The sequence below is a fragment of the Humulus lupulus genome, chromosome 1 (genome assembly GCF_963169125.1).
Source record: "Humulus lupulus chromosome 1, drHumLupu1.1, whole genome shotgun sequence".
Classification (NCBI taxonomy): domain Eukaryota; kingdom Viridiplantae; phylum Streptophyta; class Magnoliopsida; order Rosales; family Cannabaceae; genus Humulus; species Humulus lupulus.
Window position 1 is genome coordinate 7561467 of NC_084793.1, and position 72089 is coordinate 7633555.

The following is a 72089-nucleotide window of genomic DNA, read 5'->3' on the forward strand; positions in this document are numbered from 1 at the left end:
TCTGATGGACCCGGATCGGATCCGGTCCAGACCCGATATTCCCCTCAGCCTATAAATATAAGCTACAGAGCACTGTAAAGGGGGTCTCCTTTCAGAAAAAAGGGAGGAACTCTGTCAAAATATAAAGAAAAAACTTCATTGTAAAAGCTTCTTCAAACTCTAATAACATAGACTCGTGGACTAAGGCTAGTTAACGCCCCAACCACGTAAAAATCCGGTGTTGATTTTCTGCTTTCATTATTATTATCAGTAAATATCACTTATTAATAGAGTTGCCGAAAATCTCGGTTAACAAGTAATATAATAAAAAAATATTTATTTATTATTTTCATTAAATAAAATTATTCTTTAATTTTAGAATTAATTTAGACTATTTTTTTATAATTTTATTGATTTTATACAACTTTAAATACATTTTTATAATTTATTTTTTAACTATTTGGGTAGTAAATGTGCAATGATTTAAGCAACTTTAAGTATTTTTGCCGCAAAAAAAAATTGGGTATTTAAATACTACATTTTAGTAACTTTGTGTACTTTTCCCATAAAAAAAAGTTTATATAAATGTTACATTCAATAAATAATTGGTATTTTTGCCGCAAATATCTATAAGAAAATTTTGTTGTAGTAACAAACGATCACAAGTTCAAAGGTGCATCTATTAAAAATAGGGTAGGTAACTATTTCATATCCTGAGTTTTTGTAACATATCATTTTGGTATCATGTGTTCACAATAATACTCATTTGATATCTTGTATTTTAAAATAATGCATATTTAGTATCTCGTATTTTAAAATCGTACATATTTGATACTCAAAATCTAAATTTAATTGATAAAAAATTTTCAATTTAATCAAATTATATGAGGTGCAGATTCAAATGTAATTATTTAATTACATATAACTAATGACAATTTAATCATATTAATAAAATTTATTTATCAAATTTGAGTCTAGAATACTAAAATATGATTTTAAAATATAAAGTTGGATTAAAAAAAAAATACATATTTATAAAAACTCAGTCTCAAATGAGTAAATTCCGGTCCAAAAAAAATATCATAATTGGTCAAAGTAGCTAGTACTCTCATAAAGCATATATGACAAACCGAAAATGCTTAATATATATTAGTAGTTCAAACATACACGTCTTCGTCATTTTATATAAATATAATTAGCTTCACTTTTAACGTGTTTTGACTTTAGAAAAAAAAAATTAATAAGCTTCTCATTGCCATTATTGCCACGTCTGGCGGGATTCCTACAAATAATGACAACTAATAAACAATAGAGACATATCAATAGAAGGGGTTGATCCAATCCAATGAAAACGATATTCAAAATATAACTTTTAAAAAAAAAAATTGTCATCTATTTTGTATCATTTTGGCGAGAATTTTTAAAAAATATGACTTTTGTTCAAATGCAAAAATATGGGAATTATATATTTTTTTTAATTTATATAAAAAAATTTATTAAAGAAAAAATTAAAATATTAGAAATATAATTAGTAGCTAATTAAAATATAGAAATGCCACATTTTTTATCATAGTTATGTTTTCTTTGATTTTGAAAGTAATTTTATTTTATTTTTTTCTTCATTTTTTAATTATTTTTTCAGTTGTTTTTTCTTTCTTTTTTCCTTACTTATTTTTTCATTTTTTTCCTTATTCATTTTTTCTTTTTTTTCCTTCATCTATTTTTTTTCTTTCTATTTTTCCATTCTCTTATTCTTCTCATTTTTATTCATTTATCTATCTTTTTCTTTCATTTGTATTTGTTATACCCAGATTTCGAACCATGTTAAATGTGACCTCAAAAGCTGGATTCGCAACGAATGAACCCGTAAAGTTCGAAGTATGCTCCAGGATTAAATATCGAGTCTGCAAGACTCGAGACGACCTCGAATGTGGTGGCCTCGAAACGTTCACGATCTCGAAAGGTAGTTCCCGAGGCGCATCTATCCTCAAGAATGACCTCGGATCAGGGGGTCCGAGCCTGACGTACGTACGATCTCGAAGCCATGTGACCTCGGGAGATGTCATTAGCTCGAAAGCTGATAAGAAACCTGGGAGACTAAGGCCTTAGAGATATATGATAATGACTTTGAATATCTATAAGTGTTGTTTATAAGGGGCGTGTTCTGCATTTATTATTGTAAATCCCATAAAATCATGGGATATTATTCGATTAGTTATACGCCCCCTGGTCTTCAGGGGATGTTTCCATTTATATCGGATTGCAGGCATTTAAGGCCATTTATTTTATTTATACAAAAAGAGTAACTAGCCAAAATGTGTGGGATAGTATTCTGCAACCTTCTCTATAAATAGAGAGGTCATGCACCATTGTAATGGACCGAAATTCTGAGTCTTGAGAGAAAACTCTGAAGAATTCATGCTTAAGAATTTTCAGAGATAATCTTGAGTTTAATAACAGAGACTCGTGGACTAGGCAGATTTAACTGCTGAACCACGTAAAAATCGTGTTTTGTGTTGTTATATTTTAATTGGTCATTACTGTTTGTTGTTTACGTGCTCTTCTTTCACTGTTGACGAAAAACAGCGTCAACAGTTTGGTGCTTTCATTGAGAGCCTTAAGCATTCATCCCTGAAAAAGTCATGGCCACTAACAATCAGAACACACCTGAAGGAAATTACCCAAGATGTCGTGGAAAACAGCCAATGGAGAACCCGAATGTTGAAGAGAGAAGTGGGTCTTCTGATTCCCGGGGACCACCTCCTCCACCAAGAGATGAGGATATGTACTACAATCCTGAGTGGTATGTTCCTATTGTGGAACTTGAAAACCGGCAATTGAAGCAGCAGTTGGCAGAGGCCAACAGACGGAATGAGGAGTTGACAAGGATAGCCGCAGAGGCGCAGGCAGCTCAGCCCCCGCCTCCACGCGAAAACCAAGTCCATCCTCCAAGGGACGGGCATGTTCCTCCATGTAGACCCCGTGGGCATCCACGAAAAGATGCTGCCACAAGGAGGCCGACTCAACCTCCGGCACCAGCAGAGCCATCCGCTCCACCTAAGCCCCAGAGGAGTACTCGGGCTCGGGCCCCGGCTAACCCGCCTGTGGAAGTGCCTGCAGGAACTGAGAATAATCGAACCCCTACAGAGGCTCCGACTCAGGTACCTGGGAGCGCACCAAATGCGACCGACCCATCTCGGGCAAATTCTGGACCCTCTAGGCCGCGACAAGGGTGGCAGCCACCGTCGCCTATACGGTTCCCTCCATCACCCATAAGATATCCTTCGCCCCCCCGCAGGAACGCTCAACCCGTTCGAGATCAGGATGAAGGGCGTGCCGGGGGAAGACAAGGAAACGGGGAGGCTTTCCAGGAGCGGAGAGGCGCCCCATCTGAGAAAACTCAAACGTCTCAGTCTCGCACGGCAGAGACGAGGCGACATGGGAAGAATCCATCACGAAATAACCAAGCAATGAGTTTTACCAGTGATGAGTCCGGAGATACCAGGTCGGTCAGTAAGCATGACCGAGGTCGTAAGAACACCGGAAGCCGTAAAAATGGTCACGACCTGCGAGATCACCTGAATCAAAGTCGGGGTAATGGTGACCAAACGAATCCGGACTTGAGGAATCGCTTGAATAGGTGTAGAGATCCCTTGCGGAGACGCGAGCCTGGGATTGTGATCGATGACAGCCGATTCTAGACAGTGCCTCTTACGGACCCAGTCCAAGAAAGAATTGACCAGCTTGAAAAGGCTTTTAAGCTTTTGAAAAATGAGCAAAGGAATGATTGGTATGAAGACTTTGACGAGGAGCTCGAACCATTTGCTCCTCATATTTCCAATACTCCGTTTCCTCAAGGGTTCCGGATCCCTCACGTCCCAACGTTTGAAGGAAAGACCGACCCGTGTAGTCACCTGAGCACGTTCAACACTATCATGAGAGCCAGTAACGTGGGTTACGAGCTCAGGTGCATGTTGTTTCCAGCATCATTGACAGGACCTGCCAAAAGTTGGTTCGAAAAATATAAGAGACACTCAATAACTTCTTGGGAGCAGTTGTCTAAAGACTTTAAGAAGCAGTTCAGAGCAATGATGGGGGTCAGACCAGAGGCATCCACCTTAACTAACGTCCAACAACAGCCGAGCGAAACACTAAAAAGTTACTTAACAAGATTTAACCTGGAAGACGCTCGAGCTCGGGACGTGGATGACAGTGGGCACCTAATGGCTGTCCGAGCTGGCGTAATGCCGGGAAATGCCCTTTGGGATGACATGCAAAGGAAACCGGTAAGGTCCATAACCGAGTTTAACAGACGAGCGCAGAGGTTTGTCAATGTAGAGGGAGCGAGGTCGACGCTCAATGCGACTTCCCAGCCCGAAACTACAACGATAAACATCAACTCTGCCTCAACCTCGGCGAACCCAGCAGTGCCAAAGCCTGCCACGGAGAACCCCTCCAAGAGGAAAAAGAACGAAGGAAGTAACCCCTAAGCCGAGGGAGCAAAGAAAAAGAAAGGGGAGAGATATTTCTCCGTGTATAGAGTATACACCGAGCTCAATGAGTCTCGGGAGAACATATACCTGGCTAATGAAAACCAGGTCCCCTTTAGGCGTCCGAACCCTATGAGAAATCAAAAGTCCAAGAGGGACTCCAGTAAGTATTGCCGATTTCACAGAGACACCGGCCACACAACCAATGAATGTCGACAACTGAAGGACGAGATCGAAGGATTGATCTCGAGAGGATACTTCCGGCAATATGTCAAAAACCATAATACTAGTCAGGCGGCCGCGAGCCAGAGAGTAACCGCGCCTTCGACGACACAAAACAATAGTTCCCGAGCTCGGGAAGAAGACAGGCCCCCGCCGATAGATGGAGAGGATGTAATAACTATCTCGGGAGGGCCTCATCTCGCAGGAGTGGGCAGGAATGCCCAAAAGAGATATGTTAACAAGCTGAAGACTGGGGACGGGTCTCCTTATGAACCCGAACCTAGGGCTCCAAAAAGCCAGAGGATTGAGACAGAACCAATAACCTACACCGAGGAAGACGCCTCCCATGTCCAGTTTCCTCACCATGATCCGCTGGTCATTACTCTTCAGCTGGCCAACAAGAGGGTCCACCGAGTTATCATAGATAATGGGAGCTCAATCAACATACTTTACAAAGCAACCCTCGAGAATATGGGACTCTCCCTTCGCGACCTGAAAGCGTGTGCAACTACGTTGTACGGCTTTTTAGGAGAAGGAACCGCCTGCATGGGATCCATCGAGCTCCCCGTGACCTTGGGAGACTACCCAGTCTCGGCAACCAAGATGATGGAGTTCGTGGTAGTAGACATACCATCAGCCTACAATGTGTTGCTCGGGAGACCAGCCTACAAGGCATCTGGCCCTTAAGTTCCCAACCCCTAGCGGAGTCGGGACATTGAAAGGAGACCAATTAGCAGGGAGGGAATGCTACAGCATCTCCTTGAGAGGAAAGAAACAGACGAGCGCACAAGCACTCGTCATCGTACAAAACAAAGACGGAACGGTCTTAGAGATTGACGAAGAGATTGATCCAAGGATTGAGGAGAAATTTTACCTTGAACCTTTAGAAGAGCTCGAAGAAATTCAGCTCGAGGAAGCTGATCCCTCGAAGAAGGTGAAGGTCGGAAAATACCTCCAAGATGAGGTAAAATAGCAATTAATTTGCTTTTTGAAGAAAAACCAGGATGTCTTCGCGTGGTCACACTCAGACATGGTGGGGATAAGCCCGAATGTAGCAAGCCACGCACTGAAGATAGACAAAAGCTTTCCCCCGAAGCAACAAAAGCGAAGACAGCTGGACGAAGACAGAAAGAAAGCACTGAAGGAGGAGGTTGACAGGTTAAAGGCAAACTGATTCATTAGGGATGCCTTTTACCCTGACTGGGTAGCCAATCCGGTGTTGGTCCCAAAGCCCAATGGGACGTGGCGAACCTGTATTGACTACTCAGATCTCAACAAAGCCTGCCCAAAAGATTGTTTTCCGTTACCAAGGATTGATCAGCTTGTGGATGCCACGGCAGGGCACGGCCTGATGTCGTTCATGGATGCCTATTCTGGATATAACCAGATTTCCATGCATGCTCCCGACCAAGAACATACGAGCTTCATCACGAATAAAGGGCTATACTGCTATAATGTCATGCCATTCGAGCTCAAGAATGTTGGGGCCACATACCAGCGGCTCGTAAACATGATGTTTTCGGAGCAAATAGGGAACAACATGGAGGTTTATGTTGATGACATGCTTGTTAAGTCTCAACTCAACAAGAACCATGTTGATGACCTCGAAGAGTGCTTCGGCGTGCTTCGAAAGTATAACATGAAGCTAAATCCTCATAAGTGCACTTTTGGGTTATCTTCAGGAAAATTTCTGGGCTTTATTGTAAACTCTCGTGGAATCAAGGCTAACCCCAACAAGATCAAGGCCCTGATTGACATGCCCTCACCTCGGAGGCACAAATATGTCCAAACTTTGACTGGCAGGATGGCAGCCCTAAGCAGATTCATCTCGAAATCTACGGACCGTGGTCTTCGATTTTTAACTTATTAAGGGGAGGTAAGAAATTTGAATGGACGGAGGAATGCGAGATGGCTTTTCAGGAGCTCAAAAAGCACCTTGCAGAACCACCCATTCTGTCGAAACCTGAAATGGGAGAAATACTATACCTATACCTTTCAACCACCGAACACGCGATAAGCGCGGTGCTCGTTCGAGAAGAAGAGAAGGTGCAAAGGCCCGTTTACTACATCAGTAAAAGATTACTGGGGGCAGAATCAAGATACCCATTGATGGAGAAACTCGCACTCAGTTTAATTCATTCATCTCGTAAACTCCGCCCCTACTTTCAGGCGCATCCCATCCATGTGTTGACTGATCAACCGCTTAGGCAAGTCTTGTCTAAACCAGAAGCTTCAGGTCAACTCCTTAAATGGGCTGTTGAGCTCGGACAGTTCGAGATCACCTACCACCCAAGAACAACCATTAAGGCACAGGCATTGGCGGACTTTATAGTGGAATGTACTGGAATAGCCGACGACGAGGTAATAACCACAGCCCACGAGCTGTGGAAACTTTACGTCGACGGCTCATCAAATGAAAATGGAGCGGGGGCAGGGGTCATTCTGGTTACCCCCGCAGGGAGTAGATTTCATTCTTCCTTAAGATTTGGCTTTAAAGCGTCGAATAATGAGGCCGAACACGAGGCTTTACTCGCGGGACTTCGTATAGCAAAGGAGCTCAAAGCTAAAGCTATACATTGCTACAGTGACTCCCAGCTCGTGGTTAATCAAATCCTAGGAGATTACCAGGCTCGTGGCACAAGAATGGCAGCTTATCTGGAGAAGGCAAAATCCGCATTGGAGTATTTTGAGTTTTACGCAATCGAACAGGTTCCCCGAGAACGGAACTCAAATGCAGATGCCTTAGCTCGACTCGCCACATCCACTGAAAATGAAGAGCTGAATGTTGTACCCATAGAACACCTATCAGCACCTAGCATTAACGAGCCAGAAGAGGAGGATGTGTGTATGATCGAAACAGAGCCGACCTGGATGACCCCAATAGTTGATTATCTCGAAAATGAAGTCCTTCCAAAAGATCGGAACCAGGCTCGAAAGTTGATGTATCAACTTCCCCGTTACACCATTTTGGACGGAAAGTTATACAGAAGGGGATATTCCATGCCGTTACTTAGGTGCGTAACCCCTCCCGAAGCTAAGAAAATCATTGAAGAAATTCATGAAGGGTTCTGCGGAGATCACACCGGGGGGCATAGCCTGTCCAAGAAGATCATACGCCAAGGATATTTCTGGCCAACCATTAAAACGGATTCTTTCGAGTACGTGAAAAAATGCGACAAATGCCAGAGATTCGCCACGATACCCCGAGCTCCACCATCCGAGCTGACCATGTTGACTTCCCCATGGCCTTTCGCGGTATGGGGCATCGACCTCATAGGCTCTCTCCCGACTGGTAAGGGCAGAGTAAAATATGTTGTGGTCGCCGTGGATTACTTCACAAAGTGGACAGAGGCTGAACCACTGGCAACCATAACTTCGAAAAAGATCCTTGATTTCATAGTAAAAAGCATCGTGTGCCGGTATGGGGTGCCGAGGAAGATCGTATCCGACAACGGAACCCAGTTCGATTGCGACTTGTTCACCAACTTTTGTGAAAAGAACGGCATAATAAAGAGTTTTTCATCAGTAGCTCACCCTCAAGCGAATGGCCAGGTCGAAGCTGTGAACAAAACTCTCAAAAGTTCTTTAAAGAAAAAGTTGGAGGAAGCAAAGGGACAGTGGCCCGAAGAATTGCCCCAAGTCCTTTGGGGATACAGGACCACAGCTCGAACATCAACAGGGCATACCCCGTTCTCTCTAGCATACGGCTACGAGGCAATGTTGCCCATCGAGGTGGAAATCCCAACGATCCGAACTCAGATTTACGATCAAAGTTCAAACCACACTTAGCTTGAGGAAACCTTAGACTTGATTGAAGAAAAGAGAGAAGAGGCTCAGCTGAGAAACGCTGCTTACCAGTAACGAACTACCAGGTATTTCAACAAAAGGGTTCGAGATCGAAAGTTCGGAATGGGAGATCTGGTGTTGAGACGCGTATTCTTGGCAACGCGAGATCCAGCAGCTGGGGTGCTCGGGCCGAATTGGGAAGGACCATACTAGATAGAGTCAATCATCCGTCCCGGTGTGTACAAACTTGCGAGATTGGACGGGAGCCTGGTACCACGAGCATGGAATGGCGAACACCTTAGACCTTACTATCAGTAGTGTAGGAAAAGTGTTGCCTATAACCATGAGTTTCTATTTGTATTAGTTTGTTTTCTTTTTGATTTCCATCAAATAAAGATTTATTTCATTCAGTATATTATCTCTTTTTATTTTTTATTTTTGCAATCTCTCTTAATTTACTAACCTATGGTCACACTCATAGGATATTAAGGGGGCATCATTGGTATATATACCATCAGCTTAAAAAATAAAAAATATATAAAGTATTTGGATATAACCAGATACGCGAGCTTAGATAGTTCGGACGTAACCGAATTATCAAAAACAAAGTATTTGGATATAACCAGATGCGCGAGCTTAGATAGTTCGGACATAACCGAGTTATCAAAAACATGAAGTATTTGGATATAACCAAATATGCGAGCTTGGATAGTTCGGACATAACTGAATTATCAAAAACAGAAAACGTTTAGAGTTAACCTGATGTGCAAACTTAACAGGTTTGGAACAAACCAGCCAAAAAACTAATCGACGATAAGTAGGAACCTAAACCTACTTCGGGATAAGTCGAGATCGAGGCTGGAATATCTTAAAGAAAAATAGTTTCAAACTCTTAACCTTGGAATAAAAACCGAGGACGAGGAAAAGTAACTAAGCAAAAAAAAGATATAACCAAACCATTCACGTTACATACCATATAAGTACTTTCGAGTTCATGGTTAAAGTAACATCCGACTTTGATGAATAACGAGGTCGGGAGCGGATAATTTGAACAAACTATGCATGAATGCATCGAGTTTCGAGCCTAAATCCACAATATGTTTGTATGAATAAATAAACATAAATGATTCATCCATATAAAATGTGCAAAATATTTCGAGCCAAGAAATGTAAAGCATATAAAAGTCAATGTTAAAAGAAATTGTATCAGCCCCATGGGCATAAATTAAAATAGTTACAAAAATAAGGGGACGCAGCCCCAATAAGTGATTTCCCCGAGATCAGATTTAAGAAGGAGGAGTCTCCTTGGCCTTCTCAGCATCAGTAGCACCGGACCCCCCAGGACGAATAGCATGACTATCCTTCTGAGCAACCTCTCGAGCAGCTACACTTGCCTCAAGACGGGCATTCCACCGCTCAACATACTTGGCCTCGAGAGGACCCAGGAAGCTGGTATCGAGGTCGGCATTATCAGCCCAAATTTTGTACATGGCTTGGTCGACCGCTTTCTCCTTCTGCTCCTTAAACTCGTCCAGGAGGCAGGCCTTCTTGCTCTCCATGATGTCGAAGGTAGCAGATTTCTCCTCTTCGAGCTTAGCATTAGCCTTCTCAAGACGAGTCTTCGCCTGTTCAAGCTCGGCATTCGTCTTCTCCAGCTCCTCGAGACGGGTCTTCATTTTTTCAAGTTCAGATTTTGAGTCCTTGAGTTCGTCAGCCATCTTAAGCTGGAGATCCTTCGAATTTTGGGCCAGAGACATGCTCGTGTGCACCTCGTTGGTCAACTTATAGTTAAGCTGTGCTGAAACGACAAGGGCCTGAAATACAAAGAACGAATTAGATCGCGAGCTGAGACACAAACATTTAAAGGAGAGTTGCGAAGGCTACCACGGCAGTGAGTTCGATACTCTTATCATAAAGAGTATTGCAGTCCGAGGCCTTGTGCACAAGGTCCCAATGGTCGGCGTCGAAGCCTGAAAAGCTCTGACCCACTCGAGAGAGGACATCCGAGCTGAGCACAGCCCCTTGGGTCCCAGCGGCGCCATCAAGCACGAACTCCTCAATATGAGGTTGGGCCGTCGGCAGCTGAACCTTGGAGACAGAAGGTTTCTTCGAGGGCCGACCGACTGTTATTTGAGTATCGGTCGGAGGAAGCGAGATGGGCGCGATTGAGCCAGACGCATCAACCTGGACAATCGGTTCCTCGGTTGTGCTCGCAATAGTCTGGGCCGTCGGGGTCTTCTCGTGACGTCTGGGGATCTTGGATGGTCGGTCGGACCTCCGCGAGATTCTCAGACGTTTACTCTTCTGAGCTCCGGCTCCCTCATCGCTAAAAAGCACAGCGTCGAGATCGGGATCCATGGCACCTGCGTAGTTCCAATCTAAATTAGACATAATGATAATAAGCTTGGAATAAAAAAAAAAACCAAGTGAAGAAAAGACCTAACTGGAACTCTTCCCCGAACTAGAGCTCGGGGACCATGAAATTCTCCCATCTTCAGAAGAAGCAGGGGGAGTACCTTCCCTATAGGTGGGTGATAACCTCGAAAGGTCCCTATAATCGTTGGTCCCGTATTGGACAGCTATCCCGTTCCACACCTCGTCCGAAGTATACATGGTGTCATAATTCCCGAGCCCACTATCAAACCTATGAACACAGTCGTCTACCCAACTCCATATGTAGAAGTGGTATCTATCATGTGGGCATGAGACTAACCTATTGGGCTTATGCTTTAGTAAAGTGGGGGACCACATTCTCGAGGTATGGAGGGCTTTACCTTCATCCGAATCTGGGCTCGAGGCTTCGTCATTGGCCTCGTTCCTCGATGGCGGACTCCTCCTACGGACTAGAAGTAGGGGCCTTGCCTCTCTCCTCGGAGGGAGGACGCCTGTGGGCAGAGGCACCTGCTCCCAAAGTTCATACTTTTTATTGGACAAGTCAGAGGTGATCTGGCCCTCCCCCAAAAGTCCGCATTTTCAGAGCCTATCCTCGTGTAAAAGGTATAAGAGAGACCTCCTGCCATGGGGGAGTTGGAGCAGGGTCTCTCTATGCTCCTTCATTGTCTCGTCAGGAATGGGACGTGTTGATCCCAAAAGAGGGCGTTTTAATAATTAAACTCGCAAGTGCACAAATCGTTTCAGAATATAATGTTCATGTAAGTACGAGGTCGAACCCATGGGAGTTGACTAACATCAAAAGAAACTATTTCAAACAAAGTAAGAATATTCTAACCTAGTTCCAAATATTTGATGAGATTTTGTTTTAGAAAAATAAAAGACAAGTAATAAAAAGATTTAAGATTAAATAGAAAAATAGTTTTCAAATGATATATGTAAAATAAGATTATTAAGATATTAGAATCCACAAAATGCAAGTTCAATAGTATTTATAAGTATATTGATTCCCAAGTTTTGATATAGTTGAAATAAATCACACTATATATTTTTTCAAAATATATTTTCTATTCAAGCACAAGTTACTCTTTCAAAAATGTAGGATTTTTCTTCACTTATATAAGATAAAATTTCTAAGAATTAGTTGTGTTACAACCTAATGAAACTACAAAAAATCAAAGAAATTATGTTTAGGCAAAATATGATACTTATGCTCTAAGAATTAGATGTGAACAATTTAATGAAAAACATTTAATCAAAGAATATCATATTTTTGCATAATGAAGAACTAAGTGTAATATGCTTTAACAATCAACACTGGATGAAAAATGCATATCTTTGATAGAAAAATCCATAAACAATGTTGTACAAATGGGAAATCAACATACAACAAAAAATACTATCTAGTTACATTTTGCTTCATCATCATCTTAATAACCTTTGAAAAAGATTAGAAGCTCATAACTAGATTGAAATAAAAATTACAAAATAACATACTTGACATGCTCTTCAAAAGATGAAAATGGTAGAGAAAAGAGAGAAAAATATGTGTAGAAGATGTTGAAAAAAGATGAAGAAGAAGAGCCCCCCAAATGGTCTTACAAGACTCTATTTATAGGAAAAATATGGATATTAAATTAATCAAATTAAAATAAATAAATTGATTAATTTAATTGTGTTGGGAAGTGGTAGGATAAATAGAGTAAGTGTAAGAGTTTTGAAAATATGAAATGTTTGGTTGGGTAAAAGATTAGTGAAAAGCTAGGGTAAAAAATAAATTATGAATGTTTATTTAGGTAAGAAAAATAGGGAAAAGTGAATTGATATTTGAGTGAAAAATATTGGGAATGAAAATGTGATTTTTGGGTCTTTTTGGTGGTTATTTGGTGCTTGGTCTAGGCTGGGCCGAAATGGGTGAGTTGGTGGAATTGGGCCAGCAACTTGGGCCTTGGATGTGTTGAATTGGAGCTGGGCCGAATGGCTGCTGAAGGGTGGCAGGGAGGTGATGTTGGCGGGCTGGGCTTGGGCTTCGGTGGAGGTGTTATGTGCTGGCAAGTTGGAGAAATCAAGCTGAAATGGATGGTTGCTGGTGGAGTTTGGCTCTCAGCTAGACCGAAGGGAGAAGTGGCATGCGTGAAGGAGTTGAACGCTGGAATTGATGCATGGTTGGGTCTGGCGGAAGTAGCTTGGACGGCAGCTGGCGAGGCAAGGAGTAGCTGATGGCTGGGCCTGGGCAGGTGGCGTGGGCCTGGGGTGAGATTGGGCCATTGAGTGTTGCTGAAATGAGATAACTTTGTGCCAAAATTTGTTATTTCTTCTTCACAAATGCCACTTTTTCATCATTTTTCTTGCATTTCAAGCACCTAAAAATAACATTATTTCCTACAAAATAATTCTAAACTAAATTAGAATTAAATATTTTCACTAATACAATATACAATATAGCTTCCATGAAAATATTAATTAAAATTTAATTTACAAAACATTTAAGCTCAAAATTACACATTTTTACTCCTAACTTAACAATATTAATTTTAACTAATTAAGCCATAACATTTTACAATAATATAACAATAAAAATACACAAAAATCTATAAAATTAAAATAAACCTAATAAATTCAAAATTACTTAAAAACTTAATAAATCAATTAAAAACTCAAGAACTAAGCAACAATTAGCATATAAAAAGTGGTAAAATAACTCTATTTTGTAGAGTTATCAGGACGCTGAAAATTGGTTGAAAGACAAGACATATTTCAACTAAGTACGGATCTAAGAGCTAAAATCTCGAGCACAGAAATAAAGATAACGGGAATACTTACGAATCCGCCTGAACGAGTAGTGTCGAGACGGGGACAGATCGTCTGTCCAGAAGAAGGCCTTTTTGAAATCAGGCGGATGATTGGGAAGATCTTCAAAGACCTTCTTCTCTTTGGGATAGCTCGAAAGATAATAAAATCCATCTCCTCCCCGAGCTCGGGAGGGGTTGCTTTTCAGACAAAAGAGATATAAAATCTCTTGAGGCGAAGGCCCTTCCCACGTCAGCTCGTGGTATAGCGACCTCAGGGCAGACAGCACCCTGTAAGAATTGGTGTTGAGTTGGAACGGAGCCAACCCAACGAAATCCGTGAAGTCCTTGAAAAAAGACTTCAAAGGCAACAGTGCCCCCGCCCTCATGTGTTCCTGGCTCCATGCCGCGTATTTCAGCTTGGCGTCGCGGCCCCCAGGGGCGAAACAGCTTCGTTCGTGGTCGGCCGGAGCTCGACACTTCAAAGAACCTGACAAGCTGAGGCCATGGTGGGCCAAGATGTCAGTTATCTGACTAGTCGAGGTAACCGAGCTCCAATAGTGCTCGGCCTCGAACATTTCTTTCCTCGACTGTGAGGAAGAAGGTTCCCCCATTAGTGAAAATTGAAGTACTCCTGGATTATATGCGACAGTGACCTTTAGTGCAGGGTCGAGGGGAATCGGCCTAGGCCCTGAATTGGATTCTGGATAAAGGGCCTCCCGAAGAATTCTCCTCTTCTTCTCTATAACCTCGTCTATCTGACGGCGATAATGAGCTCGAATATCCTCCTGCTCGCGCCCAAGCTCGTACTCCCGAATCCGGCGTTGATTCCGAGCGAACAGCGATTCTGGGCTCGGGGTTCTTGGCTCGTAAGGGATTGCCAGCAACGACCCCCACCGTCTTTCCAGATTCTGTGACATCTAGCAAGAAAGAAAAAATGGTGAGGGCCATGCATGCAAGAATTACGAGCTCGATAGGACGAGCTCGGAGTTTGGGAACAAAGCAAGCTATATATTAAGACCCTTATTAAAGAGTCAGGACGTGCGTTCCACGAGGAAGGAAGGAGAGTGGATAATTTTTTGAAAATCCCGAAAATCAGGGGAAAAAGAGTGGCGAATAACCAGAAAAGGCAGCCTTGGGTTTCGTGCATTTGTCAAAGCCAAGGTTTTTTACCCGAAATCTTGGTGTACAAGAAACGTCTCTTAAAATTTTAAAACCCAGAAAACAGGAATCTTGCTCAAACATCAAAACTGGGTATGAACCAGTGATGTAAATTCAGTATGGAAATCTAAAAAAACATAAGATCCTATAGGATAAAAATTCCCTAACGTATTATGCTAAGAAAATAAACTAGTACATTCAAAGACACAGCAAGAACAGTACGAACAAAAACTGGCAAAAGGGAAAACAAAGATTGCACACTTACACAATAATGGCGATTGCAGAGAAATTGCTGACTGAAGGAGTGGCTGCAAATATGAACTCACGGACTCAAGCAAACCGGAGGTTCTTTGCTTTTTTGGCTGAGAGAACATGCACGAGATAGAAGTTTTCTAGGATGGCCTTTGGTTTCGTCCTTTTCTTTTCTTGCTCCTGATGAACAAAAATAAAAAAGAAGATGATGAATGGGGTCTCATATATATAGATGGAAAAAGGGGATTAATCCGGGGCGTTGAATGAAATCCTTGCAAGATCCAACGGATAAGGATTACTGATAAGATGGTACCGAAAAGGTGGCAGACGAATGATCATGGGCATGTTTCCAAGGTACTCAAGTATCATAAGTGAGCAATACCCAACTGACGCATGTCCATTTTCAGGAGTATGACGGTACGGTTCCCGAAGAAAGTAGTTCAAAAGTTTCTTTCTCTTAGGATTCGAACAAATACTTTTGAGGGGGCAAGATGTTATACCCAGATTTCGAGCCATGTTAAATGTGACGTCGAAAGCTGGATTCGCAGCGAATGAACCCGTAAAGTTCGAAGTATGCTCCAGGATTAAATATCGAGCCTGCAAGACTCGAGACGACCTCGAATGTGGTGGCCTCGAAACGTTCACGATCTCGAAAGGTAGTTCCCGAGACGCATCTATCCTCAGGAATGACCTCGGATCAGGGGGTCCGAGCCTGACGTACATACGATCTCGAAGCCATGTGACCCCGGGAGATGTCATTAGCTCGAAAGCTGATAAGAAACCTGGGAGACTAAGGCCTTAGAGATATATGATAATGACTTTGAATATCTATAAGTGTTGTTTATAAGGGGCATGTTCTGCATTTATTATTGTAAATCCCATAAAATCATGGGATATTATTCGATTAGTTATACGCCCCCTGGTCTTCAGGGGACGTTTCCTTTTATATCGGATTGCAGGCATTTAAAGCCATTTATTTTATTTATACAAAAAGAGTAACTACCCAAAATGTGTGGGATAGTATTCTGCAACTACCATTGTAATGGACCGAAATTCTGAGTCTTGAGAGAAAACTCTAAAGAATTCATGCTTAAGAATTTTCAGAGATAATCTTGAGTTTAATAACAGAGACTCGTGGACTAGGCAGATTTAACTGCTGAACCACGTAAAAATCGTGTTTTGTGTTGTTATATTTTAATTGGTCATCACTGTTTGTTGTTTACGTGCTCTTCTTTCACTGTTCACGAAAAACGGCGTCAACAGTATTGTTTTATTTTTTTTCATATTTTTTCAGTTCTCTTTCTATTTTTTTCCTTTTTGTATTTATTATTTTCTCCTTCCATTTTTTTTTCTTTTTTCACAAATATGAGATTTTTTTCTTCTTCCATTTTTTCTTTTTTTTTTTCTACCAATTTTTTCTTTCCATTTTTCCATTATTTTTTTTCTTCTCCTTTTCATTTTTATTCATTCATCTATTTTTTTTCCTCATCATTTCTTTTATTTTGTTTTTATTTTCATATTTTTTCAGTTTTCTTTCCTAAGTTTTTTTCCTTTTTTTTTCTTTATTTTGTGTACTTATTCTTTTCTCATTCCATTTTCTTTTTTTCCCTTTTTTACACATATTTTAACATTACATAATTATTTTACTATTTTTTTATTTTTTATTATTGTAATTTTTTTATAGTTTTTTCCACTATATGTAAAAAAATTCAAATCAATTTTTTCAACATTTTCTTTTTACTATAACCCTTATAGGAACACCAAAATTTGGAAAGAAAACTAATAAAAATATGAAAACGTGAATGGGTATATGTTACACCCAGATTTCGAGCTATGCAAAATATGACCTCGAAAGTTGGAATTCACAAGTAAGTAGACTCATAAGATTGGAAACATGCTCCAGGATTGCATGTCGAGCCTGCAGGACATAGACAACCTCGAGTATGGTGACCTCGAAGTATTCATGATCTCAAAAGATAGCTCCGGGGAAGCATTCATCTCCAGGGATGACCTCGGGTCAGGGGTCATACGATCTCGAAAGCCATGTGACCTCGGAAGATGTCTCCAGCTCGAAAGGTGACGAGAAACCTGGGAGGCTAAAGCCTCAGAGATACGTAATAACCACCTTGAATATCTACAAGTGTTATAAATACGAGATGTAATCCTCATTTATTATTGTAAATCCCCTAGAATCATGGGATATTATTTGGTCAGTTATACGTCCCCTGGTCTTCAGGGGACGTTTCCTTTTAAATCTGATTATAGGCATTTAAAGCCATTAATTTTATTTATACAAAAAGAGTAACTACCCAAAATATGTGGGATAGTGTTCTTTAGCCTTCTCTATAAATAGAGAGGCCATGCATCATTGTAAAGGACCGAAATTCTGATCCTTGAGAGAAAAATCTGGAGAATTCATTCTTGAAGAATTCCTAGAGATAATCTTGAGTTTAATAACAAAGACTCGTGGACTAGGCAGATTTAACTGCTGAACCACGTAAAAATCGTGTGTTTACATTGTCTCATTTCAATTGGCCATTTTCAGTTATTGTTTACGTGCTCTTCTTTCACTGTTTGACGAAAAACGGCGTCAACAGTATAAAAATATGAAAATATGAAAACCAGTTACCCTAACATTCAAATCTAGAAAAAAAAAAATTCTATGAAGAAGATGGGAGAAGAGAAAGGGGGTGGATCTGATTTTTTTTTTTTTATCTTCAGATCTATGGTAACTAGTTACCTTCCTGTTCTTTGTGTGTATATTTCTGGGGGTAACTGGTTACCTTCACGTTCTTTGTGTGTATATTTCTGGAGGTAACTAGTTACCTTCACGTTTTGATATGTGTGTATATTTCTGGGTTCTTTATGGTAACTAGTTACCTATGTTATTAAAATCATAATTACTTCTTCTTACTTTTTTGATGAAGTGTTATTCCTCTTTTTCCTACAAATTTGATGTTTATTTTCATATTTAATATAAGTAACCTGTCACCCCTCTTATGGTAACTGGTTACCCCTCTTATGGCAGAAAGTTACTCTTATCAGGATAATTGGTTATCCCTCCTGGTACATGTTATTTAACCTAGATCTAGGATTTTATATATATATATATATATAATTGTCAAATATCAATCAAATAACTGGTTACCTTACCCAGTATTTGAAAAAAATATACGTAAAATCTAAAAAAATAGAAAAAAAATGTTTATAATAAATAAAAAATAATTTTAATCACAATTCATATTACAAACAAAATTGCAAACAACCAAAGAAAAATTTAATATAAAAAAACAAATGAATTATACCATTTTCTTCACAAAATATATTGAATTCATTAGAGAAGTACTCTCCTCCTCTATCACTTCTTAGCACCTTAATCTTTTTATTTAGTTGATTTTCAACTTCTAATTTATACAATTTAAAAGCATCAAAAGTTTCATATTTATGCTTTAAAAGAAATACATAGGTATATCTGCTAAAATGATCTATAAAAGTAAGACAATACATTTTACCACCTCTAGTTAAAACACCATTTAATTCACAAAGATCACTATAGATTAAATCTAGTAAATTAGATGATCTTTCTACACTAGGAAATGGTTTCTTAATCATTTTTTCCTTAACACATGTTTCACATTTACCATAGTTTTTAATATTGCATGCAATCATACCGCATTTAACTACTCCTTTCATGGTTGAAAAACTTATATGCAATAGTCTAAGATGCCACAAAAATAAAGAATCATATTCAACAATATAGGCGGAATTAGCATTTGTATTGATAACATTGAAAGGTACATCATTGGTGCACAATTTAACCATACCCTCACAAGAGTGCCATTTTCCCAAAAATACATTTGATTTGGTAAGTATAAGTTTACTGGACTCAAAAACGGCTTTAATGTCGGGCTTGCTAAGAAAATCACCACTTACCAAGTTTCTACTCATTTTGGGAATATAAAGTACATTCACTAATGTAACTTTCTTGCCGGAGGTGAAAAAGACTTCAATGGTACTTTGCCAAGCACCTTAGATTTGCCCTCATTGCCCATTTGAATCTCATGGTTGCCCTTTGACTCTTCAAAGGTCTTGAACAAGGATTTGTCATAGGTGACATGGACGATGGCACATGTATCATACCACCACCATTTCACCTTGCCTTGGACCGCATTCACCTCACTAAGGGTAGCAACTATGTTTTCCTCTTGAGTTGCGTTCACCTTAGGTCCTTGTTGGTCTTTTCTATGCCTACACTCTCTAGCATGGTGACCATTTTTCCCACACACAAAGCAAGGACCTTTCTCTCTCGTAAACTTGTTTGGGTTGGTTTTTGGACCCAAAGGTTTCTCGTTACCCTTTTTCCCTTTGTTTTTGGGATGTTTTGGTTGTGACACTGCATTTGCTTTGGAAGTCTCTTCATTAGACCCCTCCACAAGTTTATCTCTACATATCGATTCTTCTTTGATTCGAATATGTTTTGGATTTCCTCCAAAGAATAATCCTCATTTTTATGAAGGATTCTTTTCCTATAGCTCTTCCAAGTTGGTGGTAATTTAGCCACTATAGCACCAACTTGAAAGGCCTCGGGAAGCTCAATCTTTAAAACTTTCAGTTTGTTAACAATTATTTTCTATTCATGAATTTGGGGAAGAATAGGTTTATCACCAAAAAATTTGAAATCAAAGTATTGAGATATCAAAAAAATTTTGGTACCTTCCTCTTCCGCCTTGAACTTTTTCTCAAGTGCATCCCATATCTCCTTGGCCGATTTGGTCTCGGTGTAGAGGTCATAGAGCCTATCGGAAAGGGCATTGAGGATATGACCCCTACAAAGGAGATTTTCCTCCTCCCTCTTCCTTCTTTTCTCCACCTCATCGGGGGTGTCATTGTCAGATGGCGTTGGGAGAGGTTCTAGAGTGGATTCTAGAATGTAGGCGATTTTGAGAGTGGTCAAAAGGAATCTCACCTTGTCTTGCCACCTAGTGAAATTGGACCCATCAAACCTATCCAACCTCACTAGGTCTTGATTCATGATTTGATGGTCTCACCTTCCATTGAAACAAACAAGGGTAAGCTTTTGAATGTTAGAGAATATATTTTATTGCCTCAGTGGAAATAGGTAAGAATATTACAACACTATGCAATAATATTACAAATAAATAATAATTGATTAAAAAGAGTGTTACAACTCTATAACTGAAAATACAAATAAATATAGAGAAAGAAGAAGAAAAGGATTGAAATAGAAAATACAACTTTTGACAAAAAGATACAAATAAACTTGAGGTGGTAAAAAGAAAGATGTAGATGAGATTACAACTCTTAAGCAAGAATACAAGTAAATATAACAAGAATGATAAGAACAAAAACAGTAGAACAAAATAATAAGATACTCACTCACACAACCAAAGTGAAGAGTGTTGGGGATCACCAACTTGAACAAAGTTTGAAACCTTTCTCCAAAAGCTTATTTCCCCCTAACCCAAGCACTAAGGGATCTCTCTCAGATTTTGGAAATACTTTTTGGAATTATCAAGCCTCAAGGTGTTTGTAGCCAAGTGCTCTAATGGATAGAAATGTTGTGTCTTTCAAGTGAGCTATAGGCTCCTATTTATAGAGTTTAGAGACACCCTTTGAATTTCAAATTCCACCAACCTCCATGGCTGTTACCAATGTTTAATTAGATAAATATGGAATTAAAAATGAGATTTGGGAGTTATTTGGGTTTTTTGAGCCGTTCAACAAAGATTGAAAAAACTGAAGAAGAAAAAATGGTCAGTTTTGACCTGTGGTCGCGGCCACTACTCTCTGTCCCACTGGCCGCGGCCACCAACATTCAGTGGCCGCGACCACTGACCATTTTCAGCACTTAAAAATGTGTTGTTTTTCCAAACGGTTCCAAACCCTCCCAAATGATTTTGTAACTCCCAAAACACATTATTGGGATTAAAATCATATCTCTAACAGCTATTTCACATATGGCTTTATGAAATTCATCTCAATATTGTGTAACACCAAATTTACACAATAAAGGGTAATATTTGAAAGTTACAAATTTGTAACACCAAATATGTTACATTATTTGGATATATCTCATATATCAAAATATTGTAACTCTCTATTATATGTTACAATATGTGACACTCTTTGTCAAACTTATTTAATCTAAAACATTATATTATAATATAATATAATATAATATTACATTATATTATAAAATAATATAACAGATATTGCATCAGCTCGCGTGTTAGGACCCCTGGCTTTTGCTATTTCTCTTGTTCAAAAAATTATATGTCGCCCACTAAAAACTTCGTCGTTCTTATAGGACAGGCGAGCTGATGGCACCCAAGAAAGGCGCATCCAAGAAAAACGTAGCTGGCTCGTTGTCCCAGCAATCTCGCAAGGGAAAAGAGGTCGTCCCTGATTCCCCCTACCTGAGTTCAGCCCTGTGGTGGAGAAAGAGGTTGCGGTCGCTCCTGACGCCTTTTTCGAGGCCGAAAGGATTGTCTCCAAGATAACGACCAAAGGAAGGGTCAACAAGATCCTGTTGTCCCATAACATCGAGGCTGGGACAGGGGCTCTCATCGCTCGACCTCCCTACGAGGGGAAGCGGAGCTGTGCACCACTCCAGAATGATTTCATGGCCTGGAGTGATGAACACTTAAAGGCCGGGGCCTTTCTCCCCCTCGACCAGTACTTCGCGGACTTCCTCAATTATGTGAGGTTGGCGCCATTTCAACTTCCCCTGAAATCCTATCGTCTACTGGTCAGGCTGAGGTATCTCTTCCTGAAGCAGATGTGGGAGGTCCCCACCCCTGTGGATATCCTTTATTTCTTCAGCCTCAAGGCCAGCCCGAATTAACGGGGATGAGGCGACGGGTTCTACTATCTGACCCGTTTCCCGAATTCACCCGCAGTCATCGAACTGCCCAACCATCCCAACGACTTCAAAGATCAGTTCTTTATGTCGAATGGGTTTCGCAATTGCGAATACCATTACTTCAACCATCCTCGTAAGTTTCCTTTCTATTCTCAACTCGCGAAATTATTATTATTTTTTATTCTTAGATTTTTTGCGTGTACGCATCCATGAAGGACATAAGCTTGTGCCCTGCAGTGGCATCCACCAACTGTTCAATCCTTGGCAAAGGGAAGCAATCCTATGGACAGGCTTTATTTAGATCGGAGAAATCGATGCAGGTCCGCCATTTTCCATTTGGCTTTGGGACCAGGACAGGATTGGCGACCCAGATCGGATACTTAGCCTTGCGGATAAAGCCGCACTTCAAAAGCCTAGCTACTTCTTCCTCCAGTGCCTCAGCTCGAGTCGTACCCAGACGCCTCTGTTTCTGGGATTTCACAGGCACGCTTTTGTCCAAATTTTAGCGTATGCATGATGACACTCGGGCTTATTCCTATCATGTCTTCATGGGACCAAGCAAAAATGTCTAGATTTTCTTGTAAAAAAGTTACCAGCTCCGCCTTTCTTTCAGTGTCAAGATTTTTCCCGAGCTCAACGACCCTCGAAGCATCTTTGGGATCAATGTTTACTTCTTCGAGGTCTTCAATAGCCTGGAGCTCGGATCTGTCTTCACCCATTCGGGGATCAATATCCTCACTCAAGGTGGCTCCCCTGCAACTGACTGGCTAGGGTTCTTCCATCCCAGGATTATCTTTGACTTCCTGGGATTCCTCTCCTCGATCCTGCACAGCCATTGTCTGCTGCCCGGGTTGCGATTTTCCCTTCATGGAAATGCTAAAGCATTCCCTAGCAGCGAGTTGATCGCCTCGGGCAGTACATATTCCCGTGGACGAAGGGAATTTTATCGCGAGGTGGCGGACGAAAGTTATAGCTTCGAATGCCATCAGCGTGGGCCTACCCAAAATTGTGTTGTATGCGGTCGGACAATCCACGACCACAAATTCAAGCAACTTAGAAATAGTACGTGGTCCTTCACCTAGGGTTATCACCAACTCGATCGTTCCGATAGCTGTCGCACCTTCTCTAGAAAACTCGTACAACATCATGGAGGTTGCCTTTAGTTCGGCCATAAACAATCCCATTTTCTCCAATGTGGACCTAAATAGTAGGTTCACAGAGATCCCGTTGTCGACCAAGGTCCGCCTAACTCTTCGATTGGCGAGCTGGACGGTTATGACTAGAGGTTCGTTATGCGGGAGCTGGACATGACTAGCGTCTTCTTCAGTAAAACTGATTGGTTGTTTCTCCAATCGTTATTGTTTAGACAAACGCTGCTCCTGGACGAACTCAACTCCATTGTGAGACCTCAGCTCATTGACATACCTCTTCTGGGCATTTCTTTTCGTGCCTGGCAGATAAGGGCCTCTAGAGATGGTGGTTATTTCTCCCCCTATTATTGGAGGAGGGGTGTCCTGACTCACCTGGGCTTCGGTCTGATTTACGGGGGGCTTCCGGAGCTGATTGAATGTTTTGCCCAGCGGGCTGATTAGGAGTGACTCAATTCTGGGCATATTGAGCCAAGGGCCTGGCCCTGATGAGCATCTCGATCTCATCTTTCAAATGCCTGCAGTCATCAGTGTTGTGACCGATGTCATTGTGGAATCGACAAAATTTTGAAGGGTCTATCTTCGCCCTTTGATTTTTTAGAGGCTCAGGCTTCTTCCACGGAAGGCGAGCAGAGTTCGCCAAGAAGATGCGCTCCCTGGTATCCGTGAGGTCAGCGTAAGTCGCGTAGATTGGTTTGAATTTATCCACGGGCTTATTTTTCTTTGAACCATTCTGGCCGCTTTCGCCATTTCCCTTCCTCTTGCTTCCTCCCCCGTGATTATTCGGGGTAACGGTTTGAGTCGTAGCTGCCACGTCCATTACCTCTCCAACGAGCTGGGCAGGGGACTTGGCTGGTTCCTGCGACCGAAGCCCGCGCCTCTTCCAATTTGATCCATCTCTGAGCCTTGTTTAGGAACTCGTCCACTGTGTTGACGCCTTTTCTCTAGATCTCTTTCCACAGGTCGCCTTCGACAAGGATTCCTGCTCTCATCGCCATAAGCCTAGAGCTTTCATCCGCGTCTCTAGCTCGCGCAGCGATGTTGGCAAACCTACTCAAGTAAGCTTTCAGAGGCTCTCTGGGCTGCTGCTTTACGTTTTCCAGGGAGTCTGCCTTTATCCGAGCTGCTTGAGAAGGCTGAAATGCCCTTTTGAAGTCAACGGAGAAGCTCTTCCACGAGCTGATAGAATGCTTCTTGTATTGCTTGAACCATTGCCTGGCCGGTCCGACCAGAGTCGAAGGGAATACTAAGCATCTTAATCCGGGTCCGATGTTATGGGCCATCATTAGGGTATTGAACACCCCCAAGTGGTCGGATGAATCTCTATCTCCGTTGAACTTTGACAAATGGGGCATCCTGAAACCTAGTGGGAATGGTGTTCTACGATGTTGGGGGCGAAAAGCTCGAGCTCGTCCCCTGAGTCGTACTCATCTTTTTCCTTTTCTGATAGGAATCTTTTCATCAGTTCCTCCATCTGGGCCAGCCTCTCGAGGGTTGGGTCCTTGGTTCCCTGTGGCTGTTCAACAACTCCCATTCGACCGTACGCATTTGACGAGTTATTATCCCTCCTAGTTCGAGCTTGGTTTGGTGGGGCATTCCCGTTGTCGCGTACTTCAGAAGGACTTCCCTCGTGGTGAGTGTCGCTGAATCCATCGCGAGCCGGATTGGTCCTTTGTGAATTTAGGCGATCTCGCAGATCGATATGTGGATCAACCTAAGGGTTTTGAGCTGAGCTCAGCTGATTCCTGAAATCTGTGTTGGTCTTACCACTTCGACAATCCTCCATCCAATAACTTCCATTATAGAAGCTCAGAGCTTGCGGCCGAGGATGAGGATCTGAAGCGTTCCCGCGTGCTCGTGGGACATGAGCAGGGGCAGCGGGAGGAGGATTCCTCCTGCTGTTTCTGTAGGCAGGGATGTCCAGAGCAGAAAGAGGTGGGGACGGATGCCTGATCGGTGACAGAGGGTGTCTGACTGGTGAAGCAATTCTCGTTCCATCAGATCGGATCAAACTAGCCCGCGGTTGCTCTGCTCCACTATTTTTGGTTCCCTGTGCATGGCGATCTAATCACGGTATAGGGAAGTCGATCGGGACTGCCGTCTTTACGAGTTCGTCCTTGACCGTCTGCGTGGGTTTCCATGGGCATTCGACGGTGACGTTGAACTCGGAGTCGAGATTCTGACCGACCGGCTGACTCGTTGGTGATCCCTAGGAAAGCCACCAAACGGGGTTTCTTGGTGATTGGGCGACACAGGAGTAGAACTTGGAGTTGAGGTTCTAACCGATCGACTTGGCCTGGGTCGACTATTCCGGCAAGACTTACGAGTCCCGCCTTGCCTTTCCGACGTTAACGTCAGTTGTAAAAGGGGGCAGTCGAGCCAAGACTTCATCGATTTGCTTATTTTCCTTGGCTAGATGGCTCATCAACTGCATGTTCTCCATCTCTAGCGCTGTCAAGTAATCTGGGTTCAGATTCGTCGGTAGAGGTGCTGAACTTTCAGTGTCTTCGTGGCCCATCGGTTGTTTTCCCAATCGCTGCTGGATCTCCGGGCCTTGTTCGTCAGAAACAGTGGTATGGTGAGCCTCCTTCCCACCATGCTGATCTATTTTGTTACCGTGCCTTGAACGAGTGACCACCATGATGAACTTTTTCCTGAATCTTTTTCAATGGCACTAATTCACAGCTCTCAATGAAAGCACCAAACTGTTGACGCGGTTTTTCTCCAACAGTGTATTACGAAAATTAGCTAGAATAAACTAGTGTTTAAGGGTAAACCATAAGGAGAATAATCATTCTTCAAGCTACTTAGAATGATATAGTAAGAACACTCGTTCCTTTTTACGTGGTTCGGAGGTTAAAATCCCCCTAGTCCACGAGTCAATATTATTACTGTATGTCTCTATTTATTATGACAGAATATTTGCATTACACAGAGAAAACCCAACCCTTTTTCTATCCAAGGTCTTGGTATTTGTAGGAGAATGATCCCTGGGTAGGTGTTGGGGTCATCCCGTGATCACTCGATCCCTCACATCATTTCTATGACACTGATGATTAACATTTACATTTTATATTGAAGTGTGGTCTAATCATTAGGTAAAATGGATCATGGATCACATGGTCTAAATCAGGCGTGTGATTTCTAATCATGCACATTTATATTGTGTATCCAGTAATTCAAGAATAAACAGGCATGTGATGTCTGTTTATGCATGTTTATATTGTGTGGTCAACTTTATAAAGATCTTGGGGTACATCAGACCCCTGGCGTACCACGAGCTAGCGCAACGCCAGCTCGTGCATTTTGATGCTATACTCCATAAATGGTTTCAGGCAGTATGTTGCTTTGAACTCATCAGCTCGAGCTATTTGTCTAGGGAATCGTGCTAAATTCTCCCGGATGAAAAGTGAACACGTGGAACATCATTTATGGCCTTTTGCTAGCCAGCTGTACCCGAGCTGCCTAAAAAGATACGTTCTGATTTTCAGGGCGTACAATATTAATATAATTATTACATATGTAGTCTTATATTAAATATTATTATAATAATGATATTTTATAATATTTGAATTTATATTAATATAATTGATACATATTTATTTTTAAGTTAGTTTTAAAGGTATATTCAGTTAAATATTTATAATATTCCGTTAAAGTTAACAAAACAAATCGTTAAAACCAAAAAATTTGTAATCCGCATATTTTTTATATAAAAGAGATATAAAAAAAAATATATCAAAAATATATACAGTATATATTAAATACTGTAAAAAAAATCATAACAAAGAAAAAAAAATTTAAATAAAATTAATTATATTTTAGTCTGCATCGTCAAGTAACTTTAATATAAATAAAAAAATAAAATACTAAATTCAAGATATAATATGACTTAAGTATAGTTTAAGTATGTAATAATATCATCACATAATGGGTTGATCTTTTCTACTAAAAAAAAGATATATTTAAAAAAAAAAATAGAAATCGTACAATATATAAATTTTTCAAAAAAAATATTCTAACCCCATATTAAACTACACAAAATTTTGCTTATATCACATTAGATATCCGACAAATACTTTAATTTATATTAGGGTTGTGCAGAAATTTTTACAACCCACCCAACCTAATCCGCCCAAACCAACCCGAAAAAGCCGCAAAAAAACGCAACCCGAATAAACCGACAAAAATTTAACCCGCCCAATATAACTCGACTCGTCCAATTAAGAGCTTACTATTTTTTAATACATTTAAATATATTAATATATTATCTACATAATTAAATTTATATTTTTTTAATTGTATTTAGACTTTGGTTTATAATTGGACTTTAAACTATATTAATTTTCTTTTTCATTTTAAGGATATATGTTTGTTACTTTGTTTAATACTTTTAATATTGATGCAATTATTAATATATAAAAAATTCAAATAAATATATAAATTAATTAAGTTTTGTTTTATTTTTTTTACTATAAATTTAAAATATTGTTTTAAACTTAAAAAGATAAATTTCACACTATTGGTACTAGTATTTAAAGGAAAAAAACTACAAAAATGTAATCTAAAAAAAAAAAAATTCCTTCTCACTTCGGTTTGGGCAGGTTGACCCGACCAACCCGCCCAAACTATTGGACGAGTTAAAATTATTTTTTTCTTATCTGGGGAAGTTACGGGTTCATTTTTCCTAACCCAATTATGATATTGAGCGGGTAAAAATCCAATATAACTCAACCAACCCGTCCACAAGTGTTGGGCTCAAAGAAGCCACTCACTATCCCTCTCTTTACGTGCTTATCCACTAAGCCACTATACTAGCAGCTATATAGCTAGATAGATAGTGCAGAGAATAAAATTCCATATGTGTCAGAAAATTAAAGTAAATAAATATGCAATATCAATAGTGACAACCATTATTATACCAATCCAAACCTGATTACGTCCCTACCGACCTCTTCTAGTTCTATGCTTTTCTATACTTACATCCCAAAGTCACACACATGTTATTGCTAGCTACCATTAATAAATGTCCTCTCCAAAGGGGCATACAATTATAGAAACTAGAATATAAGCTTTATTAAAATCATTAATTACCACTATTTTCTAACACACTATTTCATTTTCAAACACATAACAGAGCAAATAAGAAAAAAACTATAGACCATATTACCATATATGTACATATATATATATATCTATGCTATGAAACTTTATAAGAATTAAAGCTTATTAATATAGATATAAAAGATCTAGACTTATCATATATTATGGGGCAGGTAGTTGAAGAGAAAGTTGGTCATCATTCATATGGAGAAGATCATCATGATCATCAAGCCGATTATACACAAGATGGATCTGTTGATATCAAAGGAAGACCTGTTTTAAGATCAAAAACTGGAAGATGGAGAGCTTGTTTCTTCATTCTAGGTATGTTACATTAACAATTTGTAGTATTTATAGCCTTGTTCTTATGCAAATTTTCTTTCTTTTTTTTAATGTGAATTTGGTGGTACGTTTAGGATATGAGATGTTTGAGAGATTTGCAATTGTGGGGGTTCAAGCTAATCTAGTGTTGTACTTAACAAGAGAGCTTCATCAAGGCACTGTAACAGCTTCAAACAGTGTGACGAACTGGATTGGTACCATGTGGCTCACACCCTTATTAGGAGCTTACATTGCTGATTCATATCTAGGCCGATATTGGACAAGTGTCATAGCTTCATCAATTTATCTCTTGGTATATTTTTCTTTTCTTTTTTTAATAATATTCTTGTGTAGTTTCAAAATACAAGATAATTATTGATTTTTTTACTTGGTTAAACAGGGAATGATACTCTTAACTCTGGCAGTATCAGTACCAGCTCTAAGGCCACCATCATGTAGTAGCCAAAGACTCAAAGAAGAAAATTGCCCAAAAGCCTCATTCTTCCAAGTGGGTGTGTTCTATTTGGCACTATACATAATAGCAGTGGGAAATGGAGGTACCAGATCGAACATGTCCACCATGGGAGCCGATCAATTCGATGTTTTTGAGCCAAAGGAGAAGACCCAAAAGCTCTCATTCTTCAACTGGTGGATGTCTAGTATCTTAGTAGGTGTCTTATTCTCGAGCACTTTCTTGGTTTACATACAAGACAATGTGGGGTGGTCCCTTGGCTATGGCATTCCAACCGTAGGACTTGGAATCTCAGTCCTTGTGTTGCTGTTGGGTACCCCATTTTATAGGCTTAAGTTGCCTGTTGGGAGTCCTTTAACCAAGATGGCTATGGTACTTGTGGCAACTTTTAGGAAGTGGAGAGTGGCTTTACCTGTTGACCCAAAGGACCTTTATGAGTTGAGCTTGGAAGAGTATGCAAACAGTGATGTGAAAATGATTAGACTTGATCATACTTCTTCGTTAAGGTATGTATAATTACACTTCTTCTTCTGACCATGCATTTATATATGTGTGTTTTTCATAATAAATTCAATTCTGTTCTAAGAATATTCTCTAATTAAAGATTTAACCATTTTAAAAAAGTACAATTGTCAATATATTTGTAATCAATCATATAATTTTATATGCGATTCTTTTTAATAAAAGGGACTAATTCCCTTCATTAATTAGTTTATTCCTTGATACCTCCAAATCGCATTGAAGAAATCATGCTCGTGTGATACGATCTTAAGTTGGCAATATTGTATATAAATAATTGCAACAAGAATAGGAATAATAAAATGCCAAAGAGACTCTTAGAATATAGGAATATATATATATAGAATATATCATGAATTAATAGGATCAGAACAATAATGGAACTATATACACTTTAAATATTATTTCAGCAAAAGTAGGCTTCATTATTTTCTTTTTGTTTTTATTGATTTTACAAATCCCATCTATAATGATCAATATATATGTTTTCTGTCGCTTAGTGATGCCATCACACAACACAACACATGATACACATTAATTATTACAATTATAATTATAAAGTGTGACTGTGAGCTCAGTGGATGATAACATATACATAATAAGAATATATTAGATATTGCAACTCACTTCAAGAAAAATATTTTTTTTAGTGGCAACAATATTAGTGACAAAGTATGTTCGCCACGTAATTTTTTTTAATTAAAATTATTAGTAGTAGTGATATTTCTAATATTAGGTGCGACATCTATTGCTCCTAAAAATTCTTTTTGTTATAGTGACTTGATCACTACGTACTCTTTATGACAACATTTCACACTACAGATTCCTTGACAAAGCAGCAGTGAAGACTGGACCAACCTCACCATGGATGCTAACTCCAGTGACCCAAGTCGAAGAAACCAAACAAATGATCAAAATGATCCCAATTTTGGTTGTCTCATTCATACCAAACACAATACTAGCTCAACTCGTAACCCTATTCATCAAACAAGGCACCACCCTAGACAGAAGGCTAGGCTCTCACTTCCAAATCCCACCAGCCTGCCTCATAGTATTCGTGACCATCTCCTTCCTCCTAAGCCTCGTGGCCTACGACCGTCTCTTCGTCCCAACCGTTCGACGATACACCAAAAACCCTAGAGGCATCACCATGCTTCAAAGAATGGGCATCGGCCTAGTCATCCATGTCATAGTCATGATCACAGCTAGCCTGGCCGAGAGAAAGAGACTCAACGCGGCAATGTCAAACGGCACCTTAGGCAAAAACGACACCGTTCCTCTGTCGATACTCATACTGCTACCTCAGTTCGCTTTCATGGGCGTTGGTGACACGTTTATGGAACCTTCACAGATGGAGTTTTACTACGACCAAGCACCAGAGAGCATGAAAAGCCTGGGGTCTTCGTTGTTTTGTTTGAGCAAAGGGGTTGGGTTTTTTCTGAGTAGTTTTTTGTTGTCGACGGTGGCTGAGATAACGAAGAAGAAGAATAATGGGCATGGTGGGTGGGTTTTGGATAACCTTAATGTGTCTCGAATGGACTATTACTATGCGTTTTTGGCAGTGTTGGCTTTCCTCAACTTGATTTTGTTTGTGGTCTTTGCTAAGTTGTTTGTTTACAACGCTGATCGATCATCAAGTCAAAAAATAAGCCGATGAGTCATCACTTAATTTTAATTAAAGCTTGTTATTATTAGTTCAATTCAATGTGTCTTGTTGGTTAATAACCTAGTCTTGTAATAAGTGTTTGTTGTCTTAAGAAATCATGTAATCTAATGTAATGCAATTCCAATAAAAATGTTGAAAATAATAAAGAGATAGAGATTTAATTTTGCCGGTAACCTAGCTACAAATATTGACCTAACAAATATAATGAAATTATATATATATAATACCTAGTTAATTTTAGAATATATAAGAGCATTGTCTCCAAAATTGCCAAAAACATTATAATATTAATATTTTTATATTTTCTTACATCCATCTAAACAAAAATAAATTTATAAAAATATCAAATAAGAAGCAACGTTGTCAAAATTTGGCAATCTCTTTTGACCACATTCTAATTTGGGGACCACATATTCTGACATGGAGACCCACATTTGGCTATAGCAACACATCTAGCATCATTGGAGGTGCTCTAATAGGTAAATAAGAGCGACCATTAGTTTTATAATATCACTCACTACAGAAAAAAGGTTCTATACCGAGAACATGTTCTCGGTATAGACATTTCAGATACGCGGGACATTTGTTCTCGGAATAGGCCTTGTTTTTTGTAGTGACTTTGCAAAATAGTTTTTTTTAACATTTTTTTGTAAAATAGTCCTCAAGACAAAATATTAAAAAAACATTAATGTCAAAAATTGTTACACCCAGATTTCAAGACTTGAGGTTGTAACCTCGAAAGTTGGATCCGTCAGGAGTGAGTTCGCGAACTGATACATGCTCGTAACCTAGATACCGAACCTTCAAAGCAGATGGCAACCTCGAAGATGGGTAGCCTCGAAGTTCTTACAAGCTCGAAAGACAGAACATCGGAGTACGTCCATTGTCAGATGACCTCGGACCAAGTGGCCCGAGCTTGGCATAAGTGAGAGCTCGGGGTAAGGCGGCCTCGGTGATACTTACCCTTTCCAAACTGATTTCAGGAAAACAAGACAATTTGTACTTCACTCAGAGACTTAGACGGGCATGATGTTGATTGCTGATCTCGAACGGCTCAATAGGTAGCTTGAAGAGACACAGTCCATGCATTCAAGAGATATTATTGTTGTAACTTCCCTACAATAAAAGGATATTTATTAGTCGGTTACACGTCCCCTAGTCTTCAGGGGACGTTTCCTTGTATATAGAAGTTACAGGCTTTAAAGCCATTAAATTCATTAATATACAGGAGAACTTCCCAAAACGCGTGGGATAGTATTCTGAGACTTCCTCTATAAATAGAGAAGTCATGTACCTTTGTAAATGACCGAAATTTTGTGATCTTGAGATAAACTCTGGAGAATTCATCCCTGAAAGATTTCCATAAATTTCCTAAGTTCTAATAACAAAGACTCGTGGACTAGGCAGAGTTAACTGCTGAACCACGTAAAAAACTCTCCTTGTTTTATTGTGTTATTCTGGCCATAATTCTTTACTGTTTATGTGCTCTACATTTTAAGTTGACGAAAAACGGCGTCAACAAAAATATATTCAGAAAATCATTTTACAAAAAATTATTAAAACAAAATTGTATTGTGCAAAATAAATATAAAAATATATAGTAGTTATTTTGCCAAAAAATAAATAAAGAAACCCCTCATTTTAAGTACTCATTTTTTATTTATGCTATATTCATTACTATACAACTAATTAAATATTTTTGCTACACCCTTTTACAAGATATAATTATGGAACGAAAAATGTTATGATTTTTATTACATTGAATTGTCTTAACTACTAGATTAAGAATTGAAAAGGTATATATATTTAATATTAATTAGAATTTTGTTATAAAGTTTCTACGTCCAATAGTGCCCTTTAATTATTTTAGTGAGAAATTCAAATTATACTAAAGGCTATATGTTATATATATATATATATAGTCTCACCAAAAAAGCAGCATTTGTCACACACATAATTAGCACCCACACTAAAATATACATATATATAATTAGTCACATATCTATATATATATATATATATATATATTTGTCACACTTAGCTTGCTTGTACTAGTTTGGATGATATGCTCAACACGTTCTGATCATATCAATACACTTTTATAATAACTAAGTTAAGATTTGTTTCTTATTATATATTGACCATCAAAGTGAGATAATATATAATTTATTAGGTTATAGACTTCATAATTTTGTTTACCTTATTAGGGAATATTATATATGTATATATATGGTTCATATTGTAGCCTACTACTCCTCATGTCTTTATTCTGATGAGCATCTTTGAAGAACAGTTCTTGTGGGAAGCCACAATTATTGCTATGAAATCTCTTTTATATAATAAGTGTGTAGATAACAAAAATTATTTGTTTTAACAGTTTTTTTATTTTTTTAATATTAACTTTAATAGAATATTTTTATATTTAACAGAATATTTTTATATTTAATGGTAGTTTGTTTTTAAACTTAAATAAAATAAAATAAATAATTAAAAAATTAAAATATAATATTTTTTAGATATTTTACAATAATAATTATTTAAAAATAATTAAAATATAATATTTTTGAGATAATTTACAATAATAATTATATAAAAATAATAAATAATTAAACAAATTAAAATATGATATTTTTTTAGATATTTTATAATAATTAAAATAATAAAATCATACATTTTATAACTTAAATAAAATTTAAACTTAAACTTACTTATTAGAATAATATCATATTTATAAATGTATAATATAATCTACTGTGAATTAGCAACAAATTATTTATTTTTTTTAAAACTAGCAAGAAACTTAAATTTAAAATTCACGTATAATATTTAATATTACATTAAACATATAATAAGATAATTATTTAATTAAAATAAAATATTTATTTAAAATCTATATGATATTAATAAAAATAATTAATAAATTCCATAAATAAAACTCACAACAATATTACTTGTATCTAGTATATATATATATATATATATAAATATATATATATATATACTTGTATCACAATACTCCAAAAAAAAAAAAGGAATCTAACTCTATATAAAATGAGCAATGTATACCGTTAACTTAGACTTAACCAATTAGGATATTATTAAAATCGGAATATAACATTTTGTCTCTTGTATAAATTAATTAAAGAGCTACATATGATGTTTTTGTCTCTCGTTAATTTGTTTTAATTTTTTTATTTAATTTATTTTAAATATGATTTTGATCAATTTAATAAATTATTTTTAAAAATTAAATATACTAATCCTTTTTTTTCGGGAAATATATTAATTATTTTAAGTAAGGATATCTTTGTCTTTTAAAAATCTGTTTGGACTAAAAAGGGAATTGGGGACATTTTTAAAATAATAGATGATTATTGTTGTTGTATTTTTTTTAATTTAAAATTAAACTAGTTTATAATAGCTAGACTATGGTACTTTTCATTTATTTCATGGGGCATTGTGAAAAATAGTCATTAATGGTGTGTGAAAGTTAGTAAATGTAACGCCCTGGTTAGCCAAAATTGTCACACTGTGTACTTTAAATAGTGCTTAACTCGATCAAATGGGTCAGGTTTAAAATCTCGATCAAAATGAATGGTTATATTTTAAAAATGTTAAACTGTACATGGGATCCCATATAAGTGTTTACAAAATTATTTACAATCTAAAATGGTCATTACAATTCAAAAGTTACAATGTGTCGACCTAAGCGACAAAAATAGGGGTAAACCCTAGTTTTTTTAGAAACACATTGGCCATGGTGGTCAAGCGGTCGCATATGTATACGTCGCCACCTAAGCTCTCCACTCAAGGCTGGGTAAGCTTCTCTTTCCCTTTACTTGCACCACATAGCACCCATTAGCCAAGGCTTAGCAAGAAATACTTATTACTGCATGTATACAAGTAATCATGAAATTATTCTGGGGCTCACAGCCCTAATCAAATGATGACTATTAAGTCAATTTGGGGTCCTGCGCCCTGGATAGATGACTAATAAGACATCTCGGGGTCCTGTGCCCTGAATAGATGACCAATAAGACATCCTGGGGTCCTGCACCCTAAGTCATGTGACTATCAAATCACTTGAGACTTTTAGCCCTGGCTCTAAGTAACTAGTCATAGACTTGTCAAGCGCTTTAGTTTTCTTCGACCAATAGGTCGGACGAGCATATAATGCTCTTGTTGATTAGATCTAATCATATCAACCAGTGTTCAATGCGTTATTGCCGCTCTTGACTCATAAGTCAATTACATACGACTAGTGCTCAACACTATTTTTGTTTCTGACTGATAAGTCAGTACCATTCACAAGTAAGCAATGAAATCAGGCATTCACAATGTAACAAATGTCCATATATAGAGCATTCAACATGCCTCATCAATAATCATGTATGTCACATACTAGGTGCAATTTTCTTACCTTAGACTTGAGCGTAAAATAAGTTAAGAACGACCCTTGAGAACGATCCTAGCCTTAGGCCCTTAGTGGTCACCTAATCATAACCAAATATAAAATCTCATCAATAAAATGAGCAATAAAAGATTCCTGGACTAAAACCCAACCACCAGGTCCTCGAATCCTACTAAAACAGTTAGTAGATTCGATCCCGAGCCTTAAGGTTTGAAAACCCGCGCTTAAAACCAAATAAAACCCAGTTTAGCTCAAAAAGAACAGGCAGGCTGTGACTTGTCCCCAAGGGCTGCGGCGCGCCTCCCAGACAGACAGGCCCCCTGTCAGGGTGCCAGGGGCGAGCCGCGACTTGCCCTTGAGGGTCGCGGCGTGCCTACCAGACAAAGCCCAGTGAAGGCTCTAGGGTTCACTCAAGTCACAGCTCCCATGAACTCAATCGCGACTTGACCTCGCGAACCCAGCTCCCCTGCATTTCCTCCAATCCAAACTCAGCCAAAACACAATCAAACAAATCACAATATCACAACCAAATATCAACACAACATTATCACCAATCTAACAGCAAAACCCAAGCTTAGAAACACTCAAAACACCATCAAACACCCAATTCTAAGATCAAACTCTCAAGCTTATAAACAACCTTAAAAACAAAGTAAAACCAGTCACAAACAAAATTGAAAACTCACTTCAGCTAGGAATTGAATCCTTCCAACTCAATCTTAAATTCCAAGCCTCAAAACCTCAAGCTTGAATTCTCTACTTTTGCCTCAAAATCCCAACCGAGTAGGAGAGAAAAAAAATAATCGAGAGAGAGAAGAGAAAAGCCTTTGTTTTACCCTGTGTAATTCTACAACCTTCCTCAAGTCAAAGCTATCTATTATAGCCTAAAATGACTAAAATGCCCCTAGGGCCATTCTATTTCCTTAAAGCCACCCAAGGGCATAGTTATCATTTCCACCTACCCCATTAATCATAATTAACGTCCTCTAATTCCCGCTACGCCCAATATCCTCAAATAATTACTAAATCATTTCTCATTACCCGCTCATTCCCGGTAATGTACTAAGCACCAAAATACCCCTAGGCTCACCCCGAGCCCGCTAATTAACCCCGTTATGACAAAACTGCTAACTTACTTCCTAGGATTGTCTCATGCCGAATAACTCAAACACATTCACATAATAATGTGGTCTCACCCATATATCACATATATGCACATAAATATACAAATATAGCCATATAATAATATAATGCACATAATCATGCATGTAATTACATAATAACGTATTAAATCAATTATGGTCCTCCTGGTCCCCTAATCCAGGCACTAAGCCACATTAGAGAATTTGGGACATTACAATAAATGTCCATATTTTTAATTTTGTAGTAAAATAGTGTAACCATCTTTTTATTATTACATATTACCAAATATGTCATTTAGCAGATTACTATTTTATTCTAAATATTTTAATATTATGGTATATATTAGTTTTGTTTAATTAGTTTTTATTTTAAAGTTATTTTGATTTTTTTTTCATTTTTTATGAGTTGTTTAATGATATACCATGCCACAAAATACATATACTAAGTTGAAAAATAATATACGTACCAACAAAACTTACAAAATTATTACTCAAAAATATATATATCATGCTAGCAAAATTATATACTACCATCAAAATGTATATACCATGATACAACATTATATACTACTGTTATCTCCATTTCCTGCCTTGGGCCCGAAACCGCGATCCAGGCCCACTAGCCGGGCGATTGAGGTTGGGCCTGGCCCAGGCCCGTTTGGCAGGAAGTATGATTGACTTCGACAGCCCAAGTGTGGGCCCAGGCCCGGAAGGTGTCCGGGAAGAATGATCTGGGACCTTCATCCGGGAGAGGTACACCTGTTTGGGGTTACAGTCGGGATGTATGCAAACGGTCTCGAAGCCTGGTAAACGATCCGGGCTCCTGGTGGATGATTCAGGCTTGCAGTAAATGAAGAGGGACAGAGATAAACGAACCCAGGTCAAGCCCTCAGGGTTGGCAGAACAAAGCATCCGTGACCCTGACTCCGCCCCATGAAGCGTGGGAGTTGTCCCCACGTTTCACCTACGGAAAAAGCCACCTCGGGATTGTACGCCGCTGGTTCAGACCTATGTTGCCACTACTTTGACTGATCTTGTCCCCTGAATCTACCTCGTAACTCGAAATGCCCAGACCAAAAGCCCCAATTTTTCGGGTGATAAATAGGCTTTAGGTTGCCCCAATGGGCTCTGGTTAATGTTTGTCTTTTATGTTTTTATCCTTTGTATTGGGCTTCCGAAAGAGAAGTCAGTAATATTTATACATTTATTGGGCCCGGGTCAGCCCGGCCCAAACCCAGTGCTCTTGTGAACCTATAAATACATGTGACAGAGCACTGGGAAAGGAATCTCTTTTTTGGCGTGTATACAGTTACTCTGCTAAAACAAAGAGAAAACTCCATTGTTATAGACTTTCCAAGCTCTAATACAACTGTCTCGTGGACTAAGGCTCATTAACGCCCCAACCACGTAAAAATCTTGTTTACATCTCCTAAACCCCTTATCATTAATCTCCCTTAACTTTTATTAATATAGTTTCCGAAAATCTCGGTAAACAACTACCATTATGTATAATAAGATAGAAACTAAATATCATAAAAAAAAACTATATATACCATACCACAAAAATCATATACACAAGTTTGGAAAATAATATACCAACAACTCATAAAAAACTTTAAAAAATGAATATAACTTTAAAATAAAAATTAATTAAACAAAACTAATATACATATACCACTATATTAAAGTCATGCGCTCTTAAATAAATAAGAAAATGACAATTCAGGTAATCAACAATATAAAAATATCATTTCTCTACAATTTAAAAAATAAAGACATTAACTTTTTGATGTCATTATTTTAAATCATTTACTATAAATTCTCTTTATTTCATTGCAGTTACTGAGTTTCTTTTTTGAAATGAGCCAAAGAAACATACCCAAATAAAGATGCCACCAAACCTTAGATATGTCTCCATAGTCAGGGCCAATTGAGCAAGAGAGTGTGCCATTTTATATTATTATTGACACAATTACAATGATAAATAGTAAAAGACTTAACCTTGCTGATTAATATTTTATATAAATTTATATCAAAATTAAAAATTAAACAATTCCAGGTTTAATTATGCTGATAATTTGATTGGCCTAATTTAGTTAATTTTGGGAGAAAGAGATTGTGCATACAAAATAAACACTAAAAAACAAAATATTTCATGTGACGTATTAAAATGAGATCATTTAGGAGAGACATGCATGATAGGAACATTAACTTTTTTAGAATTTAACTAAATTTTAATTTGTTCGGAAAGGTATTTCCTTTTATTTTGTAGTTTATGACTTATTGTGTACTTATCAATATCTCATTACATTTTTGCTTTTTGCTAAAAATGCTGACACCCCCATATTTTATGTATATAAATATATATATATAAATATTTATACAAAGCTTCAAAAATTTCTAGGTCCACAAAAACAAGAGAAAAAGACGTGTACAGCATCGACTCAATTATAACTATCTACAAATAAGCATCAAATTAAATAAATAATTATATGATGGAAACACATATATATATATATATATTTTAAGATATAACTTACGTGTAATGTACTTTACTTTAGTTTTATTTATAGAATTTATTAATTATTTTTATTAAATTTATATTAATATCATATAAATTTCAAATAAATAATTTATTTATTTTTGTTTAAGTTTATGTTTGTTCTAATTTTTTAATTTGCAAGTTATGTATTATATGTTTAATGTAATATTAAATATTAAACGTGTATTTTAAATTTAAATTTTTTGCTAATTTTTTCATATGTTTAATGTAATATTAAATATTATATGTAGATTTTAAATTTAAGTTTCTTATTAATTTTTAAAAAAAATAATAAGTGAGTTTAAGTTTAATTAAATTTTATTTCAGTTACAAAACGTATGATTTTATTATTTTTAAATAATTATCATTGTAAAATATCTCAAAAATATCATTTTTTAATTTTTTTAATTATTTATTATTTTTAAATAATTATTATTGTAAAATAGCTTTAAAATATCATATTTTATTTTTTTAATTATTTTTTTTATTTTATTTAAATTTAAGTATTTATAAACTACCATTAAAAAATTAGAATATTCTATTAAAATTAACATTAAAAATATAAAAGACATTTAAAACCAAAAATACCCCTTATCTACACCCTTAATATATAGAAGAGATATATTGAAAGAATTAACCAAAGAGAGAAAATATGTCTTGCTGCCCTAACACACACACATGTATATATATATATAAAGCTAATTGATTAAAGAGCTCATCATGATTTATTAGCTTAATTTGGTGGCACCCACGATGGCCATGAATGTAGAAGAAAAGGGCCCTATGGAAGGAAGAGAGAATTATACAGAAGATGGAACAGTGGATCTCAAAGGTAGACCTGTTCTAAGATCAAACACTGGAAGATGGAGAGCTTGTTCCTTCATTGTAGGTAATAATAATTTTACTCAAAACATTCATTTATAATTACTTTGATCAATATTTTTACCATATACATATATATATATACACACACATTTCATCATCAGGTTCTTAGTTTTTCCATTTCAGTTGTAGAAAACAATATATAATGCTGAAAATGTTGTTGTGTCGTTCTCAATGAGTTTTTCTTATTGAGAATATTAAAAACTTATCATCAATCGCTCAAAGTTCTCTAAATTATGAGCTTAGAACTTAGTTGAAAGATTTTTCACTTATTGCTATTTGACATCTAAGATCACATAAGATGATCGGCATCTCATAGTACTGTTAGCCATACTTTTTTATCTATTGTACAATAAACACTTTAAAGTATGTCATTTTCTTGTGTTGTTAGACAGTAAACACTACTATCGGTGTGTTGCTCCTTAGGCGGCCTTATCAAATAGTCTTATATTTTGTCTATTATTGTACTTCAAAATTAAGATTTGTCTTTGATAAATGTACAAATATGTATATGTATATGTATATATATATAGGGTACGAAGTGTTTGAGAGGATGGCATATTATGGGATCGCAACAAATCTAGTGGTTTACTTGACAAGTAAGCTGCATGAAGGCACTGTTACATCTTCAAACAACGTCACGAACTGGGCTGGTACGGTTTGGATGACACCCATTTTAGGGGCTTACATCGCCGATGCTTATCTTGGCCGATACTGGACTTTTGTCTTTGCTTCAGCTATTTATGTCCTGGTATATATAATTAACCTTTAGCTCAATATATATACATATATAACATTTGAAAACAGTACATCTTAGGACACATCGGTTTGAACCGATGATGTTTCATTCGATGCTATAACGTGATTATTATTACATTAATATATTCAATAAGTTAATTCTTTTGTTCTATGCACACATAAATGTATATATCTATGACTATGCGGCTCTGCCTCCAAAATAGATTCTACAAACTATATATATACAGTGGTATTATATGGTAGGCGAGCCCTAACGGTGGGGCTATTTTGTGTTCCCGACACATATTAGTTTTCGGTACGTTTTTTTATGACTGTGTATATTGTAATTATTTAGAACATCTTGCAAATTTTCATAAAATTCTGAATAATTTACAGTGCCGAAAACTAAGTTCAAATATGTTGTTTTCCACGCGAATAAAAAAATTAATCACGCGTACAACAACTTGTTTTGAATATAATTTTTGGCATTGTAAATTATTCAGAATTTTCTAAAAATTTACAAAATGCTCTAATAACAGTAATATATAGACGGTCATCAAAAAATCGCATTAAAAAATTTTCACTGGTCCGGAATACACCAAAACCCCACTGATGAGGCTCTTTTTGAAAAACCAGGAGCAAATTTTCCCTATATATTCTTGCACCTATATTTTATCGCAAGGAAAATATTCCTAATTTTGGACTGTATATCATGATAAAAACGATTTTAGGCATGTTTAATTAATACACCATATGCTGAAGGAAAAAAAAACTAATGCAGCATATATATATATATATTAATTAGATTGGATATTGTAGTGTAGTATATCAATATATATAATATATATTGTATCACTTACTACACCGCACTTTAAAATAACATGCTAAAATCATGAATATATATATACATAATTAGCTAGCTTCTAAAGAAAGTGGGGTATATACTATATTATTGTTATATGCTCAGCTCATTATGAATCTCAATTCTCTATTGTATGTAGTGAACATTACCTTAGTTGATTGAAATTGAAGATGCTAATTTAAGTCAATGAAAATAGAATATTTTATAAAATGATTTTTTTTAATATAATTGTTTGTAAAATAACTTTTATTTAGAATTTAGACAAAGTGTCTGAAATTTTCTACATAGTGACAAGAATTTCCTATTATTTTTTAATGATGTTATTATTCTCATGTTTAATCACTAATGGGATCATATTATTTGAAATTGTGTAGTCAGTGTATAATTTTTACATATAAATTTGGTGTTACACTGTTACTTACAGTTAAAGGTTTGATAGCAAAATAGTAGTAGTTATGCACCATATAGTGCTAACACTACACGATGATCCTATATAAAATAATTGATACAATTCAATACCGAATCATTATATTATGTTTAAATTTAATATTAAATTGCATCAATTACATCTTCATCACTAACTATATAACTATTGTTGAAACTATATATAGGGAATGTCCCTAGTAACACTAGCAGTTTCAGTTCCAGGCCTAAGACCACCATCATGTGGGCATGGTATCAAACCAGAGGACTGTCCGAAACGAGCCTCAGATTTTCAAGTGGGCATATTTTACTGTGCCTTGTACATCATTGCCATTGGAACAGGTGGAACCAAGCCCAACATCTCAACCATGGGTGCTGATCAATTTGATGATTATGAACCTAAAGAAAGGATGCAAAAGCTATCCTTTTTCAATTGGTGGATGTTTAGTATTTTCTTTGGTACACTCTTCTCGAACACATTCTTGATCTACATACAAGACAATGTGGGCTGGGCCATCGGATATGGGCTTCCCACTATTGGGCTTGCATTTTCCATCATGGTGTTCTTGGTGGGCACCAAATATTATAGGCACAAATGGCCCACAGGTAGTCCTCTCACTAAGATAGTTATGGTGCTTGTGGCTGCTATAAGGAACTGGAAGGTACCTCTCCCAAATGACCCTAAAGAACTGTATGAGCTCAGTTTGGAAGACTATGCAAAATCAAGCAGATTCAGAATCGACCATACTCCGTCACTAAAGTAATAACAGTGTTATTTTTGATTAAAAAAGCCATGAAAATGGATGCTTTGAACTTGTTTTTAATATCAAAGGTTTGGACTTTGGTTTCAGGTTTCTGGACAAAGCAGCAGTGAAGACTAGCTCGTTAAGCTCGCCATGGACACTAACTCCAGTGACCCAAGTCGAAGAAACGAAGCAAATCCTCAAAATGATTCCGATCTTAGTGGCAACATTCATACCGAGCACCATGGTAGCTCAGACTGGTACACTTTTCATCAAACAGGGGACGACCCTCGACAGAGCCATGGGACCAAACTTCGAAATCCCACCAGCTTGCCTTGCAGCCTTCGTCACCATCTTCATGCTCATAAGCATCGTCCTCTACGACCGCTACTTCGTCCCCGCCGTTCGCCGCTACACCCACAACCCAAGAGGAATCACTCTGTTACAGAGACTGGGCATTGGCCTAGTCCTTCATACCATCATCATGGTCACGGCTTGTTTGGCCGAAAGGAAAAGACTTAGTGTCGTCAGAGAAAAAGGCATCACCGGCAAAAAGGACATCGTCCCACTCACCATCTTCATTCTCCTCCCCCAGTTTGCTCTCATGGGGGTCGCTGATTCCTTTGTCGAAACGGCAAAGATAGAGTTTTTCTACGACCAAGCACCACAGGGCATGAAGAGCTTGGGAACTTCGTACTTCACTAGTAGTTTGGGGATTGGGAGTTTCCTAAGTAGTTTTGTTCTGACGACGGTTTCGGACTACACTAAACGACATGGACGAAAAGGTTGGATTTTGGATAATCTGAACGCTTCCCATTTGGATTACTACTACGCTTTCTTGGCTGTGTTGAGCTTTCTCAACTTCTTCTTCTTTCTTTTTGTGGCTAAGTCGTTTGTTTATAATGCTGATGTTACCGAATCCAAGAGAGACTTCGCCTTGGAACCTTACAAGGTGAAACCTTCAATTCCGGAGAGTGAAGGGTCTCATACTGGACTTGTTATCTAATCAAAACTGTTAAGCTTGTGTTTGTTCTTGCTTAGCATAATCAAATACAATATTGAAAATCTCAATCTTGAATGGGCAGAGTAAGACAGGAACTGATCAGCAAAAAAATATTTCCAGCAAGTACTATTTGGCAACACGTAGGCCATTATATTACAAAGCTCATCACCTTTTCCTACAAATGATTATTTGTTTAAAAAAAGAAGCTAAACTACACATCAAAATGAGTTTATTGGGGTGTTAGATTTAACTAGCTGTAAGTGGGGTTGTGGGGTCCGGAGGTCCAAACCTAATTGAATCTCTCTTTTCTGATAGTAGTCAAGTCATATTAACTATTACTAGCAGAAGAGTTCATCATTCCAAACCCTTCGTTAGCTGAATGAACAAAAAATTGCAACTTGGGATGTGTCCCTTGTTAGCTGACAACAGGCTGCAACTTGTACCCTGCAATGGACTCCAGCAGCCATGTGTGACCAATCACTTGAGCTCCAGTTCGCGAAGCTATATCTTCTGCCTCACTTAACCTTTGCCATAGGATTGAAACTTCATCCCCCAGTTTGCATCCTTCTGGGGGATCAATATTGTAAACAACAAATGCCTTGGGAGTTCGAACTGCCTGTTGATCAGTACGTTGTGTTGCCAGTTCTTCCCGGCTTTCCAATACAGTCCCTCCGGCAGCTATGACCAAATCTTGCAGATCGTCCTTGTAAGAAGGTAGAAAATCACCCAGGAAATAAAAATTCAAGCCACTAAAGAGCTTCGGTGCCTGCAAAGGAAATGATAAACCAAGGCATAAAATCAAAAACAAAAGTCCGGGAGCAACAAATAGTGATGAAGAATACACTACTATATAAATTATCCTATTTGTGCAGCTCAGAATGTAGTCTACCCTACCAGTTTCTTTTCTACACTAAGCATTAAAGCTACTTCAATAACAACCATATTAAATTTAGGAGTGACAAGCCACTTTGTAGCTTAACAATCTCATTGGTAATTAGGGTTCGCATGGAGGGACTTACATTACTCGATGCCCTAAGCCTGCCATTCTTAGGACCATCATAACACCCATAGTTGTCGAGTATAACTTCATAAGGTTCTTCATCTACATGATACTTTGATTCCATGCATGCCTTAACCCCTGCAAAGAGTCATTTTCTGATTGTGTCATGATCATTTAACATTAAACAAGTTACAAATAAAGAACTCTACAGTTGTACAATAGAAATGATATCAGTTAATCAGAAATAATCAAAGAAATTCAGGAAAACTAAGCTTTCATCAGATAAACCTAGAAAGTTGCCTCAACAAATGAAGAAAACAAAAGACCAACGTAACAAAATCAATTAATAACTAAAATAAATTGTAAGTCAAGGCAACAACGTACAATCAACATTAACAATCCATCTTCCATTTGAAATTGCCATAAGAACTTTAAGAGTCCGAGTGCAAGCACCCTTCTCATCTGTGGCAGCAATCACATGGGACACATTTGGGCTCCAAAACTTAGACACAGCAGCACCTTTCATTTTACCAAAAGTGACCAAGAGAATCTGTAATAAGAGTAAAAGAGATACAAAAACAGGAGAAAATAATGAGTTACTTGTATGGCAGAACAGGGTAGCTGATCATACAGCAGCAATTGTACTGGTATTGAAGAAAAAAAACATTCAAAGCATGCAATGGTATTTTTTGTCACTAGTCTTCCACTGAACCATACAAACTTTGAGACAGGAAAATAACTAAAAACTTCTTTTTTGAAAAAAAAAAAAACAGAAATTATAAAGCAGAAGCTTCAGTATACCAGCTAAAAAGTTATCACATGTTTACTTGGGATTAATAGAAATCATTTGTATGGTAATGATTAATAAAATCAGGAATTGGAAAACTTGGTGGAGTCCGCATAAAGTAAAGTGGATATGAAAATGAATACTTCTCCCCCAAATCACCTAAGGAATGACATTGCCCTTGACAACTTATTTCTCTTTTCATTTTATTTTTTATAGTTAAAATTCAAATGACAATTTTGTACTTTAAAAATCTATCTCACCAAAATACTACTTTACATTATTTTCTTTAAAAAAAGGAATTTAGCCAATTTAAAGTATTCCAAATACATTTATTGCGTAAATATTACAAAGTGATTCTATTTCTCTATCTAGTTAGTTTAAGTAAAAAGCATAATTTATATTATGACTCTCACTCCTCCCTACTTTATTTCGATTCTTTTCTCTGCTGAATTATTCTGATTCCAATTATAGTTTAGTAAACATGCTATTACCTAAATTGAAAAGACAAAACAAACAAAAAACTCAAAACTACAATATGTCAATACAATACATATTGAAAATTTTGCACCCTTATATTTAACTTTATAGATATGTAAACAAAAAGGGGATGAGTTAACCTTCTCCTCAGAAGACAAAGCAGATCCACATAAAACCAATATATTCTCCCTATTGATATCACCTCCTGGTAAAGCAACTTTATTTGATAGCTGACAGCTCCTGGAAAGATTATGTCACAAAATTAACAAAACATCTAATAATACTGAATGATTACAGTATACGGAACTTTAACTACTAGAAAAGTTTAGAAAGAATATTTTGTAGTCATTATTCACACCACTAGAACAGACTTTAATATCTATACTAAGGCATAGAATACCACTTTAGCTAAAAACTAGAGTATCATAGGTATATGAGGATGAAATTTTACACTATGGTAGGCAGGGGTCGATCTGAGAGAGCTTTCTTAGGTTTAGCCTTTGACTTTTCATTAGGGAACTTGACATAAGAGTGAGCTGGACAGAGTACTAGGTATTGTTCCTGCAAGAAATAAAAAAATAAATCGTTACCCAATTTAGAGAAAAATGCACTACTTTGAAATAGAGGTAGTAAATATTAGATACAGGGACAGTCTATACATGATTCCAACGACATTTTGAGATTCGCATTGCACAAGGTACATGGTAGCTCTTGCGACAGGTTCTCACATAGCATCCCAAAGCTGCCCCTTTTAGCCCACATGCACTGCACTTGAGTTTTGCACCCCTTGCCACTTCTTCATTCAAATTCTTAGCTATATCATCTTCATAGAAAACTTGAGGAGCCCTGCATTGCCAAACTCTATAATATAAATCTCTATGGTCAAGAAAACTGAACCACCAGATATTATCAAATTCCTCCCAAGTAATTTGTCTCAACAATATAACACTCAATCATAATAGAGACACAAAAACAACATACCAGTCAATGCACACTTTGTGAACATGTATTACATTAGGAAATGAGGCCTCGTGACCTATTACCAACTTTTCATTGGAATAATGCAACATTGACCCTGTATCCTGGTAGATTTATTTTATCATAAAGGAAAAATCATGAGAAAAGCACACAGTAGATGCAAGTTTATATGTCTTAGCAATTTATATTATTTTACAGCAGAGGGAATAATTAACATTAACACAACTAAGTAGAAATATACCTCTGTAATTTTAGAAGAATGGCAAAACACACAATCATATTTATTAACATCAAGAATATTTGGTTCCTGCAGACCAGCTTTTAATACTGTCTGTTCAAGCTTTGAATGAAAAACTGGTTGGATGTGAGCATCACGGCCCGGGTCTAATGGTACTAGCCCACAATTTAACTGCTTGTGTCTCTTAACATCCCTGACATCATTGTCGTTTTCAAAGGATGAACTGTAATTCTTGAGCTTGCCTACAACAGCACCATCATTTTCCTGAGTTGGTCTTTTCAACATAGAATTCTCTGAGCTCTGAAATAGCAAAACATATAACACAAATTTCAATAAAAGTATCAATGACACCAATTGTAACTCCATTAAATAATGTTTAAACAACCCAACGTACTAAAAAATAAATTAAACAAAGTTTTAACATTATCCATATAGACAGAACAATTTAGACTCCAACAATAAAAACTAAAGAGCTAACAATAAAATTGATTAGAGTGACAATGATGCATTGATAGTAAAAATGAAAATTCTTGTATTTTATTCTTCATTTCTTCTTTTTTAAAACTGGACTCCTTGCCTAGCCTACAGTAAATGAGGAGCAAGAACCATAGCAATTGATAGGCAAGCACTAAAAAGAGATTTGAATTCTGAAAGCTATTGAACATACACTTCAAAATGCAAAAAATGCTGAGTTCTTACATGCTCACTCCAGGGATAATAGCTATCATTATCTGAACATTTGGCATCGCCAAATGAAGGAGGGCTGTCTGGTGCTGGTTGCAACACTGCCTTTGCATCTACATCCATAGTCATAAACTGAGATCTAGGTGATGAGTTGGGAATCACAGCACCACGAAATTCAATCCCTAGCCTTGTAGCATCTACTGCAGTGCAGCTGTTTACAATTTTGTCATTCTTTTCCACTCCTACTCGAGTGTTAATAGACTGTCCACTGTGTGAATTATTCTCTTTACCATTCTCAGCTAACTCTGTACTCATTTTATCATCAAACCTGACCATAGTTGAAGTAGGGTTTTGCAACAAAACTCCCCCACCTTCTGTAGTACCAATACAATATATACAAATTAGCTTGAAATGAAAAGAAGTAGGCAACATAAAGAGAAACAATCAGCAATACATTTTAAGAGAAATTAATCTAACCAGATTTAACAGGCAGAAACAAATTGGTAGAACATGTGGCGTCCAAACATCTATAGATTGTTGCCATGTTTTCTAGGAATGGCAAATGCCTCGGATCTGCAAGAGCACATAGCCGGAAAGCATTAAAAGAAAAAAAAAACAGCGTCACCACCCACACCATCGGACATTTTACGAGCGACCTCGTAAAAGATCTATAAACATATACCACTCAGAGTCAGGATTACACCAGGGACTATGTACTGCGCTAGCAATGTCAACCAACACCGCTAAAGAAACTTTTTTTATTTAAAAATTGAGTGAAAGCTTTAATTTTTCATCAAAACAAGCAAAACCCTAATACCCCACAGTAAGAGTTTGAACCCAAAGTTCAATTTCTAATGCCATAATAGATGCAGACCACTTTTACACCCCAAAAAAGAAAACTAAGCACACCCAAAAAGGTAAACTCTTAGAAGTAAAAAAAACATACCTTGATCGACAAAATGGGCCTGGCAGACAGGGCACTCTGCGCCAAACTGAGTCGAACCAGGTATGCACGAGCTACAGAAAATCCGAAACCAAAATTAACCAGAGAAATTAAATTGTACCAAGTGGAAAAACACACACACAAAAGAGAGTGGAACGCACTAGCAGAAAACGTGGTTGCATGGAAGCAACATGGGTCGATTGAGCAAGTTCAAACTGCAACAAGAAAGCCAGAATTAACATCATAAACTCAAAGAAAGCGTCCAATTAACTATTAAATTCTTCTCAAGAAGAGAGAGAGAGAGAGACGAACCAGAGAGGGCATTTGAGCTCCAGACCCAACTTTTGAAAATTGAGAACCCATGGATTAAACCTACCACTACCACTACCACTACCACTTCTGCTGTCGCAGATTAAAGATTGAGATCCCGCCATTACTTTCCTTTTTTTACAGATTTTGCAGAGGGTTTTGGGGTGAGGGGAGGAAGAAGAAGAAGAAGAAGAGAAGAAGAAATTTGGGGAATTTAATGAGATCGTTTCAAACACAGTGATGAACACGTGTACGGCTGAGATTCTTTCCCCCAAAAATGTTGGTGGGGACACATGGCGCTTTCATATCTTTTTCGGTTGCAATCACGAATTACGACGTCGTTTTTTATTTAAATACGCGCGCTTTTCTTTTATAAACTCCCGCCTCTGTTTCACCGAATTAACTCCCGCCTAGGCTAGGCGAAGTCCAGATTCCGCTTAACAAAGCTTTGGCACAATCTGAACCCTTCATCTTACTTGATCTAAAGATCAAAATGTGGCCACATCACTCTCTCCACTAAAATTGAATTTAATAATTCATAGTTTAAATAAAATTATATAATTTTGAGTTTTTTAGCCATTTGTAACCTAGAAGATAAGTAACCAAAAAACGCATGAAGATTCCCCTAACTTTCTATATATAGTTGCAAATTGCTTAGAAAATTTGGAAGTATTTTGTCAAAATTAGTTTAAAATTTTATATACAATTAAATTAAAATTCAAAATATATGAAAGAATTGCAAGAATATTGCTATGATAATCAGCATGGGTTCAAGAATATTGCTATAATAATCCTAACTCCAAACCAAAACAAAATCTAAATAGTAATTAAGGTAAAAATATAAGAACATGATTGAAGAAATTATCACTCCAAAATTCAACCAACATCTCCTTTACAACACATGAGAGCAACTCTCAGAATATAAATCTTTTTTTATTTTTTATGGGGAATAAATTTATTTTATTCAAAATGCATAATATAGGAAGTACAAATTAGGGGAGGGATTTACTCTAGCCAACAAAACTCATTGTTTAGCCAAAGAGTATACAAAGATACTCTTGAAAATTAGACAAAAGAATTTTCATATTAAAATGATTAATACTCAGATAATTTAATAGGTTGAACTATTGTTTTAAACTAAAAATAATTGAAGAAAAATCAAAGAAACTGCCACAAGAAGAATATCAAATCTTGAGCAAAGAAAAGTCTCTTTTAGTGTCACCAGAACTTATGCTTGAAAAGTTGATAAGTAAACATGTAACACAAACTACAGATATAAGTAACTTCTTAAAAGTAAAATAAAAGAAAATATTTTAAAATATATGAAATCAAGCCAAAGTTTCATCCTTTGGTTTTCCCTCGATTCAAATTTTAGAAATAAAATTAATTTTTAAGTTTAGGGGTCTAATCAAAGGCTACTCTTTTGTTAGACCCCAATAATTTTGTCTAGTGAGATTAAGAGTAATAAAGTAACAAAACAACCACATCCAATAATTAAAAATAATCTGTTGACCACGTTTTTGGCCAACGACGTAAGAACGTTAAAAACGATAAAGCATTCAAGAGAAAATAAACAACACAAACGATTTTATAGTGGTTCAGCCCCAATGTGATGGTAATAACCTAATCCACTTAGAGTTGTGATTATAGATCTACACTCAAGATCAGATGAACCTGAGTCAACTGAGTTTTTTCAGTGCAGATTAAAAGAATACAAGAATTTCTCTCAAATACAAGTACTCTCTCTCTCTCTAGAAAATTCGGATCAAAAGCTCAAAAATCCCCCAAAGTCTAAAAAGAAGAAGAATCCTCTTTATGATGCCATAAGCCTTGTATTTATAGGCTCAGGATCGTACAGATGATATCCCCCCATAGTCAGGATATTTTATTATTCTCATTATATTTAAATTACAACAATATTCAAAATGTAACGGTACACCAAATTTGTGGGATAAATGATAGATTCCCGTGTATGCCAAGACCGATTCTTGTTGAAGCTGTTTTTGGGAATCTTGACGTAGTCCTGCTCTATCTAGTTGATCCATATCACCTTCATTCTGGTCGGCCACACCTCTACTGGGCAGTCATGCACTTAGCTGGGCAGACATGACTGGTTGGACATGGTCATGACCGATCGGCCAAGTTCATGCCTGGTCGGACAAAGTCATGCCTAGGCAGGCAAGGTCATTCCTGGGCAGGCAAGGTCATTCCTGGGCAGGCAAGGTCATGCCTGGGCAGACAAGGTCATTCCTGGGCAGACAACCATATGACTGGTCGGACAAGGTCATGCCTGGCGGTCATGACACTTGACTGGCCAGTCAAAATTCTTCATTGGTCTACCGGGCCACTCCTAAGCCAGATCACTTTATCACAACTCTTAGGAGCCAATATATTTATTGACTATTAATGTGTCGTTTACGGATCATGTACTGCCACTTGTCACCTCTATCACCACGTCATCGATCTCCAATTTTTGGGGATAACATTTGCCCCCCAAGTTTATTATACGATTTTCTCGTATGATAAACTTTTCTTCTAACCAAATGTTCTCGAGGTCATCCAAAAGCTCCTATTCGGTTGATAACTTTCACGTAGACCCCCACGACTGAACTTGTCTTGTGATTTCTTCAAACTCTATTTTTTGATCTTGTGGTAGTATCCCATGAGTAAGAAAACATGCTTGTGCCCCATGTCCTTGAGATTTATTGTCCTTTTGGACCTTATAGTTAATTGGTCATTATTTTTTAAAATTACCAAGGGCACCATAAATATATTTTCCCATGTGCCACTGTCTGCTCGGATGTAAGGCATCATCATTCGGACATCAGGGCTCCATCACTCGGACATCACACATCCGCTCGAACCACGCCATCCGCTCGGACACTCGGGTTGCTGTTCGGACACACGAAGCCACCTGTCCGATCGACTCAACACGTGACTGCCCCTTGGATGCTTGCTGGATGCGGCTCCTCGGACGCACGCCATTACCAACTCAACCGCTCAGCCAATAGGCCTAACTCCTCGGACGCGTGCGGCAGCTCCCTGAAGGTGCACCCCAGCCGCTCGGATGAATGCCATGGTTCGCTCGGACACGGGCTTGGCTGCTCGGATGCCAGCCTTCGGATGCGTGCGCGGATGCAGTCCAGCTGCTTGGATGCCGCTCGGATGCAGCACCCAGCGGCTCGGACGCACGAATTGATGCTCCTCGGACGTACGCACCATCTCCCAGCCAGCAACGCACAGATTGCACCCTTCATGCTGTTCGGACATGCTGCCTGTAACGCCCTGGCTACCCCAGAACAGTTATGGTGAACGGTGGACCGGAAATTTGACTCATTGCCTGAGTCCTTTGGTCAAAAACGTGCTCTAAGTATGATTAACAGGTTAAGGTACAAAACCAATAAAAAGGAAATGGAGATTTTATTACAAACTGCTCTGCAGAGCTAAACAAAACATTTACAAGAGGTTCTCAGTACAAAATGGTCACTAGTGTTTGAAATTTACAATCCCGCCGACCTAAGCGGCAAAAATAGGGTAAACCCCCTAGTTCCTCTGAGAACGCCTTGGCCGTGGTGGTCAAGCGGCCGCATATGTACACAACACCACATCAGCTCTCCACTCAAGGCTAGGTGAGCTTTTCTTTCCCTTTACCTGCACCACATAGCACCCATGAGCCAAAGCCCAGCAAGAAAACATAACATTTCTCATAAACATTTTCAAATGATTATCATTATAATCATACTGAACATAAAGCTTCCAAACAAGCAAATGAACATCACATGATTTTAGCGGGAGAGTGGCTGTTGAGTAAGCCACTAGCCTCCAAGCTCTCTTTTCTAGCGGGAGAGTGGCTGCTAGGTAAGCCACCAGCCTCCAAGCTCTGTTTTGTAGCAGAAGAGTGGCTGGTGGGTAAGCCACTAGCCTTCAAGCTCTGTTTTCTAGCAAGAGAGTGGCCGATAGGTAAGCCACTAGCCTTCAAGCTCTGTTTTGTAGCGGGAGAGTGGCTGATGGGTAAGCCACTAGCCTCCAGGCTCTGTTTGTTCATCGACCCTCAGGGTCGGTCAGGCATTAATGCTCCTTGAGTCATTCAACGCTAAAGGTCGATTAGATCTAATCTCTGTTGTCTTGCGTGATTCACACTAAGGCCGTTCTGACAAGTAAGTCAGCGCTTCCTGACCTGTGTCCAGTAACACTGCCGAGCCTGACAAATAAGTCACAGCCTCACAGCTGATACTAACACTTTTGTCGATTCTGTATTCAATCCATGTCTATATTTATACAATCAACATGCCTCACAAATATCCATGCATGTCACACTTTGGGTGCAGTTTTCTTACCTTTGAGTCGAGCTAGAATGAACAAAAGAACAACCTCTGAGAACAGTTTAGCTTTTAGTCATTTAGCGGTTACCTAATCACAACACATTTGGGATACCATTAATAATCAAGATAATCAAGGGTCTCAAACCATTATCTAACCTCCAAGAGATCAATCCAAGCTAATCCAAGTAGCAAGGACACTCCCGAGGCCTAAAACTAGGTTTCCGAGGTCAAAACGAGCAAACGGGGCGAAAACAGGGCAAGGGCTGCGGCCCTAGCACCTTGGGCCGCGGCCCCCAGGGTTCCCAGAGGCTAGGGCCGCGGCGCCCTTCATCAAGGGCCGCGGCACCCAGCAGGCACAAGGCCTCCACCTGCTTCTTCAAAGAAGGGCCGCGGCGCCTCAAGAACAGGGCCGCGGCACTCCACCCTGGGCCATTCCCAACCGCGTTTCTAACACTCCAAAGCCTCCAAAATCATCCCTAAACATTCCCCAATCATCAAGACAAAGTTCCCAAGCTTCCCCATGCATCAAAACCCTCAAAACCCAAGACTCGAACGAACCGAAAACTCAACAATTCACAAAATCAATTCAAAGCTTAGAAACTCGGAAAAACTCAAAACTTAAACTTCGATTACCTTCAATTGGGTTGTTTTCCGTCGAATCCTTCGGTTAAGAAGCTTCTAATCTTCCCTAGGATCGCTATGCCTCGATCCTCACTCGATTCCGACTCCTAGAACTCAAGATTTCGTCAAAAAGGCTCAAACGGTAAAACGACCTTTGAAAAGGAAGAACGGAAGGTTTTCTATCGTATGTTCTATCTGATAAGCTACTTCAACCTTAAGTAACCTCAAATAAAACCTAATGCTCGGGGTCCCGAAAACACCCCCGGGGACATTATAGTCAAAACCTCCAAAATTTCACCCTGATCTCAAATATTCTCAATTTATCATCAAATGAACATTTCTATTACCCCAAAATTGACCCCATTATGGTAAAACCGCTAATCCACTAAAAATAACCGTCTCATGTTGCTTAGCTCGAATATATCTCCATAATAATAGAATCTCATTCACAAATCAAGTTATGCACCCAAATACACAAATTACCCTCAACGGGCCAAATTATCATCATACCCCTGTAATTGTAAATATGGACTCATATGCATGCATTTCACTTCATATCATAATATAATCAACATATACATGCATTTAATCGATTAATAACATAATTAAGCAAGTATGGCCCTCCCGGCCTACTATTCATGCCGCTAAACTCATCGGAGAATTCGGGGCATTACACTGCCCATCCGATCGGACACAGCACCATCATGATCGGACATAGCCCCAGATATGCCAACTCCTTGGATGCATGCCTTGGCTCGGATGCTTCGGTACAGGATCCTCGGATGCGCACCTGACTCCGCTCGGACACCAAGGGCAGCTGCTCGGATACCGTGTTGTAGGCAAAAAAAAAAAAATTTTGCCTTATGCACATTATAATTTTACCACTTAGATGAATATTTATCTAAGTAATAAATATTTTTCTCGTGGTGTTGGAAATTATACTTTACTTTTCTTTGTTAACTTAAAACATTCTAAGTCTTTTTAGACTTAAAAAGTTATAAGTTTTTTGTGAATAGAAAGTCATTCTGATGCATGCCTTATATTTTCGCATGAGTACTTAGTTTTCTAACTTAGAAATTCTAGACATTTCATAAGTCCATACTAAGTATACTTTCTCACACTCTTATTGCTCTAACATTTTATGAGCACAATGTTTATTGTCACACGAATATCTGCTCCTAACTTGAAATTTTAAAAATTCCAAGTTACTTAAGCTTTGTCAAACAAGTTAGCTTAATGGCCTTTTTGGACTTCGAAAATTTACAAGTCAGTCTAAAAACAGATATATTAACTCATGCTCTTATTGCCTGTGTTAAATTATATACCAGTATACCCCATGTGCCCCCTAGGTGATTGAGGGTTGAAAGATCCTTAGTCACTTGCTACTTGACAGAATCTGTTCGAGCAGTTAATTACTCGCGAAACACATAGAATATATGGAAAATATTCGAGCAGTTGAACACTGCTTGAACGTATCGACCAGTTGAACACTACCCGATTTTACCGACCAGTTGAACACTGCTCGGATAACTAACACACATGCATATTTGTAGCAAGAATCGACCACGCTGCGTGTAGTCTCTTTTATTACTCGTAAATTAAAAAGGACAAAACATGTCTAATAACGAGTCTTAAACAACCAAAATTGTTCAAAAATAAAATGACTGGTTAGCAAATAACCAGCTCATAAACCAAACTTAAATAACAAGTCTAACAACTCGAAATCAAGCTACCACTCTGAAAGCGGTATTTAAAAATAATATATCCTTCGATGCTCACCACTCCAGTGGTTTCTGATCCTAGCACTCCCGCTTAGCATACTTCTCCTTTGCTTCGTTGCTTTCCTCAGCCAAGTGTGGACCTCCACATATGGTGTCTAAGGTAAAGTCCACAGGTCCGGGCTGCAAGGGTGGAGATCTTTGTCGCTTGAAACCAGGATTGCTGCTGCCTCCTTCTCCTTGGGGTGTCTCTACCCGGTACTTCCTCAACTTGCCCGACCGGAGAAGAAATTCTATCTCGTCCTTGAGGTGATTGCATTCATTTGTGTCATGACCATAATCTCCACGGAAACGACAAAACTTATTCATATCTCTCTTCCTCATCTCTTTCCTGATGGGTGGAGGTTTCTTGTTAAGAACATCTTCATGACTAGCAAGATATATGTAACGCCCTGGTACCCCAGAACAGTTATGGTGAACGGTGGACCGGAAATTTGACTCGCTACCCGAGTCCTTTGGTCAAAAACGTGCTCTAAGTGTAATTAACAGGTTAAGGTATAAAACCAATAAAAAGGAAATGGTTATTTTATTACAAACTGCTCTGCAGAGCTAAACAAAACATTTACAAGTTGTTCTCAGTACAAAATGGTCACTACTGTTTCAAATTTACAATCCCGCCGACCTAAGCGGCAAAAATAGGGTAAACCCCCTAGTTCCTCTGAGAACTCCTTGGCCGTGGTGGTCAAGCGGCCGCATATGTACACATCACCACCTAAGCTCTCAACTCAAGGCTAAGTGAGCCTTTCTTTTCCTTTACCTGCACCACATAGCACCCATGAGTCAAAGCCCAGCAAAAAAACATAACACTTTTCGATAACATTATCAAATGATTGTCATTATAATCACACTGGGCATAAAGCTTTCAAACAAATGAGTGAACATCACATGAGGTCCTGATAAACCATACTGAGTGACTGACAAGCAAGTCACTAATTCAAATGGAAGAGTGGCTGCTAGGTAAGCCACTAGCCTTCAACAGGTTCTGGTAAACCATACTGAGTGACTGACAAGCATGCCACTATTTCAAGTGGGAGAGTGGCTGCTAAGTAAGCCACCAGCCTCCAAGCGCTTATTTCATTCATCGACCCTTGGGGTCGGTCTGGCATTAATGCTCTTCGAGTCATTCAATGCTGATAGTCGATTAGATCTAATCTTTATTGGCTTGCGTTAACACGCTAAGGCCGTCCTGACTAATGAGTCAGCTCAACGTGACCAGTGCCCAGTACCACTGCCGAACCTAACTAATAAGTCACAACTTCGCAGTGGATACTAGCACCTTTGCCAAATCTGACTAATGAGTCAGTACCATGCACAGGTGAGCAGCATATGTTAAAGATTCTATATTCAATCCAAGTCCATATTTACACAACCAGCATGCCTCATGAATATCCATGCATGTCACACTTGGGGTGTAGTTTTCTTACCTCTGGTTCGAGCTAGAATGAATAAAAGAACGATCAACCTTTTGGTCTTTTAGCGGTTACCTGGTCATAACCAATATGGGATTTCATCAATAAAATGTATAATAAAAGGTTCCCAAACCAAAACCTAACCTTCGAGACCTCAAACACTACTAATCCGGGTAGTAGGTTCAACCCCGAGGCCTTAGACTTGAATCCCCATGCTTAAAACACTTTTCTGCCCAAAATTGCCCTGATGGGCCGCGGCGCGCCCCCAAACAGAGGCGGTCACCTCCTGACAGGCACCTTGGGTCGCGGCTCACCTATGCCAGGCCGCAGCTCAATACCTCTTTCAGCCAAAAACCAGCAACGCACCAGAAAACTCCCCTGCATTTTTCCTCTGAAACCAGTCCTTCAAATCAACCCAAAACACCAACCTAACACCCAATTTAACCTCTAAACATTATCCATAACTCTCCCACATCATAACCCAAGTAAAACATCACAGAAACTCCCCTTAATTCCAACTTTCCACACCAAGTTCTAGAGCTGAAAACTCAAAACTAAAACAGAGATAAACCAGAAAGTAATGGCTGAAACTCACCTCAAATTTGAAATCAAACCCTCTTCAATGGCTGAACCAAGTCTACAACCTTAGCCCCTTGATTTCCTAGCTTGAAACCTCACTTTGAGCTCAAAAACTCCAAAGAAGAAAAGAGAGAAATGGATGTACGGGAAGGGAAGAAGAAAACTCTGTTTTGCTCTGTTTATTCTACAGCCCTCCTAACTCATATATATCCAAACCCCAAATGACCAAAATACCCTTAAGTCATCAAAAGCCTCTAAAACCATTTCAAGGGTAAAATTGGTACCTTCCACTTATCCCGTTAATCATAATTAACGCTTCCCAATTCCCGCTAATCTCAATATTCTCAAACACCAATAATTCACATATTGTTACCCTTTAATGCCCGGTAACACTCTAATCATTAAAACACCCCGAGACTCACCCTGAGCCCCGAGCTTAAGCCTGTTATGACCAAACCGATATTTAACACACCATGATCGTCTCATGCCAAATGGCTCGAACAAACCCACATCATAATGTGGTCTCAAAATATATATCACCAACATGCATCCAAATAAATAATTTACTCTCAACGGGCCAAATTACCATCACACCCCTGTAATAAAAAAATATGGACTCACATGCATGCATTTCACATCATATCATAATATAATCAACATATACATGCATTTTATCAATTAATAGCACAATTAAGCAAGTACGGCCCTCCCGGCCTACTATTCACGCCGTTAAACACATCGGGGAAATTCGGGGCATTACAATATATCTCCGCTCGGCTGGTTGAGAGACTGGTGTAGTTAGTGAATTGAGGCTCATACTTGGTTGGCCTTTCATTTGAATTCAACTTTGCTTTCTTTTCCTCATGGTGGTCAGACCCGTTATTTCCACGTTTCCTTCCACCAGAGTCACTTGATCCGCTCGGATTGTTTACGCCATTCTCCTCTTTCTTTATTGCATCATCCAATTTCATATACTTGTCCGCCCGGTCAATAAATTCTTGAAGTGTTGAAATTGAATTTCTATGTATACTGTCCCACAAAGGGCTCCGATAAGTTATCCCAGCAGATATGGCAACCATCTTCCCCTCGTCTCCTACAGCAGTTGCTCTATTGGCTTCTCTCATGAATCTATGTATATAGTTCTTTAGAGGCTCATCTTTTCCTTGTTTGATATCTGCCAAGTAGTGGCATAAACTGGTGGAGTCCGGGCAGTGTTGAATTGTCTACAAAACTCCTTCCTGAATGCTTCCCAAGAGGTAATGGAGTTTGGCTTAAACTTCCAATACCATTCCTGGGCAGTATCCGACAATGTAGTCGGGAAAACTCTACACCGATAATCGTCACTTATTCCGAGCAATTCCATCTGGTCCTCGAATTTTCCAACATGTCTGATGGGATCTGCCTTTTTTGTATATACTGGCAGAACTGGTGCTTTATATTTTGCCGGTGGCTGGGCTGCTCTAATTCGGGAACAAAATGGGCTGCTCTAATTCGGGAACAAAATGGGATGCCACTCCTGTGGTCTACTGGATCGATCGCAGAGGGTCGTTTCGTCAGACCTTGAACTGCTGCTGTTAGCATGTCAATCTGGGCTTGGATGGCTGGTGCAACTGATGAGGTTCCAAGGTCTTGACCGCCTGGTCGGGCATTACCATCTGGCGCGCCATCGTCAAGTATTTCTACTTGACTGGTAGGGCGGTCCAGATTTTGCCCTTCGACCGGGACAGTCCTCCTCTTGTTGGTGATAACGTCCCTCATATCCTTTCGGGAAGCATGCTCTCCTACCCGATCAAACACCGTACTTTTTGATTTTTCAGAGGGCTTACTACGCGGGACTTGCTCTCTCCTACTACGTTGCTGGCCCGGGTGCAGTGGAGGCCTTTCGGTACGCCCCGGGCAGTCTTTTCCTCCTTGTTGGTCATTGCCCTCCTTTTCCTTTGACTGGTCAGTGTGATGACTATCAGCCTCATCACGACCATGCCCATCTTTGAATTGTGAAGTCCTCTTCTCTCGAGGAGCTTTATTTTGCTCCTGCCCAGGTGGAGTCTTCTTACTACCCGATCGGTGACTTCCTGACCTCGAAGTTTCTGATCGGTGGCTCCTGAAGGGGGTTCTAGAGTGCTCCATTTGCGTCGAGGCAGTTCTGGATCGGTCCCCATCATCTTCCCGACCAGGGGGGTTACTCCTGCTTCTGCCCGGTCCTCGAGAATCGGCTCGATCAGTGGTCCTCCGACCAGCGTCATTATTTCTTTCTCCCTCGGTGGCTGCTTGTGCTGCGGCTTGAGCATTGGCTTGGGCTAACTGGGTAGCTGCTTCTAGAGCAAGTGCTGCTTCACGATGTCTCCGGTTGACCTCCTCCTGTTGTTGTCTGAGCTCTTCGCTTCTGGCCTCCATATCGCACCTTTGTTGCTCTAACGCGGCTTTCTGCCTGGCCATCTCTTCAGCGAACGCCTCCTGTCTGGCGTGGAATTGTGCCATCTTCTCCTGGAAGGCCCCCATGGTTTCATGGAGTTCTTCGACTTCTGGAGTCACGTCCTCGAGCATTACCCTAGGCTCAGTCTCATGGTCTTGTGGGCCAGGACCTTCTGATCTAGCAGGCTCTTTAGAGGAGCCTATCTTCTTGGAGGCCGCATTGGTGCTCTTAGGCGCCATAATACTCCAGGGATCGTCTGTCTTTCTCTTCAGGCTCTCAATGAAAGCACCAAAATGTTGACCGCGTTTTTGGCCAACGACGTGAGAACGATAAAAATGATAAAACCTTCAAAAGAAAATAAACGACACAGACGATTTTATAGTGGTTCAGCCCCAATGTGATGGTAATAGCCTAATCCACTTAGAGTTGTGATTATAGATTTACACTCAAGATCAGATGAACCTGAGTCAACTGAGTTTCTTCAATGCAGATTAAAAGAATACAAGAATTTCTCTCAAATACAAGTACTCTCTTTCTCTCTCTCTAGAAAATTCGGATCAAAAGCTCAAAAATCCCCCAAAGTCTAAAAAGAAGAAGAATCCTCTTTATGATGTTATAAGCCTTGTATTTATAGGCTCAGGATCGTACAGATGATATCCCCCCATAGTCAGGATATTTTATTATTCTCATTATATTTAAATTACAACAATATTCAAAATGTAACAGTACACCAAATTTGTGGGATAAATGAGAGATTCCCGCGTATGCCAAGACCGATTCTTGTTGAAGCTGTTTTTGGGAATCTTAACGTAGTCCTGCTCTATATAGTTGATCCATATCACCTTCAGTCTGGTCGCCCACACCTCTATTGGGCAGTCATGCACTTAGCTGGGCAGACATGCACTTGACTGGTTGGACATGGTCATGACCGATCGGTCAAGTTCATGCCTGGTCGGACAAAGTCATGCCTGGGCAGGCAAGGTCATTCTTGGGCAGACAAGGTCATTCCTGGGCAAACAACCATATGACTAGTCGGACAAGGTCATGCCTGATCGGTCATGACACTTGACTGGCCAGTCAAAATTCTTCATTGGTCTACCCGGCCACTCCTAAGCCAGATCACTTTATCACAACTCTGAGGAGCCAATATATTTATTGACTATTAATGTGTCGTTTACGGACCATGTACTGCCACTTGTCACCTCTATCGCCACGTCATCGATCTCCAATTTTTGGGGATAACATAAACAATTAAGATAGTTAAAACTCCTTTTGACCCAAAGTGAATTGAAGGAAGCCACTAGCAACCTGATTACAGTTTTATAATAGTCAATCTTGTGTGTTGACTACCAATTCTTCCAGCCTACAATCAGGCACAACAAGCCTACAACACAGACACAAAAAACAAGCCTACAAACAGGTAGTTGAGAATATAAATCTACTCATTCTTATTAGGAAGTGAATTAGTTGTTTATTTTAGTGTTGATTTGGGTTTTAAATATATAGCACACATTTTTTGTTGAGATCATCATTTATTTATTCATTATTTTAAAGTATCATTTATTAGAGAATCAATGTTACTAATTGGTAAAAACGTAATTAGGTGGGTTGACGGACATTAAAATAATAATACCGAGTCAGGATCAATATATATATATATTAAATCAATGCAGATAAAATATAGAAAAATACATATTGATGACTATCGAGAATCCTCGTTATCTTTTCGTATATTCAAACGACCATCCACTTATCATAAACTGAGTCAGACTCACACCATAGTCTTATAATCAATCACATACAATGACGTGTGTAGGCATGTGTCTCAACACATGAGAGAGAATGAATATGGAGTTTTTTCTTAATAAAAAATATACTTGCTATGAAAACTTACACTTAATAAACTATTTATACCTCTCATTCAAAATGTGATTAGTTAGGATACTTTATTTAATCATTACTTTAATCAAATTAAAGCAACAATTAAATAATTAATCAATTAAACAAATTAACCATATTTTAACCGATTGAATTTAAACAACTCAAATTCAAATCACAGGCACATGCTAACTATAACTACCGCGTGGGGCGCTTTGCAAGCACAGTGGGTGCTTGAATTTAAACAATATTCAAATTCAAATCTTAGGCACATGCTAACTATAACTACCATGTGGGGCGCCTTACAAGCACAATGGGTGGCGTGTAGCGCCTTACGATGCTCCTCAATTTTCTTATTTATTTATTCAATTAAAATAAGACAATATATTTATTCACTTAAAATAATTTAAAAATAAATATAAATTCATTCGTAACTAATCTTATCTCATATTATCATATTTGAATAATTATCTTATACTAAGATAATATTAAACTATCTCTTAATGTTAATCTATGATTAATATTAATTTCAACTAATATAAAGTTTTTTAAATAAAAACTAATTAGTTAAATAATTAATTAACTCATAATTATCACTCAACTCTGAAAAATTAATTCATTTACAATTTAGTAATTTTCTCCATTAATCTTGCCTTTGAAACATTTATCCTTGACATTGTAGTAATTTTGACATTTTTAGAATAGTAAGCTAGGTTTAGGAATGCATATTAACAAGGATGGAATGGTGTTGAGAAATTTTTTGACCTTGTTTGTTTTCCTTAATTTGTTGATAGTAATTATAGTTTAGGGTATAATTTTTTTTTTTTTGAATGATAATATTACTATGATTGCATAGATTACTTCCATAGTAAGAAAAGTGATACTTTATTTTCTTTATTTTTTTGGCAAGGAAAGTTGAGAAAAGCTAAGGGTATGATTGGTTCGCAATTAGAAAACTATATTTTTGAAAAGTGGGATTCTGAAATAAAAATATGAATTTAGTGACTAAAAGCATATTTTTGAAAATGTGATTGGTATTAAATTTGAAAATATAACAGAAATTGAATATGTGAGATTTTGGAAAATAATTTTACAAAACTAAGAAAACGAGCTTTTCTTGTTTTCAATTTTCCTTAACAAATTTTGGATACAGATTTGAATTTGATTTTAAAAAACAAACTACCACTCACTAATTATAATGGGTCCTACTAATTTTAAATATTTGAAAACATAAAATTGGATCTGAATAGGATACCAATCAGACCCTAAGAATTTTGGTTCTATTCATGGTTTTCTCTCAACAACTTTAACATTCACATTACATTCATTGATCGCATATATAATAATATATATATATATATATAAATAAATAGGATATTTTTCCCCAAACTATTTTCACTACCACATTATACCCCTAAAATTTTCAGCTTATTAAAAATCCATACTATTCATGGTACTGAAATATATGACTTTTGTTAAGTTTCATCTACTTTCGCCAATAGAATGCTAATATGACTCTTTAGTTGCAAGTATGTCATTGCCATATATATAATTTAAAATGACAAAAATAATTTAAATTTAAAAAATATATATTTTTATTAAAATTAATAAATAAAAAAGCATTAAACTAAAATATATAACATTAAATCAAATCTTAAAAAATAAATGATTAAAACAAAAGTATATTAAAATTTTATAGTTATTTTCTTCCACTTTCCCACACTTTCTCACCAACCAAACAACCTTAACAACACCCGTCTATAAAAAAAACATCACTTTTTTTTCTTTCTTTTTTTCCCCTCACTTTCTTATCAACCAAATAAACTCATTTAAACAAAACTTTAATATTTCATTTTACCACACTTTCCCACCAACCAATCACATTAGTTTTTTTTCTTTCTTTTTTCTAAAACTTTTTCAGCAACACATCAACCAAAGATGAACACGCCCCAACTCGACCTGACTTCGACCTCCCAGTAGCATATCTTTAACAATTTTCTAAACTCTAATTGTCTATCTCATACGACACGCCCTCATCTCCGCCAACGGTGAACACACCCCAACCCAATCCAGCTAACTTCACAAGAGCTCCAACCCAACCCTCGTTGATCTTGCTTGACCCCAAGCTCAGTCATGTTGACCGCATAAGCCTCAACCTAACTCTACCAATCTCGCTCGACCCTAAGCCTAGCCCTGCCAATCTCACCTCAACCTTGATATTTTTCCTCTACCCTAGCCTAACCCTGCCAATCTCGCCCCAGTCTAGTCCATCTCTTTTCTATCTCAATAGTTCTTATGTTCTTAAATTAAAATTATTTGATTGGTGTGAGTAAGAACAAATAAAATAACATAGTTTTAATTTAATTAATATGTAAAAAAAATATTTTAGTAAATATGTAAATATGTGTTAGTGAATAAAATTTATTTTAGTAATTTAAGTAATATTTTTTTCCTTTTAAAAAAGTAGTATATATTTTTTAATTCACTATTTAAATTCATTTACATTTTTTATTAATTAAAAATATAATTTTATTCAAATTTTATAATTTTAAAATCAATTAAAATATTTTTAAAAATAATTAATGAGTCATTGGGGAACATGTGCATCAACATGTTAACGTAAGAGACTTTTGCCTTAAAAAAAATAGATTAGGAACTTAAATGTTGCTATATCAAAAGATCAGGGACTTTTGCCTTAAAAAAAAAAGAGTAAGGACTTAAATGTTACACTATCAAAAGATCATGGATTTTTGCTGCTAATAACCATTTATTTTAAAAGAAAATATCCAATCACTAGTTTGCATTGGAAATGAAAAAATTGATATTTTTTTTAATAATCATTCTCTAACTTTTCTTAATTAACATACACATTCTCTACACCAATATTAAAAAATTAAAATTAAAAATATCTTATTTTTTAACTAACAAAATTTAAGAGATATTTGCGACAAAAGTACCAAAATTATTACATTTGTAGCACTTAAGTATCCAAGTTATTTTTTGCCCGCGAAAGTACCTTCCGTCCATATTTTGTTGCTGATAACTCTACAAAATAGAGTTATTTTTACCGCTTTTTTTATGTTAATTGTTGCTTAATCTTTGAGTTTTTAAGTAACTTATTAAGTTTTTAAGCAATTATGAATTTATTAATCTTATTGTAATTTTGTAGATTTTTATATGTTTTTATAGTTATTTTATTATAATATGTTGTAGTTTAATTATGTAAAATTAATATTGTTAAGTTGGAAAAAAATGCATTTTGTTGATCTTTAATGTTAAAGTAAATTAAGTTTTAATTAATATTTTCAATGAATTAATATGATTTATTTTATAATTGAAAATATTTAATTATGATTTAATTTATATTTATTTTGTAGAGAATTTGTTGCATTTTTACTCTTGAAAATAAATAATAATGAAGGAAAGGTGGCATTTTTAAGGAAAAGAAAGGAAAAAATGGCGTTTTTCCAAGTGTCTTGCTGAAGCCCCTGCCGTGTGGGCCTGCCTGCCCTGTGCTCCTTCAGGCGCAAAACCTCCCAGCAACTTCTCCAGCCACACGGGGCCAAGCTCAATCTAAAACACCTCCAGCTACTCCCAGCCAGGCCGCCTCCTGGGCCCACGCCACCAGCTGCTGCTCCTTGCTCCCCCAGCCACCTGGGCCCACGTCAAGCCCAGCCCGTGTACTCCTCCCAGCCGAAGCCTCTGCCCTACACCGTGGGCCTGCCCCTTTAGTTCGGCCCAATGCCTTGCACCTAGTCCCAACTCCACTCGGGCCTCCTCCTAGCAGCCAACGCCACTCGGCCCAGCCCGAAGCACACCTGCCTCCAACCCATGTCACCAGCAACAAAGCCACCTTTTTTTAGCCCAACAAATGCATTTGGTCCCTGTAACGCCCTACTTCCTTAGGGTCGTTACTAAGTAATTTATAAATGTGTCATTAGCTCACTAATCGAGGTTTAAGACTGTTACACCCAAAAATTGGAGATCAATGACGTGGCAATAGAGGTGACAAATGGCAGTACATGGTCCGTAAAAGACACATTAAATAGTCAATAAATACATTGACTCCTCAGAGTTGTGATAAAGTGACCCGGTAGACTGACGAAGAATTTGGACTGCTTGAGAGATGCCATGGTCAAGTCAAATACACCCGAGGAGAATATTTGGGCTAAGGTGTGCTTGGCTCAGACCCCAGTTCGAAGAACCAAAGTGTTTGTTTCAAACCAAGTCCAAGGAGCTTAAGAGAGGGGTTTGGACTTTGGTTCGAGGACTAAAAGCAGGAGGTCCGATCCGACCTTAGCTTGAGAAGCCTCTCAAGCATTTGGCTCGGATGTGTCCGAGGTAAGAAGGCAAAGGAAAAGAAGTCTCATGCAAGCCAAGGATTGGGACTTAGATTTCAGCTAAGGGAAGGCTACATAATGTCCGATCGGACATGGTTGAAGATGCTAAAGGGAGAGATGCCTCAAACTTGTCCGAGGTGAAATGCCAAGTAGGGTGGCTTGGACCACCTTGGTCCGAGGAGAAGGCCACAAGGTCCGATCGGACCTTGATTGGAGGAGGTATGCTCGGACTTGTCCGAGGTGAGAAGCAAGAGATGCTTGGCTCGGACCACTTTGGTCCGAGGTGAGAAGCAAGAGGTGCTTGGCTCGGACCACTTTGGTCCGAGGAGAGCCAAGCATGCATCACCTCGAGCCAAGGAAAGCTTGAAGGGGTAATCAACATGCATGTGAGACTACGTCAAAATCCCCGGAACGAATTTAGCAAGAATCGGTTTAGGCACCCGGGAATCTCTCACTCCTCACACAAATTGAGGAATCAGTTGTATTTTAAATATTTCTTATAATATAAATATGAGATGAATAATAAAATATCCCTATCTAAAGGGGATATCAGTTGAGGATCCCAGACCTATAAATAGAGGGTTGGTGGGATTATAAAGGGGGTTCTTCTGCTTCTTCTTTCTAGAGAGAGAAAATTAGGTATGAGTATTCTAGAGAGAGAAAGTGCTGAAATTTGAGAGAATTCTTGTATTTTTGCAATCTGTACTGAAGAAACTCAGTTGGCTCAGTGATAAGTACATTTTTGTATAAAGTTTACTTCGTATTCATCAGGGTTTTATGTTCATAAGTAGTGTGTTTGGGGATGGTTAGAATTGTTTTGCTAATTTGTTTCATTTAAACTAAATCGTCATTTTTGAGGATAATGTCTATATTTTTGATGAGTTTTTGGTTAAATGATAATGTTGTAGGATTCTAACCAGTGGAGTGAAGTCAAAGAAGAAGAAAAAAATCGAAAAAGAATCAAAGTGTGATCAAGCAGAGAGCTCGCCGCTACAAGGAAAAGTCCTTGCCGCTACGAGACAAGTTAGCAGAGTGCTCGCTGCTACAGGAAAAGTCCCTGCCGCTACGAGGCAAGTCAGAGAGTTCCTTGCCGCGGCAAGGGAAAATCCATGCCGTGGCACGACAGCCCAGCAAAGCTTTTTTGAAGTTCCTTGCCGCGACAAGGGAAAGTGCCTGCCGCGGCACGCGTTTAAATTTGAACTTAAATTCAATTTTTCTGATTATTTGAGGGGAGATATAAAAGGGGATTAGGGTTAGAATCGGGAATTAGGTTTTATTTTACGTTTTTAGAGAGAGAAACTCAGAGAGAGCTTTGGAGGAGAAGGAAGATCGCAATCAACATCTCAATAGTTTTCTTCTTCCCCTACTCTATTATTCTTTATCTATGTTTATGTTTTTATTCATGATGAAGATTATTGGCTAGTTTCTTTTAGGTTAAGGGTTATTCAAAACCCAGACATGATTGTTTGACTTCAGTTATGAGTATTATTTCTTGATTTCCTTCATATTAAATTGATTCTATTCTTCTATGCTTATCTTATGAATTTTGTGATTCCTTGTTAGGGTGTACAACTAATTAGGGTTTACAGTATTTCATTATCATCTTATAATTTCTATTAACCTAATAGTTTAGGGTTCTAAGTATTGGTGATAAATTGCAATTGATGATATGGTCAAATATGTTGTTGATTGTGATGAAGGATAGAACCTAGGTTAAATGAATTATATGCTAAATTGATTTATTGCCTAGATTAACCTATCTCCATTGTTCTTAATGCTTTTACTAAATTAAATGGATCATATGCTTCATAGGTTTGTTATTTGGTAAAAAGAGTTAATTATTGAGCGCTTCGCCGTGATTGATTGTAATAGGGAGATTGGGATAATTGACTGCTTAAGCTTTATCTGCGGGGTTAATAGTTTAATTGGGAATCGGAATAATATTCAATATTGATATTCATGCATGATTATTTGAGGTGGAGAATAATTCTTAACTGTTCTTTAAAAATCGTTATAAATCCTTATTTGTTAATCGTCTTATTAGTTTTAAATTTCAAAATCCCATTTTCCTTTTAACTTTGTTAAACTTTGTGAATAATAAATTGAATATAGTTCCCTTGGGTTCGACCTCTATTTGCCATTGTACTAAATTAATTGGTGATAGTGTAATCAAAATCTTTATTAAATTTGGTACGCCATACGACACGCATTACTCAGTCCATCTGATCTTGAGTACGAATCTATAAATCACAACTCTAAGTGGATTAGGCTATTACCGACAATCGGGGCTGAACCACTATAAAAATCTTGTGTGTTCTTTATTTTCTTTATTACAACTGTCTGTTGTCGTTTACATTCTCTTGAAGGCTTGTCGTTATTGACGTTCTCACGTCGTTGGCTAAAAACGCAGTCAACAAAGACTAGAAAGTGTGTTCGGATAAAAATAAAGACTCATTTAATAAATATTAAGTATAAAAGTTGGTCTTTTATTAAAATTCATAAAAATAATACATTGGGATCCCCAAAACACCGTTTTAAAATATAGTTACAAACCAAAGATACGGTGCAGTCGACCTAAGCGACAAAACCGAACATTTACCACATGTTCCTTAAAATAACCCCAGCCGTGGTGCCCAGGTAGGCCAAATATGTACACATCACTCCATGCCCTCCAACTCATGGTTGTAAGACCTAACTTCCTTGCTCTTACCTGCACCACAGAGCACCCGTGAGTCGAGGCCCAGCTAGAGAACTTCAAACATATCATGCAATAAAGATATATCTCACTAAACTGTACTCAATCAGAGTGACAAACAGATACCATATCCTAATAGCATGCTCAATGACACATCATTTAGACCAGCTTAAAAGCACAATAGCATATCAACCTAATAATATAGCAGTGCAATATCACATTAGCACTATAACCAGAAAATATAATAATACATCCGTACATTCACACAGCAGCTCAATACTACAACAACATATAACAAAGCAGCCAACAGGCTAGATACATAGCGGCCATGCCGTCCCAAGTGCTTTACCAAGCCCTAGGTTCGCAGTCCACACCATGAGGATATCCCAGGTATCCTTTAGGGTCTCGCTCTGACAACTCGCACTCCGCGTGCTAAATGTTGCTCCCGACCCCTTGCCATACTCGGCTCTTGCCTTTCCCAGCTTTTGCCGCTCCCGGCTCTTGCCGATCCTGTCATTTGCCTCTCTCGGCTCTTGCCGCTCCCGGCTCTTGCCGAACAGTCATAATCACATATATGACATAACAGGCATAAACAATGCATACATGACTATACACCACATAGCTCTACGGGTACAAACAGTTCTCTTACCTGGTGTCCCGAGCACGATCCTAATCCTGAGCCTGAGCGGTAAGACCTAGTCACAATGCATCAACAATAGCCATCCATTAAGTTATAATCCATTAAATAACTTTGGGATATAATTCTAATCTCCAGGACCTTAGATTCTACCAATTCGGATGGTAAAAATCCTTCCCGAGCCTTAACGTTTAAGTTCTCAAACCTAAAATCCTCAAATGACCAACAATGAGAGGTTGGGCCGCGGCATGCCCCTCCATGGGCCGCGGCGCGCCCCAAATCAAAGGCATAAGGCCTCCCTGATGAGAGACACGGGCCGCTGCGCACCCATGCTTGGGCCACGGCGCGCCTGGAAGACAGAGGCTTTCTAGCCTCTTCGAGCACACGGGTCGCGGCGCCTGAAGAACATGGTCGTGACTTAGGCCCGAAACCCATAAATCCCACCATTTTCTACGTTTATCCTGAACTTAATTCACCAAAATTCCACCCTTGACATGAACTATAGCCATGACTAAGTCTCTCAAGTATTCCCAAGTACCTTAAACAACACCACCACAGTAATATCTAAACCAAAACTCCATCACAGCCCAAAATCCAAACCTTGAGTTTAAAACTCAAGAACATCAATATCAAACTCATAATTCAACAGAATAGCATGAGAATTCACTTACCCATTCTGCAGATGATAACCCCGAAGCAATCCTTAGTTGATTCTAGCTTGATTCCTCAATCTCCAAGCTTCCACACCTTCAATTCTCAGCTAATTCCTCAAGGAATCCCCCTTAGCTCCAAGAACACCAAAGAAAGAGAAAGGAAAACGTGTAAGGAGAAAGGGAGAGAGTTCCTTCTACTTCTGGTGGGTTCTTCAATCTAAGGCCATCCACACCTATCCCCAAGTCAAAAGTCCAAAATGCCTTCTAGTCATAACCCTATCCTTTAACAGCCTCAAGGGCTAAATTGTCATTTGCCACACCCTGCTAATTCCTCGAGTTCCCCTAATACATTCCCATTTAACCCCATCATGTCCAAGCCATTACTAAACTACTACCCATTACTCGGTTATCCCCTAACACATATAACACACCCAAAATACCTCTGGGCTCCTCCCAAGCCGGGTATTTAACCTCGTGTGACTATTTCGTTTAACTGCTCCCTAGAATTGTCTCGGATCACACATCTCAAATATATCCCCAAAACATTGGGATCTCACTCACAACACATGCATATTTACATTTATGCCCCCCAACGGGCCAAAATTACAAACACGCTCATATTCACATAAATGGGCCCACATGCATATTTAATACACACAATCATGCATGTCTAATCACATTACCACATAATTTATATATATCACAATTAAATCAATTATTGCCCTCCCGGCACACTAATCAAGGCCCTAAGTCTTATTAGCAAATTTATGACGCTACAGTCCCCTTGTCCCTAAAACACCAATTTTGTACCTAAACATTTTTACACATTTTACCCTAAAATCATTATTACACCTAAAATTTACCCCTACTTACCTTATTATTCTTCATTTCAAATTTAATTTAATCAATTTAATTAATTTAAATTGATTATTTTAAGCATTTTTTTTTCTATAAATAAAGAATTTGGGTGCTTATTTTAGAGGGGAGGTTACACACTACACATTTGCTACACTTTCAAGACCACTCCATTTGCTTAATCTTTTTATTTTTTTTGGTCATTTTTTTTATGAGTTTTTAGAGGAAAATTTTGGGGGTTCCTCCTCCAAATTTTCCTATTTATGTTTCTAATTTTTTTGGTTTGTAATTTCTATTATAGTTATGAGTTTCTAATATTTTTAAGATTATTAAGGTGATGATGAAACAATACGTAACTAGATAATATTTATGTTGTGTGTTGATTTATCATTTTGTGCAATAAAGTTTATGGATTTTCTTCTTCAAATATTTTTTTTCATCTTAAATATCTTGTATTTTTTATTGTTATAACATATTTACACTTTGTTCTTCATTAGTGCAAAATCATAATATTATTTGATTAAGGTGTGCCGTTAAATTGTGCACATCAAATGCTTAGAACAAA

General features: G+C 38.1%; 3 protein-coding genes across 3 annotated transcripts; 2 read left to right on the forward strand and 1 right to left on the reverse strand.

Annotated features, from left to right (window-relative positions):
• The first annotated feature begins 28050 nt into the window (after positions 1–28050).
• Positions 28051–31216, forward strand: LOC133784755 (protein NRT1/ PTR FAMILY 5.2-like). The gene is made up of 4 exons (XM_062224033.1): positions 28051–28528; positions 28621–28838; positions 28926–29503; positions 30339–31216. The coding sequence occupies exons 1-4, from the start codon at positions 28369–28371 to the stop codon at positions 31171–31173; spliced, it is 1791 nt and encodes a 596-aa protein (XP_062080017.1). The 5' UTR covers positions 28051–28368; the 3' UTR covers positions 31174–31216.
• Positions 31217–40030: 8814 nt separating this feature from the next.
• On the forward strand, positions 40031–43949 carry LOC133784772 (protein NRT1/ PTR FAMILY 5.2-like). The gene is made up of 4 exons (XM_062224049.1): positions 40031–40166; positions 40693–40910; positions 42371–42942; positions 43034–43949. Exons 1-4 carry the CDS (start codon positions 40031–40033, stop codon positions 43929–43931), a joined length of 1824 nt encoding a protein of 607 aa, XP_062080033.1. The 3' UTR covers positions 43932–43949.
• Positions 43950–44024: 75 nt separating this feature from the next.
• Positions 44025–49529, reverse strand: LOC133784762 (BRCA1-associated RING domain protein 1). Its single transcript, XM_062224042.1, has 13 exons — positions 49348–49529; positions 49197–49250; positions 49039–49109; positions 48570–48665; positions 48108–48466; positions 47412–47708; positions 47174–47274; positions 46852–47038; positions 46644–46753; positions 46333–46432; positions 45313–45478; positions 44948–45066; positions 44025–44694 (listed from the first exon to the last, which is right to left on the reverse strand). The coding sequence occupies exons 1-13, from the start codon at positions 49467–49469 to the stop codon at positions 44344–44346; spliced, it is 2133 nt and encodes a 710-aa protein (XP_062080026.1). The 5' UTR covers positions 49470–49529; the 3' UTR covers positions 44025–44343.
• Between the last annotated feature and the right edge of the window lie 22560 nt (positions 49530–72089).

Bases quoted from the DNA above. Each gene is read 5' to 3' on its own strand.
- LOC133784755 (XM_062224033.1), top strand. From the start codon at position 28,369: ATGGGGCAGGTAGTTGAAGAGAAAGTTGGTCATCATTCATATGGAGAA. The intron at 28,839-28,925 runs GTATATTTTTCT...TTGGTTAAACAG, and splicing joins CTTCATCAATTTATCTCTTG to GGAATGATACTCTTAACTCT. The intron at 29,504-30,338 runs GTATGTATAATT...TTCACACTACAG, and splicing joins GATCATACTTCTTCGTTAAG to ATTCCTTGACAAAGCAGCAG.
- LOC133784772 (XM_062224049.1), top strand. From the start codon at position 40,031: ATGGCCATGAATGTAGAAGAAAAGGGCCCTATGGAAGGAAGAGAGAAT. The intron at 40,911-42,370 runs GTATATATAATT...AACTATATATAG, and splicing joins CTTCAGCTATTTATGTCCTG to GGAATGTCCCTAGTAACACT. The intron at 42,943-43,033 runs GTAATAACAGTG...CTTTGGTTTCAG, and splicing joins GACCATACTCCGTCACTAAA to GTTTCTGGACAAAGCAGCAG.
- LOC133784762 (XM_062224042.1), bottom strand. From the start codon at position 49,469: ATGGCGGGATCTCAATCTTTAATCTGCGACAGCAGAAGTGGTAGTGGT. The intron at 49,110-49,196 runs GTGCGTTCCACT...GATTTTCTGTAG, and splicing joins TGCAACCACGTTTTCTGCTA to CTCGTGCATACCTGGTTCGA. The intron at 48,467-48,569 runs GTTAGATTAATT...TTGGTACTACAG, and splicing joins GTTTCTGCCTGTTAAATCTG to AAGGTGGGGGAGTTTTGTTG.